Raw genomic sequence first — 66,526 nt, forward strand, 5'->3', positions numbered from 1 at the left:
TTGTTCTGTAAAATCCTTCAGTTCACCAACCACACTGATTGGTGTTGTGTAGGCTCTAATCTCCCCTTCATGGATCACTGCCTTGTTGTGGCGAAGGGGCTTGCGTAACTCAGTGAAGCCATAAGCTATGCCGTGCAGGGCCACCCAAGACGGACAGGTCATGGCAGAGAGTTCTGACAAAATGTGGTCCACTGGAGAAGGAAATGGCAACCCACTCCAGTATTCTTGCCAAGAAAACCCCATGGAACGTATCACAAGGCTAAAAGAGATGACGCCGGAAGATGAGCCCCTCAGGTCGGAAGGTGTCCAATATGCTACTGGGGAAGAGCAGAGGGTATTTCCAAGTAGCGCCAGAAAGAGTGAAGCGGCTGGGCCAAACCCGAAAGGACACTCAGCTGTGGATGTGTCTGGTGGTGAAAAGAAAATCCGATGCTGTAAAGAACAATATTATTTAGGAACCTGGAATGTCAGATCAATGAATCAAGGTAAGCTGGAGGTGGTCAAACATGAGATGGCAAGATTGAACATCGACATCTTGGGAATCAGCGAACTAAAATGGACAGGCATGGGCGAATTTAATTCAGGTGACCATCATATCTACTATTGTGGGCAAGAATCCCTTAGAAGAAATGGAGTAGCACTCATAGTCAACAAAAGGGTAGGAAAAGCAGTATTGGGGTACAATCTTAAAAATGATAGAATGATCTCAGTACGAATCCAAGGCAAACCATTCAACATCACAGTAATTCAAGTCTATGCCCCAACCACTGAGGCCGAAGAAGCTGAGGCTGATCGGTTCTATGAAGACCTACAACACCTTCTAGAACTAACACCAAAAAAAGATGTCCTCTTCATCATAGGGGACTGGAATGCTAAAGTAGGAAGTCAAGAAATCACCGGGATAACAGGCAGGCATGGCCTTGGTGTACAAAATGAAGCAGGACAAAAGCTAATAGAGTTTTGCCAAGAGAACATGCTGATCATAGCAAACACTCTTTTCCAACAGCACAAGAGGCGACTCTACACATGGACGTCACCAGATGGTCAATATCGAAATCAGATTATGTCCTTTGCAGCCAAAGATGGAGAAGCTCCATACAGTCAGTATAAACAAGACCTGGAGCTGACTGTGGCTCAGATCATGAGCTGCTTCTTGCAAAATTTCGGCTTAAATTGAAGAACGTCGGGAAAACCACTAAACCGTTCAGGTATGACCTAAATCATATCCCTGATGAATATACAGTGGAGGTGAGGAATAGATTTCAGGGATTAGACCTGATAGACAAAGTGCCTGAGGATCTATGGATGGAGGTCCGTAACATTGTTCAGGAGGCAGCAACTCAATCCATCCCAAAGAAAAAGAAATGCAAGAAAGCAAAGTGGCTGTCTGATGAGGCTTTACAAGTAGCTCACGAAAGAAGGGAAGCGAAAAGCAAGGGAGAAAGGGAAAGATATACCCAACTGAATGCAGAGTTCCAGAGAATAGCAAGGAGAGACAAGAAGGCCTTCTTAAATGAACAATGCAAGGAAATCGAGGAAAACAACAGAATGGGAAAGACTAGAGATCTCTTCAAGAAAATTGGAGATCTCAAGGGAACGTTTTGTGCAAAGATGGGCATGATAAAGGACAAAGAAGGCAGGGACCTAACAGAAGCAGATGAGATTAAGAAGAGGTGGCAAGAATACACAGAAGAACTATACAGGAAAGATCTGAATGTTCCTGATAGCCATGATAGTGCGGTCACTGAACTTGAGCCGGACATCCTAGAGAGTGAAGTCAAGTGGGCCTTAGGAAGCATTAGTAACAACAAAGCTAGCGGAGATGATAGTATTCCAGCCGAGCTATTTAAAATCCTAAAAGATGATGCTGTTAAAGTGCTGCATTCAATATGCCAACAAATCTGGAACACTCAACAGTGGCCACAAGCCTGGAAAAGGTCAGTTTACATTCCAATTCCAAAGAAGGGCAACGCCAAAGAGTGTTCAAACTACCGCACAATTGCGCTCATTTCACATGCCAGCAAGGTGATGCTCAAAATCCTACAAGCTAGGCTTCAGCAGTATGCGAACCGAGAACTACCGGAAGTACAAGCTGGGTTTAGAAGAGGCAGAGGAACTAGAGATCAAATCGCCAACATTCGTTGGATCATGGAGAAAGCAAGAGAATTCCAGAAAAACATCTATTTCTGCTTCATTGACTACGCTAAAGCCTTTGATTGTGTGGATCACAACAAACTGTGGCAAATTCTTAAAGTGATGGGAGTACCAGACCACCTTACCTGTCTCCTGAGAAACCTGTACGAGGGTCAAGAAGCAACAGTCAGAACCAGACATGGAACAACCGAGTGGTTGAAAATTGGGAAAGGAGTACGACAAGGCTGCATATTGTCACCCTGCTTATTTAACTTATATGCAGAGTACATCATGAGAAATGCCGGGTTGGACGAATCAGAGGTCGGAATTAAGATTGCTGGGAGAATTATCAACAACCTCCGATATGCAGACGATACCACCCTAATGGCAGAAAGCGAAGAGGATCTAAAGAGCCTTTGTTGAGGGTGAAAGAGGAGAGTGCAAAAGCTGGTTTGAAACTCAACATTAAAAAAATGAAGATCATGGCATCTGGCCCCATCACTTCCTGGCATATAGAAGGGGAAGAAGTGGAAGCAGTGACAGATTTTACTTTCTTGGGCTCCAAGATCACTGCAGACGGTGACTGTAGCCATGAAATTAAAAGACGCTTGCTCCTTGGGAGGAAAGCTATGGCCAACCTAGACAGCATAGTAAGAAGCAGAGACATCACCTTGCCGACAAAGGTCCGTCTAATCAAAGCTATGGTTTTCCCAGTAGTAATGTATGGCTGTGAGAGCTGGACTATAAGGAAGGCTGAGCGCCGAAGAATGGATGCTTTCGAACTGTGGTGCTGGAGAAGACTCTTACGAGTCCCCTGGACTGCAAGGAGGTCAAATCAGTCCATCCTAAAGGAAATCAACCCTGAGTGCTCATTGGAAGGACAGATAATGAAGCTGAAGCTCCAATATTTTGGCCACCTAATGCGAAGAGAAAACTCCCTGGAAAAGACCCTGATGCTGGGAAAGACTGAAGGCAAAAGGAGAAGGGGACGGCAGAGGATGAGATGGCTAGATAGCATCACGGATGCAATGAATATGAACTTGAGCACGCTCCGGGAGAGAGCGCAGGACAGGAAGGCCTGGCGTGCTATGGTCCATGGGGTCACGAAGGGTCGGACACGACTGAACAACTGAACAACAACAAGGCTCTAATCTGCATCACAGCTGTAAAGGTGGACTTCTTATTATCCTTGTCTTCTCATTCACATCACTTACAGCTTTGGCAATGCAAAATCTGTCTCAAATAAATGTCTTCTCATCCCCTTCAGCTTTCAACTGCCCAGACACTCACTAGCAAGTGGGCTACCATTGCTGCTCTGGCATATCTCACAGTAGGTGGGCATCAGGTACGCAACACAGCTTATTAAGATAACACCGAGTGTATCTCCTATTGTCAGAACAAGGAACAGCTCAGTCCCTCAGTAATGAGGCATTTTTAGGTTGTCATAGCCTTTGATATACTGAATTCTAACCTGAAGCTATTCACCCGATTCAGGTAGGAAGAATCCTTCTGCCAATACTCTCCCCATGATCCACAATTTGGATCCTACAGCTTTCATCAAGTGTTTTAATCATGTCAGTACTTTCTAGTTGCACGGAAGGAGGGTGATAATGGTGTCAGTTTTTCCTTGACAGAAAAGAGAAAATTCAGTAAATACAGATACCATTCTTAGGATTTGCTAGATGGTGCTACTGGAGACTGTTCTCTAGTGTTTTTCTGAATTATAAGAACTGAAGAAATGCTTACTGTCAGCGATAAAGGTAAAGTTGTCCCCAACCAGTCGTGTCCGACTCTAGGGTGCGGTGCTCATCCCCGTTTCTAAGCCGAAGAGGCAGCACTGTCCGAAGATGCTTCCGTGGTCATGTGGCCGGCATGACTGAACACCGAGGTGCACGGAACGCTGTTACCTTTCCCGCCGAGGCGGTACCTATTTATCTACTTGCAATTTCTTGCTTTCCAACTGCTAGGTTGGCAGGAGCTGAGACTGAAGACGGGAGCTCACTCCGTCACACAGCACTCGGGTCTCGAACTGCTGACCTGCCGACCTTCCAGTCTGCAGTTCAGCGTCTTAACCACTAAGCCACCACGGCTTAGTTCATGGCTATTATTTTTCCATAAAGTATCACAGTGGTGGAGTCCCTACCACTGTGTGTAGTCCCATGCCCACAACAGAAACACGGCTGCCTTCTTAGTCAATTGTCACAGAACTGATTCATTCTTACAAGTACGTTTTATGTGAGCACTTTGGGAGTGTGCAATGTAATCATAGACCCACCTTTGAACACAGACCCATACTTCTGGGATACTCATGTGGGAGCTACCAGCAAGTTAGAATCCTCTGAACAGTGGACCAATTCGAACAACGGCAACACAACTATGCAATGCTTAAGTAGCAGCCACTGCTGGGGATGTTGCAGCATGATCAAGGAAGTCAACCAATCAAACTGAGGGGCTGAGCTATGGGCATTGTAATCCTGGATGGAAGGAAGAGCTAGAGAGCATGGCATGGGCCTCCTGACCCTTAATACTTTTTTTTGTGGGGGAGGGTCACCCGTAGCAAGGAGGAGCAAGGCAAGTACCTGGTAAGTTTTAAAAGACCCAGAGTTGCTCGACCCTGATTCCCCCCCCCCCGATCACACACCTTTTGATGCAAGGCATTTCTAAAAAAGTATAATGACTCATCTTTGACAGAGATGGATGGGCTGACTTGGGTCTGCTTTGGAAACAATTCAGCAAAACTGGATTTCTCATCCAGATTCCTTCAGACTTCCAGAATGCAGGAACCTGGTTCTGCAAGCAGACCAACTGGGGTCTGGCAGGGTCTGGCAGCTCCAGAACAATTCAGCAATGTTATCTAGGCTATAATGATTGATGTAGGTCACTTCCATGCATATGTGGCATGACTTACAACAGCCTTTCCCAACCTGGTGCCCTACAGATGCATTTTATTTATTTATTTATTTATTTATTTATTTATTTATTTATTGCATTTATACCCCGCCTTTCTCCCTCTCGCAAGGAACTCAAGGCGGCTTACATTATCCTCCTCCTCACCGTTGTATCCTCACAACAACAACCCTGTGAGGTAGGTTGGGCTGAGAGTCTGTGACTGGCCCAAAGTCACCCAGTGAGCTTCCATGGCCAAGTGGGGACTAGAACCCGGATCTCCCGGCTCCCAGTCCGTCACTCTCACCACTACACTACACTGGCTCTCCAGTGGACTACATTGGACTACATTGGACTACAACTCCCATAATTCCCAGCCAACACAGCCATTGTCCAATGCATCTGGGGGAGGGTGGCCTATAATATTACTAACTCATTCCAGAATGTGTGTGGAGCCCAGTATGTCTGTGATTTGCAAATTGGCTGGCAGATGTCATTTAAAGACAGAATTTAGCAGTATCTCTATTATTAATATTATTATTATTATTTTCATTTCTATACTGCCCAATAGCCAAAACAAACTAGGCAGTTCACAAAAATTATAAGCCACAAATACAAGATAATAAAAAATACAAAATCTTTAACATTCAACATTTAAAAACAATCTAAAACAGCTAAACACAGTTACAATAAAATACTAGATCTGATAAAAACTGACATAAATACACCATCATATGCTGCCAAATGCCTGGGAGTAGAGGACAGTCTTAACCTGACGCTGGAATGATGACAATGTTGGCACCAGGCAGACCTCAGTGGGGGGAGCATTCCAAAATCAGGGGATCACCACCAAGAAGGCCCTCTCCCTTGTTGCCACCTTCTGAGCCTCTCTCAGAGGAGGCACTCAGAGGAAGGCCTCAGATATTGATCATAGTGTCCAGGTAGGTTCATGTCAGGAGAGGTGCTCCATCCAGTACTGCAGTCCCAAGCTGCAATACCTTATCATGGACTGAAGCATTCACAATAGCTCAAGCATCTAATCTGCTGTTTTCATCAGGACATCTCTAATTAGGTTCTATATCGTATCCACCACTTAATATCAAGATTAATATCCTTTGTTATGACTGCCTTGTTATGACAGACCAAGAAATCAGACCGTTGGTCCATCCAGCCCAGTGTTATCAACACTTGACTGGCAGCAGCACTCCACGGTTTCAGGCAGGATTTTTTCCTAGCCGTATTTGGGGAATGCAGGGATTGAACCTGGGACCTTCCGCATGCAAAGCATGTGATCTTCTACCACTGAGCTACAGCTCCTCCCTAAACACATTGATATATTATATGTATTCCAGTACATATGTATTCCAGTACATATCTGGAAATGAACTGAAATAAAAACAAGTATGATTGTCATTTACATCTCCCATCAGTATAAGGAGCCCTTATTTCTTTTCTATTGTCTTGCTACAAAATTTGGGATGTGATATCTATTCAGGGAATATACTGTAGGTAGTAAGCCAGCATCAGTCATTTTTAATGAGCTCAGCAAGAAGTGAGCAAATATAAAATCTGTCTTCCATTTATGCCATCCATAAAAGGAAAAAAGTCAACGTGTAGTTTCCAAGGGGACTGGAATAAATTAAAAAGCATACCTTTAGAGATAACAGTGAGAATAGAAAGCTCTTGATATTGGCTCTTGAAAGAAAAGGCAGAGTTTTTTTATACAAGGCTGGTAATCTGCTGTATCTACTTTCAGTTTCATCACAGAATTGAGATCTGAGTTCTACTCAAAGAGCATTTCCTCTCCTGCTTTTCTGCTACATAACCTCTACGTGGCGCTGTGCTACAGCAGACTAGCACAATTACACAAGTAGGAAAATATGTTTCCTTTCACTTTCAGAAATAATACTTCATTTTCCCTGCTTTACCCCCCCCCCCCCCCGGGAAAGTGCTCTCAAAAAACAGAAGCGAAACTGGAGGGTCATGATGTCGTCTAAAGAACCCATAAAGAACTGTGAGTAAGGAATGACAAGCGCACAATAAATGCCCCATGTAGAAAAGCTCACTGCTTTATGACACAGTCCTTATCCTGTTACCAGAATCAAAGAAAGGATGTGGTTTTCCAGTGTTGCTGTACATCCTTCTGTATTTTCAGTCAGGCTCAGGTAGGGATCTCAAGCAAGACCTCTTGAAATAAATGGAGGCTGCCCAGCATTCGCTAGCTTGCTTTCAGTATGGATCATTAATTCTTCGGCCTGCTTTGCCTGCCCAGAAAGGAGGGCAACTTGGATTCCTCATGCAAATTAAATGTTGGAAATAGCTGCTGCTCACTTAATTACTTTGCTGTCACAAGATACGTTCAAGACATGGACACTTTCAACCAGGTTTATGCTGTACTCGGTAGGGACCAGTGCATCTAAAATTACACTTCTGACAGATAGGATGCCTTTCCATGGCTCAAAGCCATTGCACCAATGTTAAGAAGAGAAAGGGGTGTGTGGGTGGAGGCAGCAAACCTGCATGCCAAAACGCACTCCCTAAATGCTTACTATAATCCCACATCATTTATTGCATATGAAGGCAAACTGATACAGGCAGGGTGCAATGACCTGGCAATTTATTTCACTTTGCCAAGACTCCAGGCAGCTAGGTCAGAGAGTTAAACTCTTACCCACTTTCAGACTAGCATCAGCTTATTTTCCTTCTTGCCCTAAGGATCTTATAAAGACTAATTAGGGAAAATTTCTCTACTAGAGAGAGGGCTGTATATTGTGTAGGTAGGGAATTGCGATGGCACCTTTTAGATGCCATTGTTTGAATCTGGACTGGACCACAGAAGTCTTTATTAATCTGTTTTATTATGTACTGATCAAATCATAGTCTCAAAAATCAGGTCACTCAGTGCTTGGTAGGCCACACTAAGAAGTCCATAAACTCTTCTGCCAGAAAACCAATCTCTATTAGAAATGGTCACAACCGGGGTAGACAACCTGGTGCCTTCCAGATATTTTGGATTACAACTCCCTGCTGATTGGGGCTTATGGGAGTTGTAATACAAAACATCTGGAAGGCACTAGGTTGCCTACCCATGGCCTAGAGAAATAAGTGAAACAACTGCTCATGCAAAATACTTACTGCTGCCCGGTACAGCTTGACCCAGTTGAAACAGCAAATGTGAACTGGAGATTCTCTGGTGTTCCCCTACTTGGTTTTTAAAGCCCACGTAGAGAGATGCAGTCATCAAATAGCTGCAAAATATAGCCACAACCTGGCCAAATATTTTCATATTTGGAATGCCAAAAGGGTCAGATTTAAGAATTTGATGTTAAATCTTGCAAACTCCTGAGTCTGATGTAAAAAAACCCCCCAGACCTAACAGATGTACTTTCTTATCATCTCACTTCTTGCCTTTCCACCCAATAGCTAAAACTGAAGAGTAATTCTATTCCCTCCACTTGTTAACATGTAATCAAATACTTGAAGGATGTTTTTGCAAACACAGAGAAAAGTAAAGCAGTGCTGCTTCCAATAATCCCTCCTAGCTTTTTCTGTAAGATGCAGATGAAAGCTCCTATAGAGCTCCCTTCTGATTCAGAAGAATGAATAGACCCATCTGCTTTAAGGTATAACTGGATAAGAAATATAACCATGAGAAAACACAGATATGCAAGTGCCATGTAGTTCTATACTACCTTTTCACTTGAATGTTGGACATGTGGTCATCTTTTTTTCAGTATATTGAAGATGTTGTCTGACTACAGTTCTGAATGTAGTTATATATAGCTAGGGTTACTGTGACCTGGTTTGCATATAATGCTAATCCATGTTTTATTTAATATGTGGATTGTTGAATTCTAGGTAGGCATGATGTGCAAACCAAGCTGAGCTAACAAATCATGGTTTGTTAACCACAAACAACCCAGAAAGAGAATCCATGGTTTTTTGTTGGGTTGTGAACTCTGAGTTATTTAAAGCATTGGTTATTGTTACATGTGAACCCAGAACCGTGGGTTGCTCATGGGTTGTTTTGCCAGGCTACAGAGGTTGCGGTCTTGCGGACAAAGGCAATCAATAAACCCCAGCTACACTACATGCCAGTACTACACCACCACAAAGGCATTTGGGATACAGGGAGTGTGCTGGTGGAGAATGAGGAAACAAACAGCCCAGGGACTGAGAAAACAAACCACGGTTTGTTCAATCATCTCCCAGACAAACTCTGAATAGGGCAACAAAATATGAGTTAACCATGGGTTAAATAAATCATGATTAGCGTTACGTGCGAACCACGTTAGCATTTACAGATGTGCATGTTGTGACCCCACTGTAAGAGCAGACTCACCACATAGATGGTTCCTTTCCCCCAGATTGAACTCAACAGAAGATACATTTGCACGGTACTGTTTGGCTAACCCTTGTATCAGTCACAGAGCAATGCCCCACCCCAAGCCAGGCTGTGCAGAGTGTTGATGGAATAGGCCTTGTGTCAGTCATGAAGCCGTGTACAAAACAAACATTTAAGCAGAAAAAACATGAGGGGGTTGGGGGGGGGAGGAATTAAAGCAGGCACTCTCACTGAATTGGGATGGAGTGTGGGTAGGGTGACAGCACTGGATCCAGAGGCTGTACATGTATCATTACAAGAGGGAAGGAAGCAGAGGTCACCCCAGAGCAGAAAAAGATCTACATTGGCTCTTATCTATATGCAGCCCAAGTGAGTTTAACCATGTATAACTGAATGCAGGATTGTATCCCTAGTTCCTAAGCAGTAGTACTGTAAAAAGGCATTGAATAAGACTTATCCACTATTAAAAAACTAAACACATATTCTTGAAATGTACAATGTACTGTAAAAATCACTGATTGTAAATCCTGAAAAAACTACTGTTTTTGATCTTTGCAAGAAAACTGAGTTCACAGCTTGACAAGAAAAAAAATCTGAATTTTAGTTTACATTTTAAGACTGACATAACTGTTCAAATAAAGACTGCAGTACTGCTTTTATTAGAAGCTTCTTTTTTATTGTTCCCCATGGCCCCATAGCTATTTTCTTCAGATATAAATAACGTTAAAGACTTGAAGGAAAAACAGATTCGGATTCCATGGTTCTCTTCAGTAACAACATATGCCAAACACAACAAATACATTTCACAGCAAGTTTTCAGTACTAATCCCCAATCTCAGGAAAATATGAAGTAAGAAAACAAATGGCAAGTAGACTATTATGCCTTTCTGATAAGTATTTTACATAAGCCTGTGAAAAATGGTTCCTTTTTGTTCTGAGTAGCCCTGGTATTTATGCTTGCCCTGGGTTTAAAGCCCATTTTGGGGGCTATGCTGCTTATATTTACAGCAGCTGAAAAAACAGGTTCCTAACTTACAACTATAGGAACAGTTTAAAGTTGAAAAAAAATAATCTGAATTAAGAACAGCTGATATAAGAATTTTGTCATGAATGCCATTAAAATATAGCAAATATTGATGAAATTTCAATTTAAGGACAGTCTTTTATTTAGAGAATTGATAGCAATAATCTTGGAAATGGTGGTGATGAGCTTCCCTGTCCCCACACTTTTTTGTACATTTGTTAGGACCAAAACAGATATTACTTTAAATGTATGTCTAGCAGCTGTGCCTTATTTTCATGTTTATTTATTTATTACATTTCCATACCACCCGATAGCCAAAGGTCTATGGGCGGTTCTCTCTAGAGTGGGTGCAGGGCTCCCATCTGATTCTTTAAAAAACCTCTACATCCCATGCTAGAGTCCTGATCCAAACCAGCGTCCCTGCATCCAGTGGTGTACTGATAAATGTTGAAGGGCAGGTGCCCATCGTGACAGTCCCATAGCCATGCCCCTAAGGGGAGGCCCAAAATGCAGGCAGTTGTGTTGATCCGTATCAATAAACTAATTCTAGCAGTTTCCATCTCCACCAGGAGCAGGTCTTTTGTAAAACCCAGGGATCTTAAATGCCTATTCAAGACCAAGCCACACAAAATGCTTTGCATTACAACAGGGAACAATATATTGTACACCACTGCCCGCACCCACTCTAGAGTGAAAAGGGAAAAATAAGTACTTACTAGACACACATTTAAAGTAATAGCTTTTTTAGCCCTTATTCTGCAAAGAAAACATAAAAAAAATCAATAAAAACAATGTTAACACAACACTGCTGGTTACACTTGCCTACCCATAGTTCGATCTTATTCAAAGATAGGAACTGGTACTGCTAGCACAAAAAACTTGCTGGCGGAACTGCTGGCGGGGTGGGCTGGGCTTTAGGTTTAGCACTCTGAATAGTGCAGCAAGACTTCTTAGACACCAGTTCCTCCTTCATCTATCCCCCCATCCTGGTGGGGACAGATCACTTCACCCTGCTGCATGGTAGGGCTGGCCTTGGCTTGAAGGAATGAGGGGGGTATATTCTCTCTCTCTCTGCTTGGCCTTGCTGGAACAGAGCAGCATATTACTCATGTGGTAACAACTTTAGAGGTAGTGGAAGGACACCAGGCTTGAAGGTAGACTAATGAATGAGAGTCCCCACCACTTGCATTATTTCTATTCTCTGATCCAGTGTGGGCAGAAAGTAGATTGCCAGAAGGTTTGGACTTCAACTCCCAAACTCCCCTGCCAGCATGGCGAACGGGCAGGAATGCTGGGAGTTGAAGTCCAACATATCTGGAGATCTATTTTCTGCCCAGCCCTGGTCTAATCCTCCTCAGAGGATTGTAAATAGAGAGGCCACCACTTTGGGGCCCTCTTTTTTATGGACAGAGGCTTTATAGGTTTAATAACTGCACAACAAGCAAGAATCGACAAGTGACTTTCCCCCCATCATTGCACCTTCCTGCAGTGAAAAGCTTCACCCGGTGATTTCTGCTTGATATACAATGGTTAAAGAAGCCTGTTCCATAAAACAGTGAAATATCCCTGATTTTGAAGCTATTTGAGCCACATCGGCTTTAACTGCTAGAGGAATAGCAATGCTATGAGATACACTAATTCCATGTTTCAGAGGGCTTTTTCCCATGAAAAAGGCTGGCTTTGTGACCAATAAATGTCATCTTTATTAGTTGGACTGCTGCAGATGTATTGCTAAGGGGCCTAAGGACTGCAGCCACTGTGGTTCCTGCCTTCTTGAAGCAATGAAGGAGCTTCTTCCATACATATTTAGTTTGGCGTTCCACCCTGTAAGGCAGCCTAAAAATAACATAAACTAAATAATAGTTTTGTAGACTAAGGGGTGCCATTACTGATAACCCAGAACTCTCTCTACACCCACCCACCCACCTGTACTCTGAAGGAACAGAATTCTTTCACACTTTTTCATGCCCTGGCTACTATTCACAAAGCTAGGCTAGATAGCAAAACACCAGTTACCATTGCAGCCACTAGATGCCACTACAGAGCCTGTTGTCAAGCTACCCAGACCAGTAACAGGATCCTTTAGTGCTCTCAAGAGTTCTACACACATGTTTACCTAGAACCAAACTTCCTGAGTCAGTACATCTGAGGAAGCAGTGGCAAAATTGATGATGTTACTAATGGACCATGGTTTCCCCTGACTGGATTCACAAACTCATTTTATTCAAGCCTTCAGTATCCCTTGCTTAGAGTTGGCCTGCTGGTTCCCTGCTCCTTTCCTTACCCTAGGTCTCTTCTTTTGCTTACTCTGTCTTCTTTAGCCTTTTTATGTGTTGTCCCATGCAAACATGGTGTTGAGAATGAGATTTGTGGAGACCCCTTAAGTTTGGAGCAGTCCTTCCATTGCTGTGCATCTTGTTGATCATTGTAGACCTGTCTTGTCTGACTGCCCTTACATTCAGTTCCTGAAGTCGGCACTTTATCTGCCTTTGTATCCTGGCAGGAAGCCCTGGGTAAGGATCTGTTTCCTTTCTGGTCCTGCCTCCTTCCTACTGCATATCTTGTTCCAGACTTGCCTAGCTTCATTTACAGCCTTGGGGAAAGTGCCATAGCTCAGTGGAAGAGCATATGCTTTGTAGCCAGAAGGTCCCAGGTTTAGTCCTTTACACCGTCACTTAAACAGGCACAAGGTGCCAAGATTGGGGAACATTTCTGCCCTATACCAGGTAGAGCTGCTGTCACTCAGTTGACAATACTAAACGTACATGAACCAATGATGTGAGTCAATATAAGGGAACTTCATTTGTTATAAACTTATCTGCACATTTGGTATTATTGATCTTAGTCCTCAAAAAGTCTTGAGGTCCAGTTTAAGTAGCTTTTATAGAATTCAGATTCTGCTCCTGAAAAGACTCTTATGATGGGCTCTAATTCTATTTTTCCTTTCACCATGTTTTTTATCTTGGTTTTTTTGGATCACCACTGGAATAATAGGTTGGATCGTATTTGCTACTCCCAGGCAGGAATAAACAAGGCAAAAGCAGCAGTAATTAGATCACAGTGTGCTGGATACCACAGAAGTGAAGTAGGTAACAGTGAAATTAGCCCTGTTTTAAAAACAGAAATATTAGTTTTTAAAAGTATGTCTACAAACACTTACTTAAGGCATCTTCCACATGGATATATAAAGCTGCTAGAAGTCATTGGGAGGTTTAGGCTGTGTTACCATCAATATGCTGATGGCAGGACTCTGTACCTCTCGACTCCACCTACAAATCCCAGGGAGGCTCTGGAACTCTTGCACAGGTGCCTGGATACAGTTTTGGGATAGATGAGGAAGAACAAGATGAAACTGAATCCAGATAGGATGTAGGTCTTGTGGTTTGGGAGGTCTGTTGATCTGGATGGAGGTGTTAATTTGGTTCTGGATGGGGTTGCACTCCCCGTGAAGGACCAGATACACAGCTTGGGAGGGCTCTTGAAGTAGTTCACTGCCTGAAGGAACACAGGTAGCAGCAATGGCCAGGAGCACCTTCCATCAGCTCAGGCTTGCACACTAGCTGCAGCTCTATCTGGAACAGCAGCAACTGGCGGTGGTTACCAATGCTACAGTAATCTCCAAGCTGAACTAGTGCAATGAGCTTTATGTGGGATTGCCTCTGAAGAAAGCTCAGGAACTTCAACTGCCTCAAAATGCAGCCACTCAGATGCTACCTGGGGCCAGTAAGTCTCAACATGTGACACCACTTTTACACCAGTTGCACTTGCTACCAGTGCATTGTGGGGCTTAAGTAAAAGTGCTAGTGTAACACTTTTCTTCAGGGTCTCCAAAGGGACTCACAGCAAAGGCCTTGTACAGGGCCAATTAACATATATCATTTTAATTTCTTAATTAGAAACAATAATGTACATGTAATAATTTTACATGCATAACAATTCACTTAACAAAACAATAAAACAGAGCACAGCCCTCCCAAAGTTCTGTCTTTTTTTCAGCTTGAGTCCACAACAAAAATAAAAATAAAACTTCTCTCTGAAGCTTGATTTTCCTGCTGGCCGAAGAAGGAAAAAAACAATCTCTACTCATTTCACTCCAGCTCTGCAGTCTTCTCAAAATGGACCAGAATCCAGCAACACAGGAACAACTTTGAAAACAGCACTTTATATAATATAAAAGAACATAAACAAAGAACTCATAATGTTTGTATAAAAAATCATGACTCTTTAAAAGAAAATCTCAAAAGGAAACCTCCCTACTAACATGTCTCAAGGGTTCAGGGTCTTACAGATAAGAGAAAGCAAGCTTCTTCCACACTACATTTTAATAACTGCCTAAAATGGTGGCCACTCCTTTACTGGGCATGTGCAGAAATATTCCCGTTCAAAATTCTTAAAGAAAAACATACCAATGGGCTACACTGACATTAACCTTTAAGGCCCTAAGCCTTTAAGGCCCTTATCTTAAGGACTGTCTGCACCCACATGCCCATGCCCATAATCTAACAGCTGCATCAAATCTCCTGCTTGTGTACCCGCTGGTGAAATTGATTAGGTTGGCAAGCACATGAGACTGGGCCTTTTTGGAGCAGAGGGACATAGTTTGGAGATTAAAAATATCCCAAGAAACATCACAAGTATATTCTGAAAAATCTTCTCTTGCTATCCCATTGTATCAGTAAAGAACTGACACACACTAAAAATTGAAAGCCCAGTTGCTATCAGAAACCAGGTAACACACTCAGAAAGTCTTGTGTCCCTCCAGTTAGGAGGAAGCAGTGCCTCAGTTGTGGTATGCTTTATTGTCCTTTTGGCACCAGGAACAGATTTTCCTGAGCTTTTAAGATAAGAATGTTAATCCTGCTATTTTATGCTACTTCTGTGGTGTCTGGGATTTTAGTTCATTATGTTCTTTGTATTTACATTTTAATTGCTTTATTATTCTAGCCTGGGAATATCACCGAAGAGTAGTATAAAGATAATTTAAATACATAAATATAATAATTTTAATTTATTTAAAACATCTCTTGGCCGCCTTTCAGGGCAGACGCCCTCCCAAGGCGGCTTACAACAATAAGATACATAAAACCGTTAAAATATTAAAAGTGATAAAAACATAAAACAATAAAAGCCAACAATAAAAACAGTAACAACAATAACAACAATAACAGCAGTAACTGCAACAATAGCAGTCATTTCAAGAGAAGGCCATGGTAAAATAATAAGTTTTTAACGCCTACTTTGTTGTTGTTCAGTCGTTAAGTCGTGTCCAACTCTTCGTGACCCCATGGACGATAGCACGCCAGGCCTTCCTGTCCTGCGCTCTCTCCCGGAGCGTGCTCAAGTTCATATTCATTGCATCGGTGATGCTATCTAGCCACCTCATCCTCTGCCGTCCCCTTCTCCTTTTGCCTTCAGTCTTTCCCAGCATCAGAGTCTTTTCCAGTGACTTTTCTCTTCGCATTAGGTGGCCAAAATATTTGAGCTTCAGCTTCAGGATCTGTCCTTCCAATGAGCACTCAGGGTTGATTTCCTTTAGGATTGACTGATTTGACCTCCTTGCAGTCCAGGGGACTCGTAAGAGTCTTCTCCAGCACCACAGTTCGAAGGCATCAATTCTTCGGCATTCAGGCTTCCTTATAGTCCAGCTCTCACAGCCATACATTACTACTGGGAAAACCATAGCTTTGATTAGATGGACCTTTGTCGGCAAGGTCTCTGCTTCTTACTATGCTGTCTAGGTTTGCCATAGCTTTCCTCCCAAGGAGCAAGCGTCTTTTAATTTCATGGCTACAGTCACCGTCTGCAGTGATCTTGGAGCCCAAGAAAGTAAAATCTGTTACTGCTTCCATTTCTTCCCCTTCTATATGCCAGGAAGTGGTGGGGCCAGATGCCATGATCTTAGTTTTCTTAATGTTGAGTTTCAAACCAGCTTTTGCACTCTCCTCTTTCACCCTCAACAAGAGGCTCTTGAGATCCTCTTCGCTTTCTGCCATTAGGGTGGTATCGTCTGCATGTCGGAGGTTGTTGATAACTCTCCCAGCAATCTTAATTCCGACCTCTGATTCATCCAACCCGGCATTTCTCATGATGTACTCTGCATATCAGTTAAATAAGCAGGGTGACAATATGCAGCCTTGTCGTACTCCTTTCCCAATTTTGAACCACTCAGTTGTTCCATGTCTGGTTCTTACTGTTGCTTCTTGACCCTCGTACAGGTTTCTCAGGAGACAGGTAAGGTGGTCTGGTACTCCCATCTCTTCAAGAATTTGCCACAGTTTGTTGTGATCCACACAATCAAAGGCTTTAGCGTAGTCAATGAAGCAGAAATAGACATTTTTCTAGAATTCTCTTGCTTTCTCCATGTTGCAGCGAATGTTGGCGATTTGATCTCTAGTTCCTCTGCCTCTTCGAAACCCAGCTTGTACTTCTGGTAGTTCTCGGTTCGCATACTGCTGAAGCCTAGCTTGTAGGATTTTGAGCATCACCTTGCTGGCATGTGAAATGAGCGCAATTGTGCGGTAGTTTGAACACTCTTTGGCATTGCCCTTCTTAAAATGCCTTCTTAAAAGCCTGCAATGATGGAGCATGGGGGACCTCCGATGGCAACTTGTTCCAAAGGTGTGGGGTCACTGCAGAGAAGGCCCTCTCACATGTGGTCACCCATCTGACTTCTCTCACAGGTGGGCAGGGGAGAAGGGCCTCTCTTTCTAATAACACATAACTGACAGATCTTTCATATATCTGCAATCCACACATCATGACAAATGCAACGCTTTCCAATGGAATCATTTTGTATATTCAGCTGCCAATCATTCAACATACATCAATCAAGTGATGAACATGTATGAGTGAACGATGTCTTCAAATACCTGACTTCTAGAATTTCACCACAGGGTGCTCTTCCATTCTCTGCAGTTAACAGTATCTCCCCCCTTCATGGATCACTGCCTTGTTGTGGCAAAGGGGCTTGCGTAACTCAGTGAAGCCATAAGCTATGCCGTACAGGGCCACCCAAGATGGACAGGTCATGGCAGAGAGTTCTGACAAAATGTGGTCCACTGGAGAAGGAAATGGCAACCCACTCCAGTATTCTTGCCAAGAAAACCCCATGGAACGTATCACAAGGCTAAAAGATATGACGCCAGAAGATGAGCCCCTCAGGTCGGAAGGTGTCCAATATACTACTGGGGAACAGCAGAGGGTATTTCCAAGTAGCGCCAGAAAGAGTGAAGCGGCTGGGCCAAAGCTGAAAGGACACTCAGCTGTGGATGTGTCTGGTGGTGAAAAGAAATCCGATGCTGTAAAGAACAATATTGTTTAGGAACCCGGAATGTAAGATCAATGAATCAAGGTAAGCTGGAGGTGGTCGAACATGAGATGGCAAGATTGAACATCGACATCTTGGGAATCAGCGAACTAAAATGGACAAGCATGGGCGAATTTAATTCAGGTGACCATTATATCTACTACTGTGGGCAAGAATCCCTTAGACGAAATGGAGTAGCATTCATAGTCAGTATAAGGGTGGGAAAAGCAGTACTGGGGTACAATCTCAAAAACGACAGAATGATCTCAGTACGAATCCAAGGCAAACCATTCAACATCACAGTAATTCAAGTCTATACACTGTATATACAAGAATATACAGTGGAGGTGATGAACAGATTTAAGGGATTAGACCTGATAGACAAAGTGCCTGAGGAACTATGGACTGAGGTCCGTAACATTGTTCAGGAGGCAGCAACTCAATCCATCCCAAAGAAAAAGAAATGCAAGAAAGCAAAGTGGCTGTCTGATGAGGCTTTACAAGTAGCTGAGGAAAGAAGGGAAGCGAAAAGCAAGGGAGAAAGGGAAAGATATACCCAACTGAATGCAGAGTTCCAGAGAATAGCAAGGAGAGACAAGAAGGCCTTCTTAAATGAACAATGCAAGGAAATCGAGGAAAACAACAGAATGGGAAAGACTAGAGATCTCTTCAAGAAAATTGGAGATCTCAAGGGAACGTTTTGTGCAAAGACAGGCATGATAAAGGACAAAGGAGGCAGGGACCTAAGAGAAGCAGATGAGATTAAGAAGAGGTGGAAAGAATACACAGAAGAACTATACAGGAAAGATCTGAATGTCCCTGATAGCCATGATAGTGCGGTCACTGAACTTGAGCCGCACATCCTAGAGAGTGAAGTCAAGTGGGCCTTAGGAAGCATTACTAACAACAAAGCTAGCGGAGATGACAGTATTCCAGCAGAGCTATTTAAAATCCTAAATGATGATGCTGTTAAAGTGCTGCACTCAATATGCCAACAAATTTGGAACACTCTACAGTGGCCACAAGACTGGAAAAGGTCAGTTTACATTCCAATTCCAAAGAAGGGCAACGCCAAAGAGTGTTCGAACTACTGTACAATTGTGCTCATTTCACATGCCAGCAAGGTGATGTTCAAAATCCTACAAGCTAGGCTTCAGCAGCATGTGAACCGAGAACTACCGGAAGTACAAGCTGGGTTTCGAAGAGGCAGAGGAACTAGAGATCAAATCACCAACGTTCGCTGGATCATGGAGAAAGCAAGAGAATTCCAGAAAAACGTCTATTTCTCCTTCATTGACTACGCTAAAGCCTTTGATTGTGTGGATCACAACAAACTGTGGCAAATTCTTAAAGAGTTGGGAGTACCAGACCACCTTACCTGTCTCCTGAGAAACCTGTACAAGGGACAAGAAGCAACAGTAAGAACCGGACATGTTACAACCGATTGGCTCAAAATTGGGAAAGGAGTAAGACCAGCCTGCATATTGTCGCCCTGCTTATTTAACTTATATGCAGAGTACATCATGAGAAACGCCGGGATGGATGAATCACAGGTCGTAATTAAGATTGCTGGGAGAATTATCAACAGCCTCAGACACGCAGATGATGCCACCCTAATGGCAGAAAGCGAAGAGGATCTAAAGAGCCTCTTGTTGAGGGTGAAAGTGGAGAGTGCAAAAGCTGGTTTGAAACTCAACATTAAAAAAACTAAGATCATGGCATCTGGCCCCATCACTTCCTGGCATATAGAAGGGGGTGAAATGGAAGCAGTGACAGATGTTATTTTCTTGGGCTCAAAGATCACTGCAGACGGTGACTGTAGCCATGAAATTAAAAGACGCTTGCTCCTTGGGAGGAAAGCTATAGTAAACCTAGACAGCATAGTGAGAAGCAGAGACATCACCTTGCTGACAAAGGTCTGTATAATCAAAGCTATGATTTTCCCAGTAGTAATGTACGGCTGTGAGAGCTGGACTATAAGGAAGGCTGAGCGCCAAAGAATTGATGCTTTCGAACTGTGGTGCTGGAGAAGACTCTTACGAGTCCCCTGGTCTGCAAGGAGGTCAAATCAGTCAATCCTAAAGGAAATCAACCCTGACTGCTCATTGGAAGGGCAGATCCTGAAGCTGAAGCTCAAATATTTTGGCCACCTAATGCGAAGAGAAAAGTCACTGGAAAAGACTCTGATGCTGGGAAAGACTGAAGGCAAAAGGAGAAGGGGACGGCAGAGGATGAGATGGCTAGATAGCCTCACCGATGCAATGAATATGAACTTGAGCACACTCCGGGAGTGCGCGGAGGACAGGAAGGCCTGGCGTGCTATGGTCCATGGGGTCACGAAGAGTCGGACACGACTTAACGACTGAACAACAACAACAGCATCTCCATCTCTTCAACTGAAGGAGATGGTCTATGTACAATTTGGTGAAAAACATTAAAAACCACAGAACTGTGAAGGAAAAATTTGGAGACCACCACAGAATCGCTAAGTCCTTGCTTAGGTGGACCATTTTTATTATCTGCAATAATTTAATCCAACATTTTAACAAGCAACAGAGTAGTAAAAACAAATGTGTGATTCATTGACGTACTGTCAAAAGATAGCTTCTAACAATTCACCTCTCTCTCATAAAGCATGTGCTACAATTGATTAAGAAATTACTATAGCCCTTCACACACACCCCTGGGACCAACTTGAGGCCTGGTATGCTTTCTGTGAAGCAAGAAAGCTTGGAAAGTTGAGATATTAGAAGGAAAAGAAACACTTCAGCCATCTTAAAAGTGCCACTCTAGTTCTGCACCACTAGCTAGTTAGCTTTCTGCTGTCAGTCAGAACCTTATGGACTGTTTCAGCAAGAGGCCTTGGCACTTGGCAATCATTTTTTTAAAATATAATTCCCAACTTTTGTGGTCAAAGTGTTGTATCAATGTGGGGAGTGGTGGTCCTTGCTTGTGTTTAATGGTCCCTATCGTGACTTCAGCATATCCCTCTCTACTGGCATCTTCCTTATGCATAGCTTTGCACAGTGAGTTTTATGAGTTCCACTAAAGTAATATGAGTGTTCTGCAACATCACTGCAAAGACCCTTGCTCCAAATCATGTTCACTACTTCCTTTTTGTGTTCAGATTGTTAGTTGTAGCTATGTATCCACAAGAAAAATAAATCTGTCTATTCATTGCAAAGCAATTATTTCTATATTACTGACCACAGATTGTTCCACATGCAGTGGGACTAAATCTACTTCTGTGAGAGCAGACAGAAGACTTCGGTCAGAGAAGCCCTGACTACATAAAGCTACAATCCTAAACTTACTTGCAACTAAATCATGTTGAAAACAATGGGGTGAGCAGAGTAATCCTATACTCCAGTATCCTAGGAAGATATATTCCTGGCCAATGCAATGTCCACCATATCCTACACTCACCCAGTCCAGTACAGGAGGGAGAAAACACATTATTCTGAGTCCATCACAATGTGGAGCAGCATCAGCCACACTTCTAGCATCTAACACCCCCAGCGCCCACCAATAATAGCCAATGTGGTGACACTGAGAGATGATATGCTGAAGTTGTGGAGATGCCCATGTCAGCCAGACATGGGAGGAGCCAATCCATTCGCAGTGATGGGGAAATGTCCTCATTACATCCTCCCACTGCACCTCCCCTTCACATACACAATACACAGCCTGTCAAATATCACTGATTCCACAATACTTTCCACTATGTGAGCCACTGTGGTCCAGACCTGAAGACACCAGCAACCAAGAGCAGTAGGCATCTCTAAACCCAGAGGTTGCGTTCCTTCTACCATGCACTGCTCACAAGTACGATTTCTGATCACAGCATACAAAAGGAAGACAGGAAAGACCATGTAACACAGCATCCAAACAACTCTCTTGAGAGGAGACCTGCAGGGAGCACAAAGAGCTCTTGTGCCTTGGATAGTAGGGTAGCAAGTACAGCATCCCTTATGATTCCCACCATCACCTCTCTTGCAGAACTTTCTGTCATGGAGCTGGAAAGGGTGCAGGAGACTGCCTGGAGCGTTTATTATTTAAAAATATTTCTATACCATCACAAGGAGGCTTCTAAACACTTTCAGCCCAAAGCTTTTAGAAGGCTCCTTCATACCTTAGTGCTTAATGTGCTAAGATCTGAAATAGAGCCAGCATGCACAGGGAAATGGGGGGGAGCTTGCATTCATCCACCCCTCCCCAGTTTAAGCCCTCACTCGCTTGGACAAACACGTGAATAGGGCTAGTGTGTTACAGCAAATACAGCTTGTATCCATCTTGCTGACATCCAGCAGCTGTAGAGTCAATGGGTAAAGTTAATGAAAACAAAACAATAGACCAGGCTGAGAATATAACTTCTGCAGTCAACCCTATGCACATTTCCCCAAAAGTGGAAGTCCCTCTGGGTGCTATAGGCCTCATCTCCTGAAAAACTGTGCATAATATGGCAGTATGAATGGGAATAAAAACTTGACTCTATTACTAAACTCAACAGTGGGGAAACCTTTTGGTATCTTGAAGACTAACAAATTAGGGCTGCCTGTAATCCTATACCCACTCACATGAGGAAAAGCCCAATGAACTCAGTGGGACTTACTTCTGAATAGACATGTATAGCAGGAGTGGGGAACCTCCGGTCCACAGGCTTGATAAGCAGCTTCTTGCCCTGGTTCTGGCTAAGTAGGGAAAAGAAGGGTTCCTTCTATTGATGGGAGATAAGAGCTTTTCCCTCTGTGGCCTCTGAAAATGCTTTTTTTTCCCTCTGTGGCAGGGGGGTAGGGCAAGGGCGGGAAGCTTATCAGTAATTCAGTCCTGCTTCCTTCTGAGCCTTGTCCTCTTTACTTCTGAGGAGACATGCAGAGGCGTGTCCTGCTTACTTCAGAGCAGAACTGCTGCCCATACCTACATTGGAACAGACATGCTTCCTACAAATTGGTAACAATTAAACTGGGGGGGGGGAGGGATTTTTTTCACCTCCACCTACTTTGGCCTTTGATCACACCCACCACTGGAATGTTGCACCCTTTGAGGGTCTTTGAAATGTCATGTGGTTTTCAAAATGAAAAAGGTTAATCTCCCCGACTTTCTATATATATATATATATATATATAGAGAGAGAGAGAGAGAGAGAGAGAGAGAGAGAGAGATAAAAATAATCTCCACTGATACAGGGTTGCACTGTAAAACTGCAATCTTATACACACTTACCGAGAAAGTTGAATTGAATAAGACATATTTCTGAGTAAACATGCATAGCTACAATCCTATGCACACTTACTTACCTGGATGGACACAGTGGGACTTACTTCCCAGTAAACATGCATTTGCTTTAATGATCTAACTGCACATGATGTTAAGCCTTTTGGGGGAAATATGCTTAACACTGCCACTTTTATACTGAAGAAAGAGCAATCAAACAGCAGCTGTTGCTTGTGATGCAAAGCCTCAAACAGTAAATAGCAGGCTCTCTTCCCTTCTCCCAATCCTGTGGCAGAGGCTGGAAAAGAAGGGATCTCCAGCCAGAATATGACCTGCATGCTTCCTTCTCTGAGTTCTGCCACTGGGTGAGTGGATGACCACTGCAAGCAAGAGATGGAAGCAGCTGTTCCTAGTTTCTATCAATTGCTCACCTTCTCTGGGCACCACACAGGGTGCAAGGATCCCATGGTGCTGCCTACAGAGATCACAAGCAGCCACCTCTGCTCTCTCTCTGGATGGAGTAGCGGAGGGTGGTCATGGAAGGAGTAGCCACTTCTCCCTGGCTCACCTGAAGTCTTCCTCTTGGCAGAAGGGCCCAGCCCTTCCCATCACGCCACCCAGTGAGAGAGGGTGAGTGAGTAGGCAGAGTTACTGGCTGCTCCTCCAAGCAGCAGTTAGAATTAGGAGAAGCCACTACCTCAGGGGTAGGCAACCTTTTGGGCACATCTGGAAATTTGAGAAGCTGTTCCAAGCACAATCATGAAGTGGCTGCCATGGGTGGGCATGGCTAGTCACAAAGGACAAGTAACCTGCCCAGAGCCATTCCTGGGCAATTAAGATGGCAGCACCTAGAGGCTTCCACTTCCCTCTGAAGCAAGCCAAGCTACCAGTAAGAAAATATAAACATATTTATAAATAAAAATTGGGAGAAGTAGGGTGTATCAGTGGACACCAACGAACAGGTCTGCAGGCAGACCTGTGCTACCTTATCTTGCTTGCATATTTCTGGATTCTCCTCTGAGAAAGCAGCAGGTGTCAGAGGAGGCACTGCAGGGGAGGAGGTTCCAGGGGAGGGAGCTGCTTCAGGGTAGGAGGATCCACTGCCTCCACACAAGATCACCTTTTCCTTCTCTTGATAGCAAACACTGGGCAACTGATGACTGATTCTGTCTCTCATTGCTTGCATGTCCTGTCTCTTGGGCAGTACAGCAGAAAATACTGGGCCCAGCAGAGCCATCCATAGGGAGCAAGCAAGTCACGAAGCAGGAGAAGGTGTCTCTTGCTCATGCGTCCCACACCAGTGCTTCCCAGAGGGAACAAGTGAGAAGCGGCTGTTCCTTCTGTGACCACCGGCTGTGCTGCACTGCTGAGATCAGGGCTCGGCAACCTGTGGCCTTCCAGATGTTTTGGCCTACAATTCCCATCAGCCCCAGCCACCATAACATGGTGAAGGGACACGGGAGTTATGGCCTTCTAGATGTTTTGTTTTGAAGAACATAGGGAAAACCACTGAACCATTCAGGTATGACCTAAATCATATCCCTTATGAATATACAGTGGAAGTGAGGAATAGATTTAAGGGATTAGACCTGATAGACAGAGTGCCTGAGGAACTATGGACGGAGGTCCATAACATTGTTCATGAGGCAGCAACTCAATCCATCCCAAAGAAAAAGAAATGCAAGAAAGCCAAGTGGCTGTCTGATGAGGCTTTACAAGTAGCTGAGGAAAGAAGGGAAGCGAAAAGCAAGGGAGAAAGGGGAAGATATATCCAACTGAATGCAGAGTTCCAGAGAATAGCAAGGAGAGACAAGAAGGCCTTCTTAAATGAACAATGCAAAGAAATCGAGGAAAACAATAGAATGGGAAAGACTAGAGATCTTTTCAAGAAAATCGGAGGTCTCAAGGGAACTTTTGTTTGTTTATTTATTGCATTTATATCCCGCCTTTTTTCCTCCAAGGAACTCAAGGCAGCATACATGATCCTCCTCCTTCCTCCATTTTATCCTCACAACAACAACCCTGTGAGGTGGGTTGGGCTGAGAGTCTGTGACTGGCCCAAAGTCACCCAGTGAGCTTCCATGGCCGAGTGGGGACTAGAACCCGGATCTCCCGATTCCCAGTCCAGCACTCTAGCCACTACACCACTAGCCACTAACCTGTACGAGGGACAAGAAGCAACAGTAAGAACGAGACGTGGAACAACCGATTGGTTCAAAATTGGGAAAGGAATATGACAAGGCTGCATATTGTCACCCTGCTTATTTAACTGATATGCAGAGTACATCATGAGAAACGCCGGGTTGGATGAATCACAGGTCGGAATTAAGATTGCTGGGAGAGTTATCAACAACCTCCGATATGCAGACGATACCACCCTAATGGCAGAAAGCCAAGAGGATCTAAAGAGTCTCTTGTTGAGGGTGAAAGTGGGGAGTGCAAAAGCTGGTTTGAAACTCAACATTAAAAAAAACTAAGATCATGGCATCTGGCCCCATCACTTCCTGGCATATAGAAGGGGAAGAAATGGAAGCAGTGACAGATTTTATTTTCTTGGGCTCCAAGGTCACCGCAGACGGTGACTGTAGCCATGAAATTAAAAGACGCTTGATCCTTGGGAGGAAAGCTATGGCCAACCTAGACAGCATAGTAAGAAGCAGAGACATCACCTTGCCGACAAAGATTCGTATAATCAAAGCTATGGTTTTCCCAATAGCAACGTATGGCTGTGAGAGGTAGACTATAAGGAAGGCTGAGCACGGAAGAATTGATGCTTTCGAACTGTGGTGCTGGAGAAGACTCTTATGAGTCCCCTGGACTGCAAGGAGGTCAAATCAGTCCATCCTGAAGGAAATCAACCCTGAGTGCTCATTGAAAGGACAGATCCTGAAGCTGAAGCTCAAATATTTTGGGCACCTAATGCAAAGAGAAAACTCCCTGGAAAAGACCCTGATGCTGGGAAAGATTGAAGGCAAAAGGAGAAGGGGACGGCAGAGGATGAGATGGCTAGATAGCATCACCAATACAATGAATATGAATTTGGGCACACTCTGGGAGAGAGCGGAGGACAGGAAGGCTTGGCGTGCTGTGGTCCATGAGGTCACAAAGAGTTGGACACACGACTGAACAACAACATAGATGTTTTGGCTTACAAGTCGCCCACCTCTGGCCTAGAGAAAGAGATGTCAAGAGAGTGGGCAGAGGTGGCTGCTTGGGATTTCTTGGTAGGCAGCTGCCCCCCCGCGCTCAGACAAGAAGGCGCCACGGAGGATATAGGGGGCTTTTGGCAGGGATCCGTCCCCCCCCCTTTTCCAGCCTCTATTACAGGATGGAGGGAGAGGGAGAGGTATCGCCATTGACTGTTGTTTACTGTCCGATCGCCTCTGCCCACCGGCAAGGCAACTGCTGCTGGTTGGTTGCTCTTTTCCAAAATAAAAGGGCTTCGCTCTTTTCAAAGGGTTTCAACAGCATCTTTGATCGTATTTATTTATGGCGCAACCCCATGCTTATTGCCTGGGAGTAGGCCCCACTGCATGCAATGGGACTTAGCTCTGAGTAAGGATTGCTTATAGGATTGCACTATTCTTGCACTTCTACACCGCCTTTCCGAAGCCGCCCAAGGCGGTTTACATCAAGTTCACCAAATAAAAGCCATAATCGAATACATGAATTAAACTGGCAACGTGCAATTGCGCCCTGCCAGGGCTCCCTCCGCGGAATCTGAAATCAACAGGACGGCACCGAGCCCCAGGGCGCTTCCTTTCCTGTTGATTTCAGGGAAAAGGGGAAGGAAAAGGGCTTCCTCCGTCGGCTCGCTTCCCTTCGCTCTCGGAACGACCAATCCCAGCGCCGCTCCCTCCACCCGCCTGTCCAGAACCCCCCTTCGGCTCCGCCCACCCGGCCTCGTGGAGGAGGAGGGTCTCGCAGGCAAGGCTACAGTCGCCGTCACGTGAGAGAAAAGGGGGCGGGGCCGAGAACAAGTCACCTGACTGGCAGCAGCTGCCGGAAATCTCGCGCCTCGGAGAAGAGGGGGGGAAAAGATGGCGGCGGAAAGGGAGCCCCCTCCTCTCGGGGACGGCAGGCAGACCGACTTCGAGGAGCTGGAAGACGGAGAGGACCTTTTCACCAGCACCGTCTCTACCCTGGAGGTCAGGAAGCGCCGGTAGCCGTTTCCCCACCTTCCTCCCTTTCCTCGCTCTCTGTCACCGGCGCCGCTCCTGTCGCTCCCTCCTCGCCTGGCAGACCAGCTAGGGTCGGCATTGCTGTCACTCTCCGGTCCGTGGTCTGTTCTCTCCATTCCCCCTTCTTCCTCGCGCCTTGCCCGTCCCCTTTGCGCGCACACGCGCTCCTCCTGCGGGGTTGCACCTCCGTCCTCTTCGCATAGGTCCTTTCCTCCCGCCTCGCCTCGCCACTCCGCTCCACTCGGCTTCAGCCCAGCGCCCTGGTGAAATAACCCTCCCCAGCTTCCTCTGAGCGTGACAGCTCCACCAACCCGCCCCCTCTCTGTCGCTCCTTGCCCCCTACCCTAAAGCGCCAGGGGACTTCATCGCGGCCCCACTGGGCCGGGCGATTTCCGCCTCCACTGCACCTTATGTTTTTGTATTTCACTTAGTGGATGCTTCCTGGTTTTTTGCCAAGTGAAGTCTGTACACGTCAGCTGTTTGGGGGCAAGCATTCTCTGCAAGTCCTGTGTTAATACGAATCTTTTGTTAACCTCCAATAGCCACTCAAGCGTGTCTCTTCCCCAAGACACACTCTCAGTATTTCCTTAATTCTTTTTCCCATAAACTTTATTTTTCACTGGCTCGTAATTTAGCAATACAGTATCTTAGGGAGGTTTTTTGAGGCCTTAGGTTATGGCTTGGCATGAGTCCCATGGAACTTAATGGAACTTACGTCTCAGTAGTTATGCATAGGATTCTGCTGCAACCTGAGGGCAGGTAGGGTACAGTACACACTTGTCAGTCTGTGGACTTGTTTGTTTATTTGCATCACTTATCTTGCACCTTCAGTGTAAATCTGTGCTGTTTACACCTGTCTTTAAAAAAAATGCATTTATTTTGGTAACTAGTTTATGAAATATGTAGTCAATACTTCTTGAGAGTTGGCTGAAACCTTTCTGCAAATCTTCGTAGGTACAATGCAGTACTCTAATGTATGTAAAACACTTGTAAAACAAAGTGCTTGCTTTAATTTGTTAACCATTCAAGTGGTGGCCTTCCCATCCCTGTTGATTGCCCTGGCCCTGTTTGCAGTGTGTGATGGGTGAAAAGTATTGTACAGGGAGCCATCTGTCACAAAAATGAAGCACTGCTGTTTCCTTGGAGGATGCTTCCTGCCCCTGAACTTTCAACTAAGGAGGCCAGGGTGTTCAGTTTATCGTAATGTGTCAGTGATGATGTACTATGTCTTTGTGAACAACAGATAGACTGCCTGTAGAGAGCTGCTGAAGTTTTTGAGTATGAAATGAAGTAGTCTTCAAGAAATATTTATTTATTTATTTGAACTGTTTTCCCCACCCCATCAATTGCTCAAGGATTCCCACAATACAGTTAAAAAGATAACAATACCATAAACATTAACCTAAATAGAAGCTAAACTAGAAACCTTTTTGATAGTGTGTGTTAGAGCTAATTATCCAGATGTTCACATTCCCTCATGCATGGAAGTTTAGACTTCAGAACCTACTCTTGTACTGTATGAAACCAAAGTAGTTTTTTATTGGAACAAAGCTACAAATTGAGGGTGGAACAACAGCAGAAATTGTGACTAATGTTTATCTCTACAATGGAATAAAATCAATGCATTCTCAGTGCTTATAAAAGGTTCTGACTTGGAGGCCATTAAGGTTAAAGTAACACTGATATATAGAAGATTCAATATCTGGCAGTCTTTTGATTTTGTAACTAAATTGTGCCCTAAATTATTGTTGGTGGGAGAAGTGAAGCTTTAGCTGGTAAGATAGGTCACTGGCTAGTGAGCACAGTGATTCAGAGCATGAGAGATGAGCATGGGTCTCCCAGTTCAAATCTTAGTTATGCCATGAACTCACTGCCACCATCTCTCAGCCTCACATTTTTAGGTCTTGGAGACCTGCTGCCTGTTAGAGTAAACAGTGCTGTGCAGTGGTCTGATTTGTGGACCTGCTTTACTGGGCTTTGGTAAAGGATTAATGAGGTAATGGAGGTGAAGTGTTTAAATAGCTACAGGATTATATAAATGGTAATAGTAGTTTACATTTCAAAAAAAATAGCGACCGTACTAAGATGGAGCAGGACCCTGGTATTTCTGTAGGGACTTCATCAGGAGTGGCTGTATTCTGCACTGTTCACACATTGCTGTTTAAAAGTCATGGTTTGAAGTAACATGGGATATTGTAGATGGTTTTTTTCATATGCAGAGGCACCCTAGAATTGCACTGAGTGCCTTATTTCCTAACTAGTTTCTCCATCAACAGTGTGCAGACACTTGCCTACTCCAATGACTGAGTGGCATCCAAACTTTTTCTACCAGAAGTCTCTAATAGGGACAGTTCATTTATTATCCTGATGGTGTGATTTCCTCCAGGGGACTGAATTGCATGGCTACCCAAATGCATATTTAGCTGCTTATATGAAGAGCCTCCCATGTAATTCGGACTAACAGTAGCCAACCCAGGGAAGCTATCTGATGTATGGTTTTCATGACTTGGTTCCTTTTGTCGTATGTAATGTGGCAGGTCTTTCATATAAATAACTAACAGACATTTTGGCTTTCCTGAATAAACTATAACCATCTTAACTCATCTTTTGCCTTCGTGTTATCAGAATAGAAAAGAAGGCTGCTTGCACATGCACCCTTCCCTGTATATACAATTCCTTTCCTGGTTATATTTGCCAACATCTGGGTGCTCTAGAGGCTGCTGCTTATGGGATTGCAATGAGGCTCACTTGCTTGTGCAACTGGCTAGTGTTCTTAAATGGAGTTGAGGAATGGGGACACTCTTTACCTTGCCATGTGTGCAAAATGTCCTCTGTTCACTAGGTAAAAGAGCATGCTGCTTCACTCAGTAGAGAGTGTCTGATGTGTGGGCTCTGTATTGTCCATTCAGTGTGCTGGGTTTCTTGAAGTCTGAGGTAAGAATGTCACCTCCTTCAAACTGTTAATACAGAGATTGTTTCCTTCCTTCCTTCCCAGTAGTAAAACATGGAGTTAACCCAATAAAACTGATGGGCGGTAGATTCAGGACAGACAAGAATATGTTAGACAGTACAGATAGCAAGATCATGATCACTTGTTTCTATGGCTCCAAAAGGGGATTAGCCATTGATAGACCTCGATGAATTTGTGTTATTTCTACCAGCCTGCCTGGCATCTTAGGATCCCTCTTAGGCTCCAACAGCAACTAGCCACTCCACATGAGAGTGAATAAAAATCCTTCCACTGGCCTCTCTTGACCTATTTGTAGTGTATATTATTTTGATTAGCTGCCTTGATGTTTGTGGGTGTGTGAAAAGAAATGTGAATGTATAAATGATAGCTAAATGGAACCTCCAGTCAGAGCCAGTTGCTGGCAGGCTGTTGTGACCTGTTTATTGTGGGCTTCCTGGGCATCTAGTAGGCCATTATTGAAAAGAGCAGGCTGGACTAAATGGGCCTTTGGTCTGATCCAGCAGGATTTTTATTATGTTCATAAAATTCATTCAGCTTAAAATGTTAGAACACAAAGTAGTCAAGCTATCCTTAAGATAGCCTAGTGGCATCTGTAAATGAACCAGCTGCTGTAGAGAAACAATTAGGTGAACAGCCCATAAGGGTTCACTTATTGGCAACCCAATCCCTAAACATATTCCACTGAGGTCAGTGGAGTTTACTACTTCTTTGGTATATTTCGGGAGGTTTGTCTTTGTGAAATGCATCAGTGACACAAACCTCAGATCAGTCGCAGTGTCAAACTTTGTGTTGGAAGATTGGAGACCCACAAGTCTTCAATTTTGTAATTGGTAGTAGTGTAACAATGTACAACCAAATCTGTGAAGATGTACTCAGAACTTCCACTTTGTTCAATGGCACTTATATAATCTGCATAAGATTATATCCTTTAAAAGCTTTGATGCTAGTCTATGTGTATTCCAAAGTTAGGGCATCTTGCCACTCAGTAACCAGGGCATTCTTGCACTATGGGAACTTTAAAAATAATTATAATTTCAGTAACGTTTGAATTCAATTTAAATTTACTAAATGTTTCTATAAATGAATGTTAAAGTAAGTTCTAGTCTCTTATTTAACTGGGTACACATGAATGAAGAATATCGGGATATCATGAAGTGAAAACAGTTGCTCACCCCCAAACAAAGGTTGATGATTAATGTTTCCTTAGTATGTTGTTATCCTATAACTGCTAGGAAATGGAAATTGCTGACATGGCTGCTTATATATGCTGTTTTTCATGTTTTGTGCTTGCAAATGATAATGTTTTGAAATAATCACAATAAATTTAAGTAATGATTCCCAACTGCTTCCCAACTATTTGCTCTTTTCAACAGTCAAGCCCTTCCTCTCCAGAACCAGCTAGTCTTCCTGCAGAAGACATCAGTACACATTCTAATGGTCCGAAGCCTGCAGAAATCATACTAGATGATGACAGGGAAGACCTTTTTGCTGGTAACTTTCTTCCCCCTTTTCAGATAGCTTTTACTGGAACTATTTCGATGTAGATGCTTGTTACAATGTACAATTTCTAGAGAACTGAGAGTTGCAGCTTTGTCATAGGAAAAGAGAGATTGTTGAATATTTTTTTAATGGGCTTAAAATAAGACATGGGCTTGAGAATGTTGTCTTCAAGGAAAGGATAGTATTGTAATGCGTAAAATCAAATTGATCTTGAGAGATACTATAGCGTTATGAACAACAACAAACACATCAAAGTTGTATAACTCTTCTCCTCAGTGTTAAATATAAACTTATGTAGGCCCAGCTAAGACACAACAAAAAATTATGGTTTGTTATTACAAGAAAGAGCTTGCATGAGCCTCAGGCTTATGCATATGCATTGCCTCAGTAATCTGTTTCCAAGGTGGAGACTGAAAATTTCTCCTTCCACTCTTGAACTAACCACAGTTAATGTGGTTAATGTCCAGACTTGGGGAAACCTTGGTTTGATCCTTGTTTAATTGCAATTCCTTGAGATCAGACATAAGTTCAAAAGTGGAAGCCTAAGCTTTTGATCTCCTCTTGTGAGCGAAGGAGAGGTGTGGGAAGTGCTTGAACCCAATGTTCATGCAGATTATTTTGTAATGGCAAACTATGGTTTTTTAATGTCTGAACTGGAAAAAATCATTTATGCTTTTGTATACTTTATACTTTAATCTGAAGTCTCTGGACCTGTTCTATGATGTAAAACAGGATTAACTGAAACTAAACACTAATTAAAGTGATTTAACATGAAGGATATTGGCTTCATTTGTAGATGTGTACAGCACAAAAGCAATTTTGCGAATGATATTTCAGGGAATGGTTGCCCAATTGAATGACATTCCTTTAGCCCCCCTTAAAGCCAAAAGGCATAAAGTGAGACCAGTCTTGCCGCTTCACTCCTATGCTCTAGTCTCCATTCTGTGAATTAGACTGATAGAGGGGGGAAATATAGCCAAATGCCTAAGAGTGCTCTAGCAACTCTGCCAGGACCAAATGTTCTGCTGTGTGGCTGCCTCTCTGGATTTACTTCTGCCTTAAGGTCAGTTGCTGTTAAGGCAGAAGATATTTGGGGCTACAAACAATGTATTGTGAATGCTGTTTGGCAGCTACACATACAACTTGGATAGATTGTTATTCAGTTGCTTGCTGTGGGAGTTTGTCACTCATTCCTGGCAAAGTGAATTACAACCCTGACATAATGGATTCACAGTGAACACTTGTTACATCTAAATAAGTCTTTACTGACAGACTAAACAATTATTTCAAAAACAAACTTGTTTAGGATGTGGGAAAAGCCAGTTATTTAGATGCAGAAAAAGTTGGTGCTTGCGTTTAAGAGTTTCAGGTAGGTTTTTTCCAGCCCTCCTTATTTGATCACTGTACTATACTAAGTTGCTGAAATTTTAGTGTGTTAGGAAGCTTTTTTTGGAAGATGGCAGTTTTTCACTGAATTATAAGTCCAGTAGTTCTACATGGTACAGAATTGGTAATTCAGGTATACCAGAAGGCCAAAGAACTGAAGTAACTCATGAATTCTGAGTAACAATTGGAATTGTGTTGCAAGAGGGAACAATTATATGAAAGCAGTCAGCCTGTTAAATGTCCACTTGCTTTACAATTTGTTTTTTACATTTTCTATACCAACTTCCACTTTCAGTTACTTAAGGTAATTTCAGGACTTAAACAAGATTAGAATGGAAAACAACCTAACAGCACAGTGCTGTTCATAATGGGAGAAAGTAAACTGTTAAATATAACTTAGGGCGCAATCCTATGGCTGCTACTCAGCGGCTAGACAGCCATTGGTTAGGTCGGTCCCCAGGAACCGACCTTGGAGCCCACACTCCGAGGTCAGTTCCTGGAAAACTGACCCCCACCACCTCGTAGGCAGCGTGGATCGGGGTGTTCCCAGGGAAGGGCGAGGAAGTCAGAAATCCAGTATGACACATCCTGTGTGTCATCCGGCTGCTGCTTCCCACGCTCTGAGATCCTGTGGCTAGACAGCCGAAATCAGCTGTCTAGCTGTGAAAGCAGGGCTGGGGGAGCAAGGAGGAGATCCACTCCTCACCACTCCTCCCACCCTGCACTGGATAGGCGGTCACCCCTGGGGTCGGAGGCGACCGTCGATCTTGACAGGATTGCTCCCTTATATTAGGTTTACAAGATACTTGGTAATGCACTGCTTCTAGCAATATGTAGTATATATCCACTTTAAATCCTATGTGGCTTTGACATTCCCTCATTAAGCTAATGTTTCATGTTCTGTTAACAACTTCCTTGATATTAGTGATATCCATATTACTTTTGTAATTGATCAGAATTTAGCACTGGTGGATAGTAAATGAAAGCTTATGCCATAATATTTTTGTTAGTGTTTAAGGTGCCACAAGACTTTGTTTTTGTTGCCACAGACTAACATGGCTACCCCTCTGAAATTGTAACCTTTTCTTTAACTAATGAAAAAAAATCATGTTAGATGTTATCAGAATCTGACTTGATCTGAATTCTAGATTCTACACAATAGTACATTGAAGACAGATGTTATATAGTGTGTATGAAAGAGATACAAGCAATGAACAGAAGAACATTCAAGTGTCTGTCATTGTCCACAATAGTAGCAAAAATCTCTGAGGAGTGTTCGTATAATTTGCATGACTACTTCTCATGTTTTTTTTATTCAGAAGCCACAGAGGAAGTTTCTTTGGATAGCCCAGAAAGAGAACCAATACTCTCTTCAGAATCAACTCCAGCTGTCACTCCTGTTACACCAACTACATTAATAGCACCCAGAATGGAGTCAAAAATTGTAGTGGCCCCTGTGGATTTTGATAGATCCAGGGAAGAGGTATTGAATAATTTAATGAGGCACATTTTATAAAGCTATGATAATATCTTATAAACTTTAGATAAGGTGAAAATATACAGTTATGGATTAAGTATACTCTAGGTGTACAATAAAAGAAATGCTCTGGGGATGATGCAGAAAATGTAATTAGCTTTCTGTTGCTTTGGAAACAGCTATTTTCTCCTTCTGGCAAATTAAGCATATCCATGATGGGACTCTGTTCACAACTTGCACAATGGAAACTAACTGATATTGGTAACTTCTGTCACATGTACTTCTTTTTATTGATCATATGTAATCTGCTCTGGGAGCCTTTTCAGCTGAAGAGTTGGATAAAATAAACTAATAGTTTTTGCCAGTTAAACAAACTTCAGAAACTGTCAAAGTGATTATCTTATAACTCGGCACTTAAAACATGCTGGCCTGGTTCAGATGTACATATTTTGACTTAATAAACATGAGCCTTGTGCCTGTATGCTCCACCCTTTGCTGTACTTTCTCTTCTCCCTTCTTAGTGTACTGAAAGCCTTCAAGCAACCAAAGTGTGCCCTTACATCTGAACTGGAAAACTACTGTTACCAGGAACCTGGTAACCGTAATTTCCCAATTCAGATGAAACAGGAATCTTTAGTTACTTGGACTTAATTGTAGCATTCCAAGAAGGGAAGGGGTGGTCTGAAGATTTCAGCTTAAGTCAAGATATGTACATCTGAACCAGGCTTCTGTGTGAGTAGAATTTTGCTCCAGCAAAAGAATATTCCAAAAACTGCAAACAACTCTGCCTGAACTGATCAGAGTTTGACTCTCCACCACAGCGATGAAATCCCTTCCAACTTATTCTCATTCCCCTTGTATATCCTGCAACTATGATGTAGCTGCTTTTCTTCCCAAAACATGAACTGACACTCTTCCCTGATTGCTGCCCTACTTTTGTTCTCCCATTTCATTATGTAGTTGGTTCAATATAAATATTTCAGGGCTAAAGTATTACTGCAGTTCTTTTCAAACAGCTTGGATAGAATAACTTCAGTTTTCAATTTAATGAGCTATTCCAAGGATCTCGTACATGGCGCTCACGAGCACTGTGGTATCCGCAAGGCCAAGATGACACACCTGCCAAGCTATTTTCCCCCTCTGCATGTGAATGGAGCAATTCTTCTACTCACTTTCATGGGGGGGAAGTCCTCCTTGCTGAAAAATTGCTGGAAGGGATGGCAGAAAGACAGGTGGGGGAAAGGGCCAAAGAGAGAAAAGAAAGGAAAGAACAGCCAGAGGGAGGGAAGGAAAGAAATAAAGAAAGGGGGCGGGGAGAAAGAATAGAGAGAAGCCAAATAGAAAAAGAAAGAGGAACCAGAAGGAAGGAAAGAAAAAGGAGCCTGAGAGAGAGAAGACGGGGAGAGGGTGGAGAGAAAGAGAAGAACCTGAGAGACAGAAGGAAGGTAAGAAAAGGGGGGGGGAGAGAGAGAGAGAGAGAAAAAAGATCTAGAAAGCGATAGAGAAGCCGCAGTGAGTAGCAGTGTGCACATTCATGCATACACAAACACTTTTGTGATTGGCCCTCCACCCCCCTACAGCAGTTAATTTGTGGTAGTGCACTTTTTTACAATGCCAGATGTGCCCATGGGCCCAAAAAGGTTGGAAACCCCTGACCTAGCCTCATCCAAGGGGAGTATCCTCCTCACCATTATGAGACTGTTTTGCAGCATGAGTCTGCTTTATGTAGCTGAACTGTGTGGTGATTGGAGCAGGAAAGTAGTTCCTGAAGCAACACTTCTTGATTGGCTTCTCATCATAATGGCGTATTGGGACCCAGGTCTCTATGTGACTGCTGCAGTGATTCATATAAAAATCTCTAGAAGGAATTGTTTTAGCAGTGAGTAGGCCTGATGGTTGTAACTTACTTTCATATGAAAACCTTCCATTGTGGTTGAGAAATAGTTGGATCTGTGTTCAGATGCAGTTTCAAATCTCCTGACTTCGTGTAGAAATAACATGTGATATGCTTCATATTCTACAGACTTCATTGTCATGATGCTTTCTTACTGGGATTCTAGCTAGCTATGATTGGGCTGCTGCAGCCCATCCTGATAACCATCCAATTACAAAATGTGTAGACATCACTTTAATATTCCCTGAAAGTGCTGGTTTTAATGTATAAAGCCCTGCATGGCTCAGGATTCCTATACCTCAAGGGCCCCCTCTCCCTCTGTGGAACTACCTGGTCCATGAGGACCAGGTAGAAGCCCTCCAGAAGCCTTTCTCTGTGTGTCTCCTCTGAGAGAAGGTTGGAGGGTGTCAGTACAGGAACTGTCCTTTTCTGTGATAGCCCCATGTTTATGGAACACTTTCCCCAAAGGAAGCTTGTCTGGCACTGACATGGTCATCTTTTTGGTGCCAGGCAAAGAGGTGCTTATTTTCACAGGCACGTAGCCCAATTGTTGTGGGTTGCTTTTATGATGTTCATTCTAAGCTATGAGTGGAGGGAGATTTTGTGTATTTGTAGGGGAACACTTTTCATGTTGTGTTGTTTTTATATTATGTTTTATGGTATTTGTTTGTATTATGCTGATTATGGTTTATATTGACACTGGGTTTTTCTTTTTCTTGCAGCTATTTTAATCATAGATTTCTGTTTTGTGTGTATAAGTCTCTTCGAGACTGCTTTTTGTGTTGGGAAGCGACACATAAATTTAATAATATTTTTATAATAACTTGCTAATTATATTACATGTTCTTTCTAGATTGAAGAAGAAGCAAATGGGGACCTGTTTGATATTGAAATTAATGTGTCAGATCCAGAGAAAGTTGGTGAGTGTGAAAACAAAATCTTAGAAATACTAAATCAGGTTTTATGGAACCTCTTTTTATATAGCCATCTTAATACTACAGTAAGGGCGCAATCCTATCGGGATAGGCAGCCACCTCTGAACTCAGAGGCAACCACCTATCCAATGCAGGGCAGGAGACGTGCGGAGGGGATCATTGCCTCTGCGTTTCAGCCACCCTGCATTTGAGGCTAGACAGCAGATTTTGGCTGTCTAGCTGCGGGAAGTTGGGGCGGACGCTGGACAATGTCTAGGAAGTGTCGGAACAGCACTTCGGCATGTCCCCAGGAACACCCCATTTTCGCTGCTCCGCACTCCTCTTCTGAGCGCAGAGCTGTTCCACGCTGCCTACGAGGCAGCACGGGAGGGAGAGGCGGTCAGTTCTCAGGGAACCAACCTCGGAGCTCCGAGGTCAGTTCCCGGGAAACAACCTATCTTATGGCCATCTAGCCACTGACTAGCAGCCATAGGATTGCACCCTAAATGTGTTAAAATGCTTATTATATGAATACCGAAGTACCCTAAACGATCTTGAAGAACTGACATGTGTCTGTTTCTACAGGTGACGGCATGAATGCTTACATGGCATACAGAGTAACAACAAAGGTAAGTGTAATCATAGAAGAATGCAGAATGTTTGCTGTTATGCCAGATAAATGCTGAATAGTTTAAAATGACCTCTTTGTGTATTTTTAGACTTCTCTGTCAATGTTTCACAAAAATGAATTCTCTGTTAAAAGAAGATTCAGTGATTTTCTTGGCTTGCACGGCAAATTAGCATCAAAATATCTGCATGTTGGGTACATTGTGCCTCCAGCTCCAGAAAAAAGTATTGTAGGTAAGTGCAGCTTTGGACAAAAAAATGCAGTTCTCTTTTAATATTAAAATGTTGCTCTAAATGTTTAGAATGTGCCAGACCTATTTTTAATCTACTCATTAAGTGTGTTACATCAAAGATGGGGAAACAGAAGAAGAAACTGTGAAAATAGTTTAAGGTGAAGTTGAATTCAGGAAATTCTCTTTGTACACAAGTACAGTTGACTTGACAGTTAAACAGTCTCTTCTATTTTCTATTTAGACACCTCAATCTTGGTGCACTTGTGTTCTGATCTTCATGATAAATCTTTACTGTTGGAAGAATGTTCACAATCCTTCTATTGGTTATTCTATTTGAACGTCTCAGGAATTATATTTTCCCTTTATGCCCATAGAGTATTACAATTTGATTAGTTATTTGTGCTTGGAGAAAACTTAACCGGTCCATTTTTGTGTAGATGAATTGTGGGCCTACTGTCCCAGAAAAGCCTCTGCCATTTAATCTTGTTCAAGGGTATCAGTCCATCTGATAGTGAACTTGGTGCCTCCATGCTGACAAAAATGGTGCCGAAGCGGGGCCTGTGAGAAATGCTTGGGGGAACCCCAATATTTGCATAAATTGACAATCTTTAAGAATATGTATATTAAAAAAGGTAATGCAGCCCAATGATTGTGCATGCGCAGTACTCACCAGGAATGTTATGTGTTAGCTGGAAAAGAGAAATGAGGGAGAGAGAGTGAATTGGCTTGCTTGAGTTAAGACACTTTATCCCAGGGGAAGGCATGGCTGGTACCCTGAACAGGAGGTCTCCTGCTAAGGGGATTAGGATATACTGCAGCATTTTGTTGCAAATTCCACTTGTCTGCAAAGTAAACACACCTTTTGGTGATGGTATGAATGCCTCTAGGCTTTTCCCTGACTTAACAAAATACTGTTCACTACATTTAAAATCTTGGAAAGGATCCCTTTCCTATTATAAAGCTTAATCTAAAAGTGATCCTAAGAGTTGCTGGTGTCCCAATGAAGTCTGTAAGCTAGGCTGTTCAAGAAGTATAAAACTGCATATATTTAATAATAGAAGATCTAGCATTGGTATGCCTATGGATAGAGCAATCCTATGTCCCCTAGACAGCGTCTGGGAGAGAGAATTTTTCAGTTACCCAGTTACAACCTCATAGACAGTGCTATGAGCTCGTAGCTGGGAAACTGTGCTCCCTGCCACTCCCTCACCCCCTTGTAGCTGAGGCGGAGAGAACCTCACCGCTGCCTCTGCTCATAACATGGAGTAGAGAGGGGTGAAAATGGGGCAGGGATGGGGGCAGGGATGAGAGAAAACCACGGAATCTGTTTTAGACAGCTTTTCCTATGTGGTCTCCAGCCCCATTCCTGCCCCCTCCCCGAAGCCACACTTAGACATGTGAAAATGTGCATGTGCAGTGTGGCTGCAGTGCAGAGGAAATCCTCTCCTCTATTCTGCTTCGGCCCTGCATTACATAGGCTATCGCTTCTGACTTCAGGGGAGGTTGGAGGTGCCCATCTGTCTCTATAGGATTGAACCCTTAGTAAATTCTAGAACATGAAATGTTGATAGTAGAAGCCTCAATATTAGTAACATTCTGGAGTCCTAAATCCTGTAAAATGCCAGAAACTGAATTAATCTAGGCTAAGGCTGCCAGGGCTTCAGGAAGCCTCTTGGTCAAGACTACACCTTGCTGCTGCTCACCCAGCTGTGTGCAAGTGCTATTGCTACTTTACCTCTGCGCAGTGTCTCTTTGATCATCGGTACCATATAAGAGTGACACTTTTTTCCCTGAGATCTGTATGTGAGCCGAGAAGGGCAGGGGTAACTGTCTTCCTTGTAGATGCTCCCAAACTCTCCTGTAAACTGCAAAACTAACAGCCAGGATTCTGAAGAGTGAAAGGCAGGCATTCCTTATTTGTTGCATCTTTCAAACCTTGAAGTTTAGATGACAAAATGAAATGAGTGCCTAAATGCCCACTCCTAATCCCTCCAAATTATTCACAAAGGACTAAAAATGGTAAATGTCAGACTGGGTTTCGCTAGTGGGTAAAGTGTGATGCCTAACAGCAATTATTAAAATATCTTTCTGTAACTTTAATGGTACATTATGTATGTTTTGAGGTGATCGTGACAAAGTTACGTTAATTAACATCAAATTATAAAATCAATATAATGTCACTGTCTTCAAAGGTATGACCAAGGTAAAAGTAGGCAAGGAAGATTCATCATCTACAGAATTTGTAGAGAAAAGAAGAGCAGCACTAGAAAGGTAATCATTTATCATTATTAAATGAACATATACTAGAGTATTATATAGTTCTATATGATTTTCAGCTTAGGAGTATCTAACTTCCAAAGGCCAAATTGCATAACAGAAACAGTCATAAATAAAAGCTACCAAACTTGGTATTTCATAGATCACTTTGCAAAACTAAACTGTACATATAACAAATCTGGCCATCCATCCATTGAACAGCATCTGTCAGCAGAGGAGATTCCCCTCCCCTGGCAGCTCCCCTTATCTTCCACAGTGCCTACAGATTGAGTGCTTTATCATCTGCTCTAGAATCTTCCCAGATATTGATGTCAGACTGACTAGACTATAACTTGCCAGATCTTCCTTCTTGCCTTTTTTTTTTTTTTTAAGATAGGGACTACATTTGCCCCCCTCCGGTACTTCACCCATTCCCCAGGATTTCTCAAAGATAATAGATAGAGGACCTGACAGTCCATCCGCTAACTTCTTCAACACCCTAGGATACCGTTCATCTGAACCTGGGGATGTGAACTTAGTTAAGGTACTTAGATATTCCCTGACCATCTCTCTGTCACTCCAAGCTGCACTTCTACCCCTTCAGCCTATTTGTCACATATGCTAGATGGGACACAGATCCTCTATGTCACCTGCAAATGTTTTTCTATCTTTGCTGAGCCGCTGGTCTACCATGACTGTTGTGCTCCTTTTACTTTTAATATATTTGAAGAATCACTTTTTGTTCTTCACATTCCTCGCCAACTGCTGCTCGTTCTGAGCTTTAACCATCTCTGGTTAACCATCTCTGACACCATCTGTGCAATTCCATGCTATCTGCCTGTACACTTTCTTAGTGGCCTGTCCCTCCTTCCCTCTGTCCCTCTGATATGTGTCTTTTTTATTTTCAGATCATCACTAATCTGTTTCTGTTGCAACAATAGCTCCTTCTCTAGTCTTCTAATTTTTTTTCCTCATTGGGATTGTTTCTGAAAGCACCTTTAGCATCTCCTTTTTTAGGGACTCCCATCCCTCTTTAACTCTTCTTCCTGTAAGTTTTCCTGCCATAGAATCCTACTTGTCATTGCACTGAGTTTATTAAAATTAGTTTTCCTGAAATCTAAGGTGCACATTTGACTACACTCCTTAAAATCACTTTTAAGCATTAGTTTTCCTTAAAATCAGGGACTCAAGTATTACATAGTCATATAGAGGTCTTACATTACATAGAGGTCTGCTGTAGAGGTCTGTATTACATAGAGGTCTGCTGTAGATCTTCCCCTGAAGGCTCAGAGTCACTGTCTCCTGCAAGAGCCTCAGAGTGGTTTCTTAGTTCGGGTGGTGAACCTCTTCATACTGAGCATCACTGTCACCCATGAGGGTTGCTTCTCCTCTCATTCATCCTTCTCATCTTTCCAAGTGGGCCCCCACAGTTGTCTTTCTTAGCCCCTCCTGTGTTCTGTCCAAGAACTCTTCATCCTCTCTTACACATTGGAGCGTGGCTACTTGCTGTTCCAAATCTCTTACCTTCTAGTAATGCAACCCATTTGCTGCAAATGTACCCCATGTTCAGGCAGGAAAACAAACATACTGGATACCTTGCATATCACCACTGCTGAATCACATAGTAATAACAAAGTTAGCTTTTAACAGTATATAATCTAATACAGTTCTTTCCAGAACTTGATAATATAATGAATTAATTCTAATGAAATGTATATAATAGCAAACATACATAATTTAAGCTATATTGCATCAGAAAACAAAAGAAGACAAAGTAGAATTTTAAAATCAAGTAATCACTGGATTTAGCACATAGAAACACTACACTGTGTTTTTCAAAACACTACATTCTTTTTATAATACTAAATGGAATCCAACTTACTACAAAATTGTTCTGTCTCTCTTTCTTCTCCATAATGCATTAATTTAATCATAAGAATAAATTTCAACATTTTTTCCTGTCCATTCACTCATTATAGGTATGATTAATGATATCTATTTTTGGCATATAAGATTTTTGCTTCTGTGGCTATAGAAGAAGAAAGTTCTTTATATTCCTGATAAAACCATTTATATAATCTAACCAAAAAATACTGTATCAAGTGGCAATTCATATCCCAAAATCTTCATTAATAAATTTATTCCCAATTCTTCTTTCCTTGGTGACATTGACCTTGTTTGTATGCAATGGTGACATTCAGCAGCAAATTGTGGGTTAATTAACTCAGGAATTGCAGGAATGTGTGATGTGCGCGAGCCACTTCCAGTTTCACACAACAATCTACGAATGCAGTGTTCGTAGGTTGTTCCATGATGTCTGAACCTGGGTACTTTGGGTTGTTTAACCCATGAACAATCCAAAAGGCCCAGGTTCAGACAGCATGGTAACATTCTACAAATATGGCATTTGTAGGTCGTTGTTGAAAATTGGAAGGGGTTTGCATGTAGCATACATTCCCACAATTCATGGGTTAATTAACCCAAGATTTCATGCTGAATACCACCATTATGTGCAAACAGCCCTATTCTCACCATATTTGATAGAAATCACCTGTTTTCCTGATACAACAGGTGGATAGGTAATTATTTATCTTACTACCCATGTAATATACCATCTTGTCATTTTTGGGGGTAACATGTCTCTGTTACCTCATGTTATTACTTTTATCCCAAGGTATATTATTGAAAGAAAACAAACAAACTATACTTAAACTTATTCTTTATTAAATCTTTTTTAAAAAATCTGCTGTCACATTAATTCCCCAAAATTCTATTTTTGCTATATTCAGTATATAGCCAGCTATATTTATATTGCCTGGCCCTGTTGTAGAATAAACATAATTAGATTTGATGTCACTACACTACTCCCCCTTTGCAAGAGAGAGCAGCTTTCCTACTATTATTATTTGGATATCCCTGTAGGGCTGCTTTTTACTTTTGCCACAGCTGTCAGGCTGAGAGGAGATTATTCCCCCAAGAGTGCAGCCACAGCGAGGTGGGGCTTCCCTCCTTTTTGAACTTTTGCCACAGCACTTTGGGACCTTACACTCATTTCCCAAGCTATAACCTAATGCTTGGAGTCGTTCTGCGTATGTATTCTACTACCTGAGGAACTATAATGTTTACCCATTGATCAAAGGTGGACCCTTTGCTTTCTGTACTTCTATCTTTTCATCACCATTTTGAAATCCTCTCATTCTCACTCAGCCAAAACAAGGAAACTTCAAGTCTACCCTAGATCCAGATTGTAAATAATCATGCAAACTAAGCATGTCTTGTATATTTGCTTTGCTTAGACAATGTAGAAATTGGGTTCTTGTCATTTTTGTGGTCTGCCTCATTTACTTACCATTAATCCTAAAATAAGGCACCAGTGCTCCAGTTAAAACTATTAATACTGGGGGATTATACTGAATAATCTAACCCTACAGTCCTGTAAACTGGTTATATCAACTACTTCATCTGTTGGAATGTTCTGCCAGATGTCGCATCCCTTATGCTGGTTAAGTCACACGTTCTAGTCTACCAAAAAGTGGTGAAACACCAAACTTGAAATCAAGTTGCTCAAGAATAGAGCAGATTTAAGGCTATTGCACCAAAATGGCAGGTAGAATTCTAAATGAAGTAGAAGTTGATGCATATCAACTAGGCCCCCAGAAGGAGTGGCATTTCACCAGATTGATTGATTGATTATCCTCATTGGTGGATCCCAATGTTAGCAACCTTATTTACACTTATTGATAGAACTGGGAAATTTCCCCAATATTGGGCAGTGGCTATTGTAGTGCCTATTTATAAAAAAGGCAGTCGGTCAGACCCTAAGAAGTATCGCCCTATAAGCCTACTGGATGTTATAAGTAAGTTGTATGCAAGACATCTTTTAGATAAGCTGGAAAACTGGGTGTTTGGGGAGAATCTCCTAGCTGAAGAACAAGCAGGCTTCCGATGTGGCAGATCTACAGCAGACCATTGTTTTATACTAAAATATTTGGCTGGGAAATATATATCTCCCCCTTATCACTCACTTTTTGCTGCATTTGTAGACCTTTGAGCAGCCTTTGATTCTATATCTAGACCACGCCTTTGGCAGAAGCTTACAATTTTAAATGTGGATCATAAATTGCTCAGGAGAATATAGGAGCTGTATGAGAATTCTATCTTGCGTGTGAGAGTGTCTTCAGGTGATCTTTCAGACCCCATTATTAGCAAAGGAGTGCATCAGGGATGTTTGCTTGCACCTCTTTTATTTAATCTATATCTTAATGATATAGTTTCCTACTTATCTAGCCCAGACTTCTTCCCACCTCTCTGAAAGGACAGGAGTACTTCAGTGTTATTATACGCAGATGACGCTGTTCTCCTGTCATATACCCAGGTGGGGATGCGTAGGTTTTTAAGAGCCCTAAGCTCATATTGTATGAGAGAAGCCCTTTAGGTCAACTATGAAAAAACTAAAATCTTAGTCTTTGGCAAAAGGAGGAAAAAATACCGATGGCAGCTGGATAACCACCTGCTTGACCAGGTTAATAAATATAAATACCTAGGAGTGACATTTCAAAGGTCAGGTTCTTGGTCTGAGCACTTGAAAGCAATAGCCCTGACAACTAATGCAACTAGTAATGCCATTACAGTAATGACTACTGTAATGCGCTCTACGTGGGGTTACCTTTGAAGACGGTTCGGAAACTGCAGCTGGTACAGAACGCGGCGGCTCGCCTGATTAAAGGCAGCCACCGGCGAGATCACATCACTCCAGTGCTGAAGGAGTTGCACTGGTTACCAGTTGTTTTTCCGGGCCAAATTCAAGGTGTTGGTTTTGACCTTTAAAACCCTATATGGTTACAGCCCAGCCTATCTTAAGGAGCACCTCCAGCAGCACCAGACAGGCCGCTTAACAAGATCAGCCTCGGATGGCCTTCTCTCTGTCCCATCAGTCAGGACAGCTAGACTGGTGGGGACGAGGCAGAGGCCTTTTCTGTGGTGGCCCCCACTCTGTGGAACTCCCTCCCTAGGGAACTCCGTCATGCCCCCTCTTTAATGAGCTTCCGTCGTGCATTAAAAACGCTGTTGTTCAGGCAGGCGTTTGGGGTGGGTTAGGGTATTTTAGAAAATGTTTTTATTGTAGAATTTTATTGTTTTAAACTGTTTTTATTGTGTGTTGTACATCGCCCAGAGTGGCTGGGTGACCAGCCAGATGGGCGATTAATAAATTTAATAATAAAATAAAAATAAATTCTTCGTTTTGCTGCAGGACCAGGTGGTAAGATGGTGGCCCCTTTAATAGAGCTATACAAGGGTAAATTACTACCCCAAATATTGTATGGGGCACCTGCCTGGATCCATGTTAATATTGTTTCATTGGAGTTAGTGCAGAATAAATTTCTATCCAGAGTACTCGGCGTTCCTAGATCCACTTCTAAGGCCATTGTCCGACTAGAAACAGCCTGTCACTCAGTGGGAATGCTTGTCCGAAAAGCTGTCATTTTCTTCTGGTTAAAGATAGTGTTCCAACTGGCCTCCCCCTTGGTCATATTAGCATATGAAGCAATGGGAAGGGGCTCATGGGTGGATAAGATAATCACATCTATTTCTGAGTTGGGTTTTTCACAATCATATTTGCTTGCGATGGGCTATGATAGAGCTAGGGAGGAGATCTCAAAGAGATTACAAGATGTTGATATCCAAACAACAAAGGCTGTTGCTGCTGAAAGTCGGTTTACATGATCTATAAAAGCATCATGACCTCTCCGGGGAAGGTTCCCCCGTATTTGATTTCCATCACCTCGTATGAATTGAGATGGCTCATGACTAGGTGCTGACTGAACTCACTCCAATTGATGAAGGTGAAGGTACATTATAGGACCCATCATGGCATGAGTGCAGATTGTCCAGCTGGTTTCCCCAAGGTAGAGGATATGATGCACTTTCTAGCAGAATACCCATTGTATATCTATTTGAGGAAGCCATACCTTGAGCCCCTATTAGTTGCGCTTGAGGATACTCCCGGCGCAAGTATAACTCGATTATTGTTAGCTGGAATAGATCGTTTTACATCATATAGGACTGCTAAGTTTGTCAGTCAAGCCCTGGAGAGGCAAAAGTCATTGACTGTTAAAAAAAACAAAACAAAAACTAAATCTGTAAACATGGTAACAACATGCTGGCAAATATTGTTTTAGGATTTTAAAATGTTTTTAATTTGTTTTGGTTAATTATTTTATTTTGGTTCCCCTTCTGGTTGATAAGAGAATTCTATTTGTTTTTGTATGCGGATGGCCTGATTGGCTAAAAAGCAATAAATTTATAAATGTAAAGAAAAATGATGCATATTTAGGAAAAAAATCAACACCACTTACATCTTAAATGTGCAAAGTGGGATGTTTTTACAGATGCTCTCCTTTACCCTGTGATCAAAAGTAGCTTTCAGAGGGAGGGAAGGGAGGCATATGTACACATTTTCTCCTTGCTTTTTATAGGGATGAGATATTCTTCGGGGTTGGATCCAGGCTTAGGTTAGATCTACTCTATTTATGACTAAATCTGGATCCAACCATCTGTGTCCTACTTGAAACGGGGACCATTCCAAATAGATGCAGCATACAAAGCTGCTAAGAAAAGTATTAAAACCAAACAGATTACTAAATATAAATGCACTAATGACAGTTTTATATCTTAAATAGTGTGCAGTTCTGATTGCCCCATGGTAAAAAGGATATAATGTAGGGGTGGTGACTGACTCAAAATAGGAGGCCAGTGCAGGATATATTTTCATGGCTGGAGGGCTGCCAGTAATCTGCCATATTTTATGAACACTGAATGATAAATTGACTATAAACTGTGATTTTCAAGACTATAACAAGAGCCTGTTTCTTCTTTGTAAAAGTTAATCAGTTTAGCCTTTAGACATATAGATACATAAAGATACAGAAAACCATCCATGCATGGAATGGCGCTAAGAATGTAGATCTCTGATTTTTAGTTATTATTAGGTACATGTAAAATTTAAAGTGGTGTGGCGCAAGTGAGTCAGTGCTCATATCATGGATAGGAGGCAGTACAGGGTCTGGTAATCCCTCTAGTTACTTTTTTTAAGAAGACCGCCATGGCGGGTCATGATTTATCTAAAATTCAAGACAGTGAAGGGTAATTTCACTGTGGATTTCATTCATAATTGGGGGTGGGGGTGGACCCCAGCCTTTCCCGCAATAATTAAAGCACAGAATTGAGTATGCATTTGTCACTACTTCATGCAATACAGTAAAATTAAATGACACATTAAGATTAAACGGTTAGTAAACACCCCCCTCCTCAGCTAAGAAGCTCAAGTGTGGTTTATCTAATAATAGAAAGAAGAGTGGTTATTGATATAAGGATATAAGAGTGGTTATTGATATAATCCAAATGGATTCTTGGAAATAAGAGTATCATTAATGGGTAGAACAAGCAGAAACATACAAAGATTTGCAGATGGGGTGGGGCAAATTTCTCTTGCTCCTTAATTGCTCATGCTGGGCTGGAGGAAGCTTGTGTTGTATGTCCCCAGGCATACAGCAGAAGATGGAATTGAGCCTCCTGGAGAGAATGGAGTAGACTGACACCCCCTTGCTAGCTTACCCTCAGCCCATGAGTTGTTGCAGCCCACATATACATTCTGTGGATGGCAAACATTTTTCAGTATTGTCAGGAACACTAAATATTACCTAATTTTTAAAATCCTAGGTATCTACAACGAACAGTAAAACACCCAACCTTGTTACAGGATCCTGATTTAAGGCAGTTCTTGGAAAGTTCTGAGGTATTTAAATTCTCCTTTTTCTTTTTTAACCTACAGTTATATTTTACACAAAATAAACATTGTCATATATGTGGAACGCTGGTTCTTCTGTGCATAGATTTCAGTTGTACCCTCAATGGATTTGAATAATTTCAAGCTAACGAAAATAACTTCCCAGACACTTGATCTAGTGCAAGACAAGTGAGAGCATGTTTTCTCATAAGTAACTTGATTTAACTATTTACATAAAATAGCATGCACAACTGACTAGTTTTGGAGTGGAAACTTCCTAAAAAGACTTGATCCTTGTACTGCAACAACATAAATATTTGTGATCAGCTGTGTAGTAATTGGTCCATGGATAGAGGATTTAAGTCACCAGTGCTGTCAATCAGGCACTTTTCATGTGAAACTGGAAAATTCACTTTAAAAACCTATCCAACTCAAAGAATGTATAGCAGCTACTTCAATAGCTGCTATTGTTTTACATCCCAGTTTCTTTACTAGTAGTAAGGTTAAAAAGCTACAAGAATCCTGTAACTAGTTTAAAATAATAATTTGAGTGAATCCTATAGGGATACAATGTCTAAGGGCTAACAAAACGTAATTTGACCCATTTAAAAACTGGAGTATTAATTGCCTGCAGATGGGACCATGTTAACTCCTGTAGCCCTGTTCCATAAATAGCTTGTAGCTTTCCAGACCTTTTCCCCACCTCATCCCCATTCACATAAAACAGATGATCAGCAGGATAGAGAAAGGGCATACGTAAACCCTCGTTCTCAACACTTGGATTCTGGGGGAAGGTTCTACAAGGGTGCATCCATAGGCATTAATACGGGGGCCAGGCATGGGTTTGTGTTCCTGCAGGCACCTCTAGCATGGGTGGGGCTGAGGAGAAGTGAACCATCCAGTGAAATCTGCTTCCGCATACCTGTGGGCTGTAACTGTTAGTAAAACATTGCTGTGGCTAATATGCATGTATTTTTGGATGAGCAACTGCAGAAGCTAGTTCCCAACGTTTATGAAACCTTTAACTAACATAACAAGGTATGTTAGACCAGGGTATGTTTTATATGCCTGAAATATCTTTAACACATATTTTCTTGTGTCACTGCACCTGTAATATGGAAACACTAACAGAGTATCACCCTTAAAAGCCACTTCTGCTCTTGGTATACAGGTAGCCAGTTAAGGCGCTTGGCTGTATTGTAACAACTTTTGACAAATAGTCTCTGTGTTCCATCTAAATGTAAAGGTGCAGAAGAAAAGCAAATTGAAAGTCTATTTTTTTAAGTTTTCCTCTGAGAATGTAAAAGTAGTAAATTTAAGAAATTAGGTTCCACTATATTGAAATGTATGAGGGGGAAGAAAACACTACATCCTTTTCAGTCCCTTTGGTGCTCAGTTAAACCTCCAGCCTTTTAACCAGTTTGTTTGCCCTTATTTGTCATTCAATTCCAGCTGCCGAGAGCAGTTAACACCCAGGCTCTGAGTGGAGCAGGAATATTGAGGATGGTAAACAAGGCTGCCGACGCTGTCAACAAAATGACGATCAAGATGAATGAATCGGATGCAGTAAGAGCTGATTTTTCGACTTGAATAATGAGATGAATTAATGAGGCTCAACAGTTGCATTTTAAGACTGTAGGAGTAGAAAATGGGATATTAATTTACTTATTGGCCTGGATTCTCAACTGTATCAGTTGACCACCATGTTTGTGCCTGGTTAATTTGTTTCCTTAAGATGGGGGATGTAGTTGCAATGGTAACATAATTTGTAATGGTTGATTTTCCCCTTTTGCCAGTGGTTTGAGGAAAAACAACAACAATTTGAAAATCTTGATCAACAACTTCGGAAACTTCATGGTAGCGTAGAAGCCTTGGTCTGTCACAGAAAAGGTAAATATTTGAATCCAGTATTACTGCTTAAAAAGTGATCTCTTTGTGAATTCGGTGTCTGTCAAACCTTCCTTTAAGGGAAGGTTATTTAAATATTTTCAACACAGGAAGCTAGCTGTAAACTGAGTCACACACAGTGTACAATATTTCTCAGTCAAAAGGCTCTGTTTCAAGACTTTTAGTAGTTATGAAACCCTTTCTGTTTTTTCAGTGTACATTTCATATCAAATAGCTTTAATCTGTGATTCAATAGAATCATAGAATAGTAGTACAAGGCCATTGAGTCCAACCCCTGATATATGGGACTCTTCAGCAGTATTATGCTTATAATGTGAATATATTAATTATGCTTTATTTTAGTTTACTAACTGTGCTTTTGCAACAGTAACCCTATAGCAAAAGTGTTTTTAAAATAGGAGGAAGCTAAGCAGGTTAAGTCTCCCACTGGAATCAATGGGATGCGTGTAAAGTGGGGAGAGGGTGCTTCCTGGCATTTGTTGCTTTGCATTGAATCAATAATGTAGGCATCCAGGTTTTCTCCTACCCCGGGCTGGGTGTTCACAACCTTTGTGTATGAATTTAGAATTCATGAATTTAGAAATAACTCCAAAATGCAGGATACAGTCATTTCCTCAGGACATAGGTAATCACACTTGCAACGAAGCCTTGTATATTTTGCACCAGAACACATACAACTAATTTTGTTTGGCCATATTATTGTGCCTAGAAAAGTGTTCACCTAACTTCTCCTGTCCAGTATCTGGCAATATGAGTTTTATAAACCGGCTCTGAACACTGAAGTGGAACCACTACTAAAAATATATAAAATACTTGCCTGCGTAAGGACTAATATATTTTGAAGGCATAAGATGTAACTTTCTACAAGTTCTTGTGATTCAAATCAGCACAACCTGTTCTTCTGAACAGAATTTGTAGAGTCTTGTAATGGTTGAGACAGTAGATGAAGAAACATATGACTAGTGGTATATAAGATTGGTTTTAGGCTGTTATACAATTCATAGGGACAACAGTGGAAGAGATGAAGGTTAGAGGAAAATCTGAGCTGGACATGTTAGGAGTCTAAGGCAATTACTATCTGTTTCTGGATTATTCTATGCATCTGCAGTCTTATAAAGCTGTCTCCTTTTCCTACTACAGACTATCTGGTTTCTTGCTATCTGGAAAGATGACATTAGACCCTGGTGTGGATATGTTTCTTATTCTCTTAACCAGGGATGGGAAACCTGTAGGCCAAGACATCTAGAGGATCACAACTCCCATCATCCTTCACCATTGGTTTTGCTGGCTAGGATTGATGGAAGTTGTAGTTGTGTTCTAAACCATGACACTGTTTTCTTCCAAAATGTCTGACCATACTCTGTTTACTTAAAAAAAATTATTCTGCCTCCCCAGAATTTATGTCAGCTTATACAAACATAAAAAACTGCATTATAATATAATACCAAGTAATATAAAATTAAACTCTAGAAGCCATTTAGGCTACAATCCCAGGGACCATAGGATCATCTGGATTTCCCCTCTGAAGGTAGACAGAGGTCCACCCTTGGAGGAGGAGATCTTATCTCAGAACCCCCTTCCAGCCTCCAGAGAAATATCTGCATTCCTTATGTACCTGTCAGAGCCCAAATGTAGGGAGAAGAAAAAAGGGATGAATCAGGGATGTCATGTGGATGGATCAGGCGAGGCTTTGGGTTGTATCCAATGATGTTCAGCCAGCGGAGGAGAACCAATGTTGGAATTGATTTCCTCCCCCGCAACCTTCTGTGCACCCCCAAATCTCCTCTGAAGGGTTGGGGGATCCTCTGGAGCAGTTTTAGGGCATGCAAGGAAGGACTGTAAGGGAGAAGAGGGAATTCATAAGTTCTGTCACACAAGCTGATGTCCTGTAGTATGAGGGGGCTTCTGCCTGTGTGAGGGTTGGATCCAATCCCTCCCAGCCCCTGGACATGCCCTCCAGCATCGGGAGAAATTTCTGCCAATGCTGGGCTGAGACCAGCGGGCCTTTGGATGTCTTGGAGGCTCCAGCATCACAGTGGCAGGTAGGATTGCCCTGTTAAATAACAAAAAACTCAATTTGAATAATTGACTGACTTAAACTAGTTTTACCATTGTGTGATTCATAGTTCCTGAAGAAGGATGCACAATAAGTTGTATGTTTATAAAATGTAAGCATACTGATTTGCAACTAAATGGATTTCTATTAGAGTAAACCATGGGCCTTTTGAAGCAGGGGACTTAAAACTGCATAACTAGATGGATTGTGCACTAAATGTTCATGCTGTCTTTACATATGTAACTAATCCTAATATACTACAATATAAATGATGCAATGGGTCATGTGTTTAGTCAGGTATGCCCCTCCCCATTGGTTGTCTTGCATAGAGAAATGTTTAACAATTAGACTTTAAAGATGAAGACTCTAATACAAGTTGGTTTGTATTAGTCAGATTTCATTTTAAACCTGAAGAAGTGAAGGTAGCCATGGTGGCCAAAAGAAAACTCCATACGACTCTTTATTAGGACATTGCAAAGGTCACAAAATACTGAATTAGCCTAATAAAGGTATGGATTTTGGAAACATTTTTTTGGATTCTTAAACCTGGTCATTGTTCAATTTTTTAAATTACTGTTTACAAAAGTCAGTTATATTAAGTCATATTTTTTAAAGATCCAATTCTTTTTTTTTTAATGACTTATCAGCTATTAGGAGAATTCCAGCTCCCATATCAAAGCAGCAGCCTCTAATCATTTTTGGTCCATTTACATAAGACTAAGTGGCTTTCATATATCTAGTCATAGCCAAGGGTTCTTGTCCACGCATAACATAAATAAATGCCTCAAGAATATAAGGGTGAATGAAAGTAATGATCACATACTCATTGTCCTTGTAACATTAATCTCTTAATTCCATGTATAACAGTGATGATATATGTATGAATTGAACAGCTGCCATGCTATTTACAAGTTTTGTTTAATATTTTATGAGGTTTTTCAGAGTGCACAGTTTTATGTGAAACAGATCTAAATACAGCTCAGAATTTGTTCTCAGATCTGATATTTACAAAATCTTTGGTCCCATTGACATCTGATTTTATTGCAGGGCATAAGAAGTAACTTGCATTTTTTGTCTTTCTGCAAATATGGAAGTGGATAAGTAGAAAGGTTTATGTGAAGTACAGAAAATCTTTATGAATATTTCAAACTTTTTTCTGCCCTTGTACAGAATATTTTCTGGTAACAAAATGTCTGTCGGCAAAATGGCATTTAAGACTTCCATTTTGTGACTCACTTTGAGTAAATGTTAGCTTTCACTAGATTTATTTCTGTTTCAGAACTTTCAGTCAACACAGCTGCCTTTGCTAAAAGTGCTGCCATGTTAGGGAACTCAGAAGACCACACTGCTTTATCAAGAGCTTTGTCTCAGCTTGCTGAAGTTGAGGAAAAGATAGATCAGTTACATCAAGAACAAGCTTTTGCTGACTTCTATGTGTTCTCTGAGCTGCTCAGTGACTATATTCGCCTTATTGGTGCAGTAAAAGTAAGCCTTGTTTTTTAAATACCTAAGGTTCAACAAGATGAATTTATGTTGAAGGCCATATTATTTGCACGGCATAAGTATGTACAAAGTGTAGTGTTATAATAGAAAGCATTGTCTATAATTGTCTATTACAAAAATAAAGTAGTTTTGTGGCTTTGATTAGGTTGTGCTCCATCTATCTAACCTTAGAAATGCTTGGGGACAATTTGCTCCTAAAGATAATTTATATGTTCTCACATAATTATGAAATGCACCAAATTATGAAATGCACCAAGTGCTCAGCCTAACTTATATAATGAGATCTTCACTTATATTTATGAATGAATCCTCTGTTTGCCATTATATTGGAACAGCATTATGGGCTTTTGCATCATCCTTTGTACTCAACAAGGCAGAACAAAGTAATGAAATACCAAATTTTAGTCTTGTTTCTTACTTCCAGACATTGACCAGGATCAAAAGAAATTGCAACTAGTTCCCTAAACCTAACGGGGCTCTTTTCTTTTAACACTGTATCATACTTCTTCAAAATAAATGTAATATGGCATGTGGCCAGCTGTTCAGAGTCAAATTTACTGGGTGAGCACAAGCCTTTAAAATAAGACTAGACAGCTCTTTAAATTCCAGCCTTATTATAGATGGGTACCTATAGGCTTTAATATTAGAGCTAAGTCATAATCAAAGCACAGTTTAATGTCAACAGGATGGTTACTTAAAGTAAGATTTTGAATAAGCTTACCACCTTTTTATTATCATATTGCTTACAGGGTGTGTTTGACCATCGAATGAAATGCTGGCAGAAATGGCAGGATGCTCAGGTTATGTTACAGAAAAAACGGGAGGCTGAAGCTAAACTTCAGCTTGCCAATAAACCTGACAAATTGCAACAAGCTAAGGATGAAATCAAAGAGGTAAATTTTGGAATGCATTGCCTGGTCTATGTAAGGCTGTATTTTTTCCTCTTTCTATTTATTAGCTTTAATGCATTCCTTCTTAAACTGATTTTCATCATTGCTTGTGTGTTCCATTATTATCAGACGAACAAGTGGTTCAGTACTTTTATGCATAAGTTAGGCTTGTTTGAATTCTGAAAAGTATGTTCACTCTGATGTTTTAAAAAAGTGAGTGGGCAACTTACTTTTTTTGAAAGTATAAAGCATTGAGACTGAGGTCTGTCTGTTTTCTGCTCTGCAGTCAAGTGCATAATTCCAAAATACACAGAACTGTAAATGCTAAATAGTTTCTTTTTTTCTTACTGATGGAACACTTCCATACACACACACACACACACACACACACACACACATATATATATATATATATATAGTTATTTGATATATGTATGGCATAACTTCAGTAAAACTGTCAAAACATCTTGAAGTTATCATAATCTCTGCACTTTTTCTATCATGCTTCGCTAAGGAAATCGAAGAGGTAGGATAACATCCATGCTGCTTTTTCCTGTTCTGACTGTTTCATAATCACAATTTAAGATTGTGCAAGTCTTCGTTCATGAAATAGTACACTATTTTTAGCAAAATAGTTCATTCTCTTCAGCTGAGAGCCCTGTTGGTCACTCTGGTAGCTGCAGAACAATGCAGGAGTGTTCTATGGGCAGGTGTACATACAATATTCCTATTTCCATATCTATGGTTAATGTAACTGACAGTGGACTGTGGGTTTGTGCTATTTCCTGCTGCTCTTAACCACAATTAAGTATAACATTGGCCCAGATTTTGAACATGTTTAAAGCCAGCTATTCATTCTGAACCAGAGTTTGAAATCATCTTCCAGTTTTGGTTTAGCAAGCATAGTGAGTAGCTTAATAGCCACTAATGTTAATGCTGATAAAATATTTTGCTGTCGTTAAGGTGGGCATGAAGAGGGACCACACAATCTCCTGATTGCTTAATTGGAGCATTATGTGTGTACTGGGCCTATGTAGGTTTAGATACAATACAAAAAAGGAAGAGGTATTGTGCATGGGTCAAAACTGGATCTGAATCTGAGCTCATGTTAAGCACAGTAACCACTTCTATATAACTGGCTGTTCTGCATTGCCATATTGTTGCATGCCACCACAAATCTACATAAACTCTTAAAATAAATGTAGTTGCTGCTTCCTATAAGTGGTTTACATAAGCTTGAAGCTGCTGTCGGCTTAAACTTGAAGTGACCACTACATGTGTATGACTTGTGCACTGATGTTTGAATACTATTTCTAAGTGTCTGACAAGAGAATACTGAGAGGTTAAGTTATCTTCTACATTCAGACATGATTTAAGCTGCATTCATCTTGTGAGCTCCTTGTGTGTAATCATGCTCCCAGTTCCTGCTGTAGCCTGCATGTATTTTAAAAGCCTTCCATGATGGCTTTTGTGGAAGCTTTGTATGGCCTGTCTGTCATGCTCATTGCAATGTCCATATGGTTTAATCCATCTTTATTCTTCTAGTGGATTCTGTTTATTTGGAAAGACTTTTTGTAGAGCAGACATTCTCCAACACCTTGTATTTAACACTTCAATCATTAGGTGTTAAAGGTTTGATTAATATGTTGAAGGCAGCTTAGGGGAACTACTAGTACATTGTAAGACTTAAAATATAAAGTGACTACCACCAGTCTACTAGAATATTTCAGTTAAGTCTTCTGTACATTTATGCTTAATGTAATATACATCTGAAATTTGAATGTTAGAATATTCCACTATTCCTAAATTTGGGGGCAGATTATTTATGTCCATCTTAGTATTGCTTGCTTTACCTTCAATCATTTGAACCACTGTCAGTGAAATATTGCTTGGCCTTTTTGAGCTGTGGCCTTATTACTGCTCATTGGTGCCTTTTCTAGAGCTCTTTGAAGAAGGCTACTGTTTTGTTTTCACCCTCTAGAATAGATATTTCTGAAGTTTTGCTACGTACTTTGATTTTTTTGGAAGCAATTAGATCTGCAGCTTATTCAGTTAATGCCTTTTAAAAAAAACCCTATCACATTTCACTTTTAAATGTTTCTTAAAACGCACATCCTCTGACTGTAGCCAAGTATATTAGGTAAGAAGGGATTATAGACTATAAGTGTCCCCTGGCCTGTACAAATGCAATAGAAGCAACAGTTCCCAGCATGTACACACCCACTTCAATTATAGATGAAGTACTGTGTAACTTTGTACAGCTCATCCTGATCTTCACGGATTAAGACCAAATGGTGATATTAATCCTGAATTGGAATATGTGATGAACTGTAATGGGAGGGGCCGTAGGTCGGTGGTAAAGCATATGTTTTGCATACAAAAGGTCCTTGATTCGATCCCCAGCATCTCCAAGTAAGGCTAGGAAAGAATCTTGCCTGAACCCCTGGAGAGCTCCTGCCAATCAGTGTTGACAATACTGGGCTAGATGAACCAACAGTCCATCTCAATATAATGAAGCTTCCTATATTCCCAGTACTAAAAACGTCAAACTTGATTGAATTGCAAAGGATCCATTTAGGAGTGTATATACTCCATTTAGGAGTGTTGGCATTCCTACTGTAAAATGTTGAAAGATTAATAACTATATTAAACTTTGTTCAAAATGTTTCATGCATATCAGTAATCCTTAAATCCTGTAAAGGTAGACCAGCATTATTATCCTTCGTGTGGTGATGTGACTGAGGGATAGCAGTTTCCCTCAGGTGACCTAGTGAGTTCATGGCAGAGCTGGTGCTTTGAATTGACTTATAGTCCTTGTCACTATACTACACTTGCTCTTATTTCTGGAATTAAGTAGGAAATATGTGCTCAGATATCAAGCCTCTCTGATCAAATATCATATCAGCACAGCAAAATGAACCAATGTTATAGGGCTGAGGGCTTTAGAATGTTTCATATTTTATTTATTTATTTATTTATTTATTTATTTATTTCATTTCTATACCGCCCAATAGCCGAAGCTCTTCTCATGAATTTCTCGTCATGTTTTTCTCTTTTAGTGGGAAACAAAAGTTCAGCAGGGAGAAAGGGATTTTGAGCAAATCTCCAAAACAATACGCAAAGAAGTAGGAAGATTCGAGGCATGTATACAAGTTTTTAATAAACAGTTTAAAATTCAGAAAACGACACTTGATAACATGTTTGGCCAATATGTTCAGTGTGTGAAAAACTAATTCCTTTTTGTTTACTAATAGAAAGAACGTGTGAGAGACTTCAAAACTGTTATAATCAAGTATTTGGAATCATTAGTGCAAACACAACAGCAGGTAAGATTAATTTCAGGTGTTCATAAGTCATATGGGAGTTTCATTCCTAACACAACAAACATGTTAAATGCCTAAATTAAGAGAACTTGGGGTGGTCTCTGTGTGTATGCACACAGTGTGTGTGACTCTGCCCAAAAGCAATCCACTTCTGATACGATTTTTGTTTTAGGGGAGGAGTCATTATTTTTCAAAGCATGGTTCATGTACATTTCCCTAATTTATGCCAGTAAATATCAAAGTAGCACAAGTAACAGGTAGGCCTGGGTCACATGACTTGTGCATAAATTGGGAGTCATTTAAACTGATTGGCAGCATATAAGTTCTTAAAATAACTTTTGTTTTAGACTTAATTATGTAATAGTACTTCCTTAAGAACTTGTTTTCCTGAAGAGAGGAAAGAAGTGGCCTAGTTCAGATGTTCATTCATTCACAGTCTCTGTAAATAAGCAGTGCAAGCTTCCAAAGTTTATTACTGTAAATTCTAAATATTTTCTTGCTATTGAAAGATGCAGGAAAGTATCTGCTAATAATAGGGGGAGATCTTAATTGTATGTAAGTGAAACTGTATTTATTACTTTCTCTCTTTTTTTCAAGCTGATAAAATACTGGGAAGCATTCCTACCTGAAGCCAAAGCCATTGCCTAGAAAGAAGACACTTTCAAATACGAAGACCCCTTGGATGTTTGTCCCAGTTGAGCTCAGTTCCACAGTGAAATCACTTTAAAATCATCCAAATAAACCACTATATATTTTATGAATTTAACATGTGGCTTTTTATATACTACAGCATTTTATTAACAGCTGCATGTCCTGACCCTCTTTGAAGTGGACTGTGGCATGACCTTCTGCAATACTTGCTGAATTGAACACTATTGTGTCTTAATACTTGCACTAAAATGTGCAACGCAAGGCCAGAAAGTTATTTTTGTTCTTTACAATATGTTCTGTCTACTTGATCTTTATGAAACAAATTGCATTTATTAATGTTCACATACACATTCCTGTACATAATCAAGATTTTGTGATTACCGTAATAAAGGGATGTACCTTGTGAAACATTAATCATTAGCTTTCTTCTTCATTTCTTAGATCATTTTAAGCAGGGTTCATAGTACTCAGTTCTTTCAGTTATATAGATTAAGGCTGGGCAAATTTTATGCAGTTTTCTGAATAGTTAACATGGTTCAACTTTAAAAAAAACACACATGGAGTTCTCAAAGTTAAATCACTGCACTTGAATATAAGTTTATTTTAGGAATGTGGCCATACCGAAGACATGCTCTATTTTATCACTGCACCACGGAACTCTTTGAAATTCCAAATTATGCAAAGCAGTTTGATTGGATTGTATCCAACTGATGTAACTCCATTGATAAAATGCTCTTTGAGCCGACAGAGGCTTCCTTCAACAAAACAGGAAGTGATTTTCAGTAATAAACCTTCTTCCTGCAACCTCTCAGATTGAGGGTAGGCAGAAGGGAGTTGCCAAAAATTGCCTCCCTTCTTAATAATCTTACAAAAGTGTTTTCAAGTGTTTCTAATCTATGGCTAATAAACACACACAAGGAGAGAGATTATGCTAGCCCTACACCCTCCATTGTCACTTCCATCCCTCTCTACACATGAATTTTCCAGCATTCTGCATCACGTGGAGACCCCCCATGGATAGAGGAGGCTCTCTCTTCACAACATCTCCCTCCATGTGTAGAGGGTGGCAGGGCTAATACGCTCTATCCTAGCATGTTTACTATCATCAGATTAGATATGTCTGAATAGGGCTAAAATCCTCTGCTAGATTAAAAAAATATTCCATCAGAAGTGACAGGAATTATCACCTTTAGTCTGGCATTTATATAGTATAATTGCTATATACATTTTGAGGATGTTCTCCATTCAGTGGATAACTATGTTCCCTTTTAAAAGAAAATATTGTTAATTTCTTCCATTTCTCAAAGATATCAAAATTCCACTCATTGGATACTCTCACTGTCTGAAAAGGGGGAGACAATTTTTGCCAATTCCCCTCTTCTTTTGACCTCCAAAAATCTTCAAGGTGTGTGTTCCAAAATAACATGGGATATAACATTGAGGGCTGCAGGGGCAATCAGAGAAAATCGCCTCTCCTCTTCCTTCTGCCAGCAGGAGCCTCTTTTGAATCAGTCTGTTCTGTTCATAGAAGGGAATCTCAGTGTGGAAAGCAAAACATTGGTCTTGAGGGCAGTTTCCAATCTAAGTCAAATTTCCCTGAACAAATTTCTCTGCAGTGCTGTGACTACATAAGAAAAGGAAATGTACTGTAATTTGAGCTGTGCACAGCCAGCCAATTCTACATCGTCAGCTGTGTTATTTCCCAGTGTTGCAATCGTATGAACGGATACTGGTGTATTAGTATTCATATTAATGCTTCCCTGTTTGGACAAGAAACTTGGGTATATGAATGAGTCCTTAGTGGGTTTCCTGGAACAAGATCATGTGGGTGACTTTGCTTGCTTTTCCTTTAAAAGGGTAGAATATCTCCAAGCTTGCACAGTGAAAACTGTTAAAATAACTATCTGGTGTTCCCACTTCACTGGTGTTCCCACTTCGCAACTGGTTTTTTTTCTAGCTTTACCATCCAGTACCAGTAAGTCTGCATGATTTAATATTGCAGTAGTAGTGACTTCTATGAACTGCATTTTAAAACACACCTTTAGAAGCTAGGAATGTGTTGCACTTAATGCTCACAACTTCACTGGTAGAAAAGGTATCTATGCGCATGCTGAGAGCAATGTTGAAAACACAGTTTAGACTGGAGTGTTTGGCAGCTATGCCATCTGTGTGGACATGGATGCATTTGATCAGTAAAAGTTGTTCGGTTTATTGCCTGGAAATATCAGTTCCTTTGGTGCCAGCATGGTCTACAACCTTCTCCAATCAGGTGCCTGTCAGATGTTTGGATTTCAACTCCCATCAGCCCCAGCCAGCATGGATAATGGTTCAGAATGGTGGGAGTTGTAATCTACAACGTGTGGAGGGCAACAGGTGTGAAAAGGCTGCTACACTAGGGAGCTGTTTAGATGCTATATTCCTATTGGGAAGATGAAATGTATTACAACATGATGTTCCTGAGACATTCTTAACTACATTTTTGGCAGTGTTTATGGATAATCTGTACTAAGGTAACTTATACAAAGATGTATGTTGGGGTTTTTAAATACCATTTCCTGAAGAGCTGCCATGATGTCAAATAGAAACTCACCAGGTTTTGGTTTAAATTCTCAATAGCAGTGCTATGTCAATTAGTGCTTCAACATTCAGCTTTTCCAGATGATATCTGGAAGCGCCAAGTAGTATCTTGTTGGCTACATATTTGGAGGGAAGTGTTACTGATGCATTTATAAACATGCTCTTCCTCCTCCCACAACAATACAGTAAAGGGACAAAAAGTGGTAGACTGTTCAGATCCTAGCCCTGGCCCATAAAGAAAGGAAGTACACTTTAGTCCATCAGCAATGTGTTGGGTGAGCAGTGCCAACTTCTTAGAATTAAATTGCACTAATGCTGTAAAAGGAGTGGCAGTTTCTGTATTGCATATTGAAAACTAGTATGTTGTTCAGTCGTTCAGTCGTGTCCGACTCTTCGTGACCCCATGGACCATAGCACGCCAGGCCTTCCTGTCCTCCGCTCTCTCCCGGAGTGTGTTCAAGTCCATATTCATTGCATCGGTGATGCTATCTAGCCATCTCATCCTCTGCCATCCCCTTCTCCTTTTGCCTTCAGTCTTTCCCAGCATCAGGGTCTTTTCCAGAGAATTTTCTCTTCGCATTAGGTGGCCAAAATATTTGAGCTTCAGCTTCAGTATCTGTCCTTCCAATGAGCACTCAGGGTTGATTTCCTTTAGGATGGACTGATTTGACCTCCTTGCAGTCCAGGGGACTCGTAAGAGTCTTCTCCAGCACCACAGTTCGAAGGCATCAATTCTTCGGCATTCAGCCTTCCTTATAGTCCAGCTCTCACAGCCATACGTTGCTACTGGGAAAACCATAGCTTTGATTATACGAACCTTTGTCAGCAAGGTGATGTCTCTGCTTCTTACTATGCTGTCTAGGTTTGCCATGGCTTTCCTCCCAAGGAGCAAGCATCTTTTAATTTCATGGTCACCGTCTGCGGTGATCTTGGAGCCTAAGAAAGTAAAATCTGTCACTGCTTCCATTTCTTCCCCTTCTATATGCCAGGAAGTGATGGGGCCTGATGCCATGATCTTAGTTTTTTTAATGTTGAGTTTCAAACCAGCTTTTGCACTCTCCACTTTCACCCTCAACAAGAGGCTCTTGAGATCCTCTTCGCTTTCTGCCATTAGGGTGGTATCGTCTGCATATCTGAGGTTGTCGATAATTCTCCCGGCAATCTTAATTCCGACCTGTGATTCATCCAACCCGGCATTTCTCATGATGTACTCTGCATATCAATTAAATAAGCAGGGCGACAATATGCAGCCTTGTCATACTCCTTTCCCAATTTTGAGGCAATCGGTTGTTCCATCTCTGGTTCTTACTGTTGCTTCTTGACCCTCGTACAGGTTTCTCAGGAGACAGGTAAGGTGGTCTGGTACTCCCATCTGTTTAAGAATTTGCCACAGTTTGTTGTGATCCACACAATCAAAGGCTTTAGCGTAATCAATGAAGCAGAAATAGACGTTTTTCTGGAATTCTCTTGCTTTCTCCATGATCCAGCGAATGTTGGCGATTTGATCTCTAGTTCCTCCGCCTCTTCGAAACCCAGCTTGTACTTCCGGTAGTTCTCGGTTCACATGCTGCTGAAGCCTAGCTTGTAGGATTTTGAGTATAACCTTGCTGGCATGTGAAATGAGCGCAATTGTATAGTAGTTTGAACACACTTTGACATTGCCCTTCTTTGGAATTGGAATGTAAACTGACCTTTTCCACTCTTGTGGCCACTGTTGAGTGTTCCAAATATGTTGGCATATTGCGTGCAGCACTTTAACAGCATCATCTTTTAGGATCTTAAATAGCTCAGCTGGAATACTGTCATCTCCCCTAGCTTTGTTGTTAGTAATGCTTCCTAAGGCCCACTTGACTTCACTCTATAGGATGTCCGGCTCAAGTTCAGTGACTGCACTATCATGGCTATCAGGCACATTCAGATCTTTCCTGTATAGTTCTGTATATTCTTTCCACCTCTTCTTAATCTCATCTGCTTCTCTTAGGTCCCTGCCTTCTTTGTCCTTTATCATGCCCGTCTTTGCACAAAACGTTCCCTTGATATCTCCGATTTTCTTGAGATCTCTAGTCATTCCCATTCTATTATTTTCCTCGATTTCTTTGCATTGTTCATTTAAGAAGGCCTTCTTGTCTCTCCTTGCTATTCTCTGGAACTCTGCATTCAGTTGGGTATATCTTCCCCTTTCTCCCTTGCTTTTCGCTTCCCTTCTTTCCTCAGCTACTTGTAAAGCCTCATCAGACAGCCACTTCGCTTTCTTGCATTTCTTTTTCTTTGGGATGGATTTAGTTGCTGCCTCCTGAACAATGTTACGGACCTCCGTCCATAGTTCCTCAGGCACTCTGTCTATCAGGTCTAATCCCTGAAATCTATTCCTCACCTCCACTGTGTATTCATAAGGTATATGATTTAGGTCATACCTGAATGGTTTAGTGGTTTTCCCTACGTGTTTCAATTTAAGCCGAAATTTTGCAACAAGAAGCTCATGATCTGAGCCACAGTCAGCTCCAGGTCTTCTTTTTCCTGACTGTATAGAACTTCTCCATCTTTGGCTGCAAAGTACATAATCAGTTTGATTTCGATATTGACCATCAGGTGATGTCCATGTGTAGAATCGCCTCTTGTGCTGTTGGAAAAGAGTGTTTGCTATGATCAGCGTGTTCTCTTGGCAAAACTCTATTAGCCTTTGTCCTTCTTCATTTTGTACACCAAGGCCATGCTTGCCTGTTATCCCCGTGATTTCTTGACTTCCTACTTTAGCATTCCAATCCCCTATGATGAAGAGGACATCTTTTTTTTGGTGTTAATTCTAGAAGGTGTTGTAAGTCTTCATAGAACCGATCAACCTCAGCTTCTTCAGCATCAGTGGTTGGGGCATAGACTTGAATTACTGTGATGTTGGTTTGCCTTGGATTCGTACTGAGATCATTCTATCGTTTGAGATTATACCCCAGTACTGCTTTTCCCACCCTTTTGGTGACTATGAATGCTACTCCATTTCTTCTCAGGCATTCTTGCCCACAGTAGTAGATATAATGGTCACCTGAATTAAATTCGCCCATGCCTGTCCATTTTAGTTCGCTGATTCCCAAGATGTCGATGTTCAATCTTGCCATCTCATGTTTGACCACCTCCAGCTTACCTTGATTCATTGACCTTACATTCCAGGTTCCTGAACAATATTCTTTACAGCATCGGACTTTCTTTTTACCACCAGACACATCCACAGCTGAGTGTCCTTTAGGCTTTGGCCCAGCTGCTTCACTCTTTCCCGTGCTACTTGGAAATTCCCTCTGCTCTTCCCCAGTAGTATATTGGACACCTTCTGACCTGAGGGGCTCATCTTCCAGTGTCAACTCTTTTAGCCTTGTGATAGGTTCCATGGGGGTTTTCTTGGCAAGAATACTGGAGTGGATTGCCATTTCCTTCTCCAGTGGACCACATTTTGTCAGAACTCTCTGCCATGACCTGTCCGTCTTGGGTGGCCCTGCACGGCATAGCTTATGGCTTCACTGAGTTACGCAAGCCCCTTTTCCACAACAAGGCAGTGATCCATGAAGGGGGAAAACTAGTATACCATAATCCAAAGCTTTAACCATTTTAGTTTTAAATGATGACTTAAAACATGGTGTAGATAGAATTGTTTCCTACAAGTAGTAAATCGCTTATCTGCTGATGGAGCAGATGTTGCACTCCAAAATGCAACCTGCAAACCACTATCTAGTAACACATTTTGAGTTCTGGAGGAGTGCCCTTGTTAGACTGATGAAAATTGCAACAGTACCCTTGATTCTTTTAGCTACAATAGATTTGTTAGTTTAAATTGCTATACACACTGAAGGATATTGAGATTTCCAGTGGAAACACTTCCTTTAAAAAAAAAAATCTTGTGTATTTCTTCCACTCCTCAGAGATATCATAAGTAGCCATTCATAGCTAAATAGACCTTAAAAGAACCTGGCATTTCCAATGGCGCTTAGTTTATCTATGAATAAACCTACTACCTAGTGACTGTGAAATACAGCTGTTCACTGTATTGAAAACAAAAACAAAACCCCTCAGCTATGGTACTCCTTTGAGATAAAATTATCCAGGAAATATTGGAAATATCCAAATCTTCATTTCAAGAGTAGTTGTGGGCAAAGGAGATCCTAACATCTTCCTTGGAATTTTGCCTATTGTCCTCCACTTCTGGCTTTCTACTGCACTGTAAATCTTGTCAAAAGTCCTTTGTGTTTTCCTGCTAGTTTACTTATGGTCTAATCCTATGCATGTTTAGACAGTAAAATGTCTAAACATGCATAGGATTGGACCCTTAATGCCTTCTGCTGCTATAGATTCTGTTCTATTTCCTCTTAGTGGCTTTATTCAGTATTTACAGGAAAGCAGGCAATGTCTTAAAATTGACGAATACCACCTACCCGGTCTGGCGATTAGCATACTGAAGCCTCATGGCAAGCATAGCATTCATTTTCCAAGGGCAAAGCAATGTCTGCTTTACTGGGTTCCAGGCAGCAACGAAGAAACTGCAGGTTTAACAGAACAGCAAGTGTTCTTATACTCTAGTCAATAGCCCGCCTTGTGTAGATTGTTTCAGTAAGGACAGATTCTTCTAGGGTGGTGATAGGGTGATGGGGGGAGGGTGGAAGAAATTGACAAGTTGTTGTCTCCCAAAACGCTATTCTAGGCGCACCCAATTATAGCTAGTAATGTCGGCCTATGAACAAAAATCCAAAATGCCTAGTAGAGCAGTACATGTATTAGGCCAGCTAAACTGTCACGGCAGTGAACAGTCTTTTGAGTCCTCCAGAACTACTCTTGAACAAGTTGGACGTGAAGTTAACACAAAATGGGACGGGAAGTAAAAAGGCCGGGCAGGATGGATAAGCCCCGCAGTCTGCTGTTTGTAACCGGGCGTGGAAGCTAAAACGTTTTGCATCTAGCAATCTGAAGTCTGCACCACCCCACCTGCCCGCCTTCTTCTATCCCGCAGGCCACCGGCCTTTTGCATCATGTCCAGCTTTCTCCCCAAGCCTTTTTTTTTTTTTTTTCCTGCGTAACATCGACCCTAAAGAGCGGAGAACTCGGCCTCACGGACTATAGGCTGTGACATTCTGGAGGTGTTTCCCTCCTGCGTAAGCCTGGAAGTTACGAACAAAGCGAACTCGAAACAGCCGTCCCGTGGCATGACTAAGTCGGGCACCATGCGAGCTCCGGTTTTCGGCGGGCCCCGATAGAGGCGTTAGGCTGCTGTCGCTTTCGGCGCAACGCCGCTGCAGCCTGCAAGTTGTGCGCCCCGCGGCGGCGGCGCTCCTCGTGGCAGCGAGAGCCGGCGCGCGCGAGGCGTCCCCACCGCCGCCTCCAGAATGGTGGACACTCGCTATCGCGCCAGGACAGGCGGGGAGCGGCGGGCGCCGTCCCCTCGCCCGCGGCCACTGCTGGGCCGCGCTCCCTTTCCCAGGCCATCTTGCACCAGGAATCACGTGAAGAG

At 41.8% G+C, this 66,526-nt stretch overlaps 1 protein-coding gene across 1 annotated transcript; it reads left to right on the forward strand.

Moving 5' to 3' along the window:
* Positions 1-26,923: 26,923 nt before the first annotated feature.
* Positions 26,924-58,570, forward strand: SNX2 (sorting nexin 2). Its single transcript, XM_084833949.1, has 15 exons — positions 26,924-27,056; positions 31,434-31,551; positions 34,266-34,429; positions 37,171-37,237; positions 37,817-37,860; positions 37,951-38,092; positions 40,284-40,362; positions 48,067-48,142; positions 49,586-49,699; positions 49,930-50,023; positions 53,377-53,582; positions 54,350-54,493; positions 57,550-57,630; positions 57,745-57,816; positions 58,411-58,570. The coding sequence occupies exons 1-15, from the start codon at positions 26,949-26,951 to the stop codon at positions 58,459-58,461; spliced, it is 1,560 nt and encodes a 519-aa protein (XP_084690075.1). The 5' UTR covers positions 26,924-26,948; the 3' UTR covers positions 58,462-58,570.
* Positions 58,571-66,526: the final 7,956 nt, after the last annotated feature.

This window comes from Heloderma suspectum, chromosome 2 (assembly GCF_057233095.1).
Source record: "Heloderma suspectum isolate Gila_16-S chromosome 2, 16-S_ref, whole genome shotgun sequence".
NCBI classification, from domain to species: Eukaryota; Metazoa; Chordata; class Lepidosauria; order Squamata; family Helodermatidae; genus Heloderma; species Heloderma suspectum.

Bases quoted from the DNA above. Each gene is read 5' to 3' on its own strand.
- SNX2 (XM_084833949.1), top strand. From the start codon at position 26,949: ATGGCGGCGGAAAGGGAGCCCCCTCCTCTCGGGGACGGCAGGCAGACC. The intron at 53,583-54,349 runs GTAAGCCTTGTT...TATTGCTTACAG, and splicing joins GCCTTATTGGTGCAGTAAAA to GGTGTGTTTGACCATCGAAT. The intron at 57,817-58,410 runs GTAAGATTAATT...CTTTTTTTCAAG, and splicing joins TAGTGCAAACACAACAGCAG to CTGATAAAATACTGGGAAGC.